This window comes from Labrus bergylta, chromosome 4 (genome assembly GCF_963930695.1).
Source record: "Labrus bergylta chromosome 4, fLabBer1.1, whole genome shotgun sequence".
NCBI classification, from domain to species: Eukaryota; Metazoa; Chordata; class Actinopteri; order Labriformes; family Labridae; genus Labrus; species Labrus bergylta.
The window spans coordinates 18944266-19005213 of NC_089198.1; the positions used below are offsets into that span (position 1 = coordinate 18944266).

Genomic DNA, 60948 nt, shown 5'->3' on the forward strand with positions numbered 1-60948 from the left:
TATGCTTGTGACTGCATACGCATGTGAGCTATTTTCAGCACTGGTGCAGAGCTTCAAGATAATGGCTGCACATGTAAGAATTGGATGCCATTGAGGTTCACACATGGCAGCCAAGTGACAATCTCTTTTCTTTTGGGAGGACTTATTTGCACTGACATTTGGGACAGAACAGGATGACATTTGAGTCGTGAGTGTGTGTGCGGCATAGGATCAGACATAAATTATCTGATGGCTTTGATTTATGTCAGCAGGTACGTAACAGATAGGCTACACATCATATAAGAGTAAATGTGAAGAAAAAAAAGCACAATAGTTGCACCGAGAATCAAATTTCTGTCCAAAACAAGAAAATGTGTATGATAATTGGAGCTATAAAGTCTATTTTTATTGTCATCAAACCCAAACAGGATGACTCACACTTACCTTTTCATGTCACCTTCTGTTAAAGTATGCAAATAGATTCCACAATAAGAGCAACTTCTCAGTGCTGAAAGACGAAATTTGATCGAAACATGCATACATTACCGATGTCTTTCTTTATTCCAGCCTACAGTCTCTCTGTCGGCAGCTGTTTCATGAAACTAATCACAGCCTTGTTCAGTGCTGTTGTGTTTGGCAACTTGTCTGCATTTCATCCTGTTGGAATCAGCAGACAGTCAAGAGCCAAATGGAATTACATTGACTGCAGACAAAAATACCACACACTTCTCACATGACCGATGCTATTTCCTATCAAGTAACTCTATACTGATGCGGCTCTCTGGAACTCCAAAGCATAAAACTGTTAAAGTTGAGTGGTTTTCCAATTAAGATTTTAAGACTGACATTCAAATGAGTTTCTGTTCATACTACATGTTAAGCTACCTCTTTCTAGCATGACTGCACTTGAAGTGATGGGCGACGTATTTGACATTCTTTGTGAGGATTCCAAAGAAAAGCTTAAGTATTAATGTGCTTGCCAAATCAGATGCTTTGTGTTTCACTGAACACAGAAAGTCAAAACAGCATCAGAATTTAGTTACACCTGACGACGCTAAACCTGAACGAACATGCCTTTAATCAGTAAGAGACTGAAGGTGGATTAATCAGTTTTAAGTTTGACCCAGTCATTGATTTTGTGTTGTGTTGTGTTTTGTTGGACATGCTGGATATCTCATTTTGCAGTAAAGGAATTAATGACACTGACTTTCCAATCACACTGTTTCCTGATTTGACTGTGTTGCAAAAAATTGGTGCAGGGTTTTTTCATTCCTTCTTAATTAGACTTATGTTCTTCTTTTTTTCTGCTTTCATGAGTTTAGGTTGTGTTGGACTCTGTCTACCACCGTGGCCTCGTGTTGCTGCAGCTGAACCATAATATTTATTTACAAACATTTATTTTTTATATACAGTCAACGAGCTGAACTAGTGCTGTGGATTGTGTTAAATATGTCTTATATTTCAAAATGTTAGGCCAATCTCTACAAAGCATATAGGACCATTCATTAAATAAATCTTTTTTTTTTTTTAAATGCAAATATGGTTAATAAGTAATGTTTAAAGGAAGACTTAATCCTGTATCCTGTCAGTTGATTAATCTCATCTTTGATTCTTTCTTTTTATACAATCTAACTTCAATTTTCCAAAGTTACAAATTTGGACCATTTTTGCTTAACCAAATGTAGTTGGATTGTAGTTTTCTAATGCTGAAGAGCCAGAAGGTCTTTTACCTGCTTTTTGTAACATAACAATGAGTAAGGTCTTTTTTACCTGCTCTTTTGTAATGTTAACAGACAAAGAGTAAGGTCTTTTACCTGCTTTTTGTAAAGTGTCTTGAGATAACACTTGTTATGAGTTGACGCTATACAAATAAATTGAATTGAATTGAATTGAATTGAACAGATTGATACTTCCTTTGAGGAAAATCTGGGTTTAGTGATATCTGGTTATGTAAATAAAATTGACTTTACTTAACTCTAACATCTTAAAAGAACTTTGAATATATATATTTATATCAGTTTATCAAAATGTAGAAATAATAACTGAGTCCAGACCAGAAGGAGCCCTTTTTTAAAAGACTGACCTCTATCCCTAACAAAACATATTTAAATACAAAAGAAAACCAATCATCATATCAATCTATCTGTTTATATTTGAATAAAGCTTTGAATTTGATTTTCTTTATTTCAATCACAGACAGTACGCCAGGTCTTTTCTTGGAATTCATAATTGGCTCAACTTTTATTTAAGAAACATCTTTGCATTGCCTCCAATAAAGTCAGTTATATTAAATTGAGATGTGTGTTTGTTGCTGTTTGATCCAAAAAAAAATCTGTTTTAAAGGGCACACGGAAGCATTTTATAAAGTGTCCACCCTGTAGCTCAGCCTGTTGTCTCAGACTGAACAACTTATTCACTGCACCCTCTACCTGAGCCGGCCTCAACATGTCAGGTAATAACTTTGTTTTCAGTAAAGCCCAAAACAAAATGGAATCACCAAAAAAAAGAGAAAGAAATAACTTTTTGTATTCTCTTGCTCCCCTCTTCATCTCTCTCTCTATTTTCTCCCTCACTGCTCCTGTTCTGCTCAGAGAGACAGATCACTGATGACACATTCATTAGCAGTGATATTAGGGAAGAGGGTAAAAGCAGTTAGCGCTGATGCTAACTATGTTGGCAATGCGACATTGTTATCTCTCTCTCTGCATGTGTGTGTGTGTGTGTGTGTGCGTGTGTGCGTGTGTGTGTGTGTGTGTGTGTGTGGTGTGTGTGTGGTGTGTGTGTGGTGTGTGTGCGTGTGTTACTGTGAGCCTTATCAGTGGAAACAGACCTGGACGTGAGCAGGGTGGTGAGCAGGAGTTGGATTGGGAGGGGAGGGGGAGTGGGGGGTGAAGAAAAGCAACAGTAAAATTGAGGGATAAAGAACGAAATAGGAGACAGGGAGCAGGCAGAGACGGGGAGACAGATGATAGACACATGGAGGATATCAAAAAGGTATAATGCGTTGTGAACGAGGAGAACGTGAGATAAAAGACAAAAAATGGGGGGGGGGGGGGGGGGGGTTAGGGGCAGCAAATGGGACGTGATCCGGTTGGAAAGTGGGAGCAGAGGGAGTGACTGGGAGGGAGAAGACACCAGGAGTTGGATGAGGGAGGAAAAGCCTTGAAGGTGATAAGGATGAGTGAGCAGGTGAGGGGAGATGGGCTTCAGAAATGAGCTTTCTGATGGACTGCTCTTCTGTGCAGATGCCTCCAGGATGGGAAGATATCACTAATATCTCAATATTGAAAATTGCTATGTTGGTTCAGGTTGGCCTATAGGTTATTTCAGACAGAAATATTCTTCAAAACCAGGTATGCGAAGATAAGGATGGTTTGAAATTACTCTATTACTCTATTTTAAAGTACCAGATTCTCATCACTGGTACCTCACTTTTTTCTGAAATAAACTTTCAAATGTTGACGTTCTGAACAACACTGAACTCATTCCAGGTTAAAATAACCTGAAGGCTGAAACATGTTTCTGTGTCTGCATGTCAGAAAACACCTGTGTGAGCACAACATTCAGACAAGTGTTCTGCTCCAAATAACCAGGTTAAAAAATGTATGCAAGTAATTCTGGTCCAGGTGCTGAGTCTTAAAATCTAAAAGTATGGTTCATTTCTACCACTGGACTTCCGACATAATCACTTTTCAAATAATAAAAAAGTCTGCAGTTTCCAAACTTTACATGGTAATAGAAAAAAACTCTATCTCAGCTAAATGTTGGTTTTGTATTGTATTGTTGATTCATGTTATGCATATATAAAAAAGAAAACAAACAAGCTGCATGGCACAAAGTCATATACAAATAGAGGTCCTCATTATCATATTCTCAGGTCTACTAAAATATATACAAAGCTGAGCCAGGAAACCTTGTTGACTTCAGCATCATTTATCCTACTCTTACTGTATATATTTATATAAACAATAAGTGTTAGTGTTTCCAGAATGAAATAAAAAAATGCAGTAATAAAAGTCAATTTTTAACAATTTCACTGATCAGTGATAAATGATAAAAAAGATATTTGAGTGAAATATGTGAAATGTGTAACTCACAGAGGTGTGATGGAGACGGAAATTTGCTATGACGCAATTGTGGAATTGCAAACTGTAGGGGCTACTGGAGAGGGCAAGGAAAAGGAAGTCTAATCCATGTACTCTTAAAATAAAATGTTTTTTCTCTACAAAAAAAACATGTTCCCTGAGCTCAAAATGTTTTCAAATTATTTCAGCCTCGTCTCAAGGACTTACACAGACCGTCAGTACTGTCATATTATGGATTCACATAATGTAAGATGTATCTGTCCTTCACTTCCACATGAACATGAGGATTAGAAACTCTCTTAAGTGTAAGTAAATCTTGAACGTGGCGCAGATGCACTGTGTTTCTCTTCGTGATACCATCAGAGAGAAAAAAGGGTATTATCAGCGTTTTGCCCTACAAACAGTCTGCAGTGCCCTGAAGGCACCACAAACACACATCGCCTCGCTCAGAAGTCACAGCAGGCAGCCAGAGCAGAGTGTGTGAAGTCAGACAGGAAGTCACAACAAAAGATGGGACTTGAAACGACAGGTGAGCACAGGAGGGATGAAAAGGAGAGCCCAAATTTTTTTTTTAACAAAAGCAAGTGGGACAGAGATAAAAGAGGGTTGATACACAGTGTATTTTAGAGGTGAGTGATAGCAGAGTAGAAAAAATAGATTGTGATTAATCATATCTGGAATGGAAGGACAGATAGAGTGTGACTGGTAGAAAAATGATAGATAGGGCTTATGTGTTTGTGTGTCAAAATGGAAAAAAAACCCTGCAAGGTAGAGAGGGATGGAGTGAGTGTGGGAATTAAGAGATATTTGTGATCTGACAGGAGAGGCCTTGTGAAAATCAATAGTGATATGACTGGAGAGACATACAGTGGATGGAGGGAGAAATCGCTTAAGAGAGGAGGGAGAATGTTGACAATGAGGCTGAAAATAGGGTATGGGAGGAAGGGGGAAGGGGGAAGGGGCAAAAAATTGGTGGTAAGAGGGAGAGGGAGAAGGTGTGAACAGTATCCTATAAGAGAGAATAAGATGTTGTGAGAGGAGCTGTTGTTTGTCCTCAGGCTGCTCTCTTCGAGGAAGGACAAGGATGTGGGGGTGGTTAGCAACATTTACTGACACAAACTGTGTGCACGTGTGTGTGTGTGTGCTCACTTTTCACAGCAACCAGCCACCAATAACATTATATAAGAATGATCAAAACAGAAGAAACCATGGCAACTGTAATCCAACAGCCACTAGGTCCTTTCACATAAAGAGAACACACAGTGTTAGCTGTGACTGTGTAATTACAGGTTCATTTCAGACATGTATAAAAAATTGTCTTTGGAAATTTGGGCCTGATGTTTTGTTCTTGTTTTTTACCAGGAAGAGAGAAGAGCTCGCAGACGATCGGGAAGAGATGTTTTTGTTATCATGCTGCTGCAGATCATAAAGCTTTCATTCTGAAAATTCCTGACAGGAGCACAGACAGTGACGGGCATAGCTTCTGGGAGCTGAGCGTATTTGAGGCCTGAAACAGAGGCATGATGGACAGAAGATGAGGGCATCTGGGTCACGGTCCCAAATGACTCATTCGCTTCCAGAAAGTCAGACAAGAGCCTCTCCGATGGCTGTCTGGATCCCCGGCTTAGGAGAAGATGAGGGGGATGAATGAGGTAGCCATAGAGAATGCAGTTTCACTGTAGCTGCAGCTTAAAAGCTCATTTACATCTGTTTCACCCTCACAAAGGGCTAAACTGGGCCTGGGATGGCCTGAATACCAGTAAGCCCACCTGTCTTTACTCTTCGACATACACACAAACACACCCACACACACACACGCACACACACACACCAGTAACTCTGATCTTGTTTGGCCTGGGCAGACACTGCAGTGAGACTGAAATCAGGACTTAGTGCAAATTAAAATTTCGACCAATTTCTGTTCTGTTAAAAGCTTTCTTTTGGGATTTTAAGTGTCGACAATCACTGAAAGAGATACAAAAGAATTAGATCAAACAGCAGCTGGCAGATTAGCCTTATGAAACGGTAATGCTTCATGCTAAATGCTAATATCTGCCTGCTAGCATGCTCAAAAAGAAAATGCTAACATGCTGATGTTCAGTTGGTAGGATGTTAAATTGTTCCCTGTCTACATCCTTAAGGAATATGTGACACTCCTGTCAGACATATGTGCTAATGTGCAAATGTTTTCTTTGAGGTGCCAGGGCAGCTGATTGGTGTATCCTCGCATATCTGGAGTGCGCGAGCCCACCGCCCCACAGCCCAGCTTCCTGCTGGACTCTCTCTCCATACCTACCTATCCTATTTTTGTGTCCATTCACTCCTCAACAGCTTCCGCTAAACCACATTACTGATGCCACTGACTTCACACACCTCATGGCCTATTGTCCATCTCAGACAAAACATTAAGCAGCAGCAAAAAAAGAAAAGGAAAAAAGACATGTAACAAGGATGAACTGGCAACTAAACAAAGGAAAGACTCTGGTTTCCATGAGGTGAGACTGATTAGTGAATTTGTGCCAGGTGATGAGGGGGGCTGGGTCAGTCAGGACATTGATGGGCTGGTAATAATAGGTATGTGGGGGGAGAAAGGAGGTAGAGTCTTAGGATGTCTGGGTGGAGAGGTGGAGGACAGCGGTGACCTTGGGAAGCAAGAATGTGACTATAGATGAGGAGGAGACTAGCTGTGTCTCAATTCATGGGCAGCATTATTCGAAGGACCCAGCCTTCACTCTACTCAGGCTGAAGGGAAATTAGACAATCTGGTCTACGGACTATTTCTTGTTTGCTGCTCCAGTCATACTTACCTCTTAGTAACTAAACGCCACCCCTGTCGATTTAACTTAACCTATTATTTTAAAGATCATTTAAAGTTTTATTATTTGTATTTGTAGCAATTCAATTGAGTGGAAACCAATTACCTCATTTAAAATTGTATTACTGGGCTGTTAAAAGTACACTAGCTTAGGATGCACCAGATGGATCCTTCGTTGCCTGGGGAAAGGATGATGCATTTGTCGGCCGTATTTGAATGAGCCGTCGAAATGGGTCAGCCTTCCACGCATTCGATGTGATGTTATCATTCTCCCTCTGAAAGAATGCCGCCCCCGAACTGCGTCAAACGTGCCTAAAAGGTTTTTTTACTCTAACTTGGAAAGGGGTGCAATTTGCATTAACTTGTTAGAAAGTGTAATATGTGTATTTGTTTGGCCAACAACAATCCCATTCCCCTCACAGAAAGTCCTTGTGAGAAGTAAAAGGCAACCCGAAAATCTTAACCACTTCATACCTACAAAAAGCTTTATCGTTAAACACATTGTGATGTTTTGCTTCTGCTCACACAGCCTTTATAGAAGATACGAATGGATAAACTAACACACTGTGTGTGGGATTACTGTCTGACCATATTATCATGCCCATGAGATCATTTGCCTCGATCACAGTGAGAGATTTAATGACTCTATTTAGTTTCAGACTAAAAAAGGAAAGCTTGGCTGCTTCTTGATTTTAATGACTCTAATGGTCAGGATTCCTATGGGCACCAGAGGGCCTTCTCGCTCATATGAGGGAAATAGCTGTTTCAAATTGAAGTCAGCTAGCAGATCCAGAGAGGCTTTTTATGGGATAATTAAAACTTTACAATCAAATCTAAAAATCTCTAGAGCCCAATGAATGCAGAGGGGAGGGCAGTAGATTGGTATCTGATATGTGTTTAGATTTCAGCAGGAGGACACATGTGGAGCTAAAGGGAATTTATTGTCTGTCTCATCTTTACATCTCAGTGATGGAAGTTATACCTCATTGACTCCAAAAGCCCTGGTGGATAGAACTGAGTACATTTTAGCCTGTTTGTAGTGGGGATGTGGCTGATTGCCTAGCTCTCTAAATCACCTGCTGATGGAATATTGTTATTAAAAATGTGGCCAGAATAACCAGAAGGCATCCACCCTGTGATGCAACAGTTTCCATTCTGAGCCAATAACAGGGCATCTGTCACGGTTGCTCATGTAATATTCCATCACATAGTTGCTCAGGGCCATATGGGTTATAGGCAAATTCTGTGTATCCAACCAAGCATTTCATTACCACATGTTATTGTTCTGTGCTTGAATGTAACAGACATAATGGCGCTGAGAATCATGTTCTCTGTGTCTGTGCGGTGAACAACACTACACTGAAACTGATCAGGCCTAGCAAGGCTAATTAGCATTTAGTGTCAAGGTAATGGTTTGCTAGCAGAAAAACGAGTAACAAAACAACTTGTTTACACTCAAAATATCACTGAAGTGGTTTACTCTTAGCAGCATTCAAAACTCTGAAATTAAAGGCAACAAGGCAGTAAATATTCACAGAAACATGCAGGGGCACATGGCACACTTCATTATACAGGTCTGGATGAGAGTTAGGTCCAAATCGGGTGCCCATCATTTTGCCTAACTAAAAAGATCCAGTAAGCAGCGATTTGCAAAACATACTTTAACAGTCTTGTAAATAGCTTCCCTTTTAAACTGTTATACCAGTAACGTGTTCCTAGACATGTTAATGTCTAGTGGTGGTCCACCACTTTGGTCTAGACTGAAAAGAAGTCAGAACTATTGGAAGGACATAAGCCATGAAATTCTTGCAAACACTCATGGGCCCAAAAGGAAGATGGCTTTGGTGTTCCTCGAGGCTTTTTCTCCTGCACCACCATTAGTGGTTATGTTAACAATTTATTTTTATTTTTTATGTTCCAACACTTATTGGATAGATAGACATGAAACTTGGAACAGACATACATTTGCCAGGGTGTAATGTGATTATTTCAGTGTTTGTCTTTGCAATATTGTAGTTTATGAACAAATAGTTGTTACATAAGGAAGCCAACTTGTAGCTCAATAAACTTGGATAATACTTGATGTAGTTAAAAATGTAATTTTATCATATATTACCACAGAAGAGTTAAGATACATATCCCCAATTTCAATATTTCAAATCGAATATCCAAGGGAAAGACAAAACATGCTGTGTATTGTGCTGACAAAAAAAAACATAAAATGACTCATAATTGGTTCCTTTTGCAGAAAATCAATGGATTTTAACTGGTCCTATTGCATTATAATCTATTTACTTGTGAATGTTCTCATTTCACAATAGCTCTGATTTTGTGATGTGATACTGTGTGGGGGCTCAGGTGTGCACTGCATCCCTTGTGTCTGGTGCTGAATTGTATTCATGGCTATCATCATGCTGTGGAGACAATGAAGTGATTACTGAACAATTGCCCTTTCCCCTCTCTTATAGGAGCTATTCTAAAATGTTCATGATACCAACCTCAATAAATGAAAAGCTATGGTACATGGAGTTTTTTGTTTTTTTTCACTCTTTAAACTGAATTATTTTCTTTTAATAAAAAGAGTGCAGAAGGAAAAATTGTTTCTGCACATATTCATCTTCATTGTTTTCCTTTGTATGTTCTGCAAAATCTCTTCAGCAGACGGGAGCGGAGCGCAGAGATGATTCCACGCTCACTGGAGATGAAATGGAAGCAAGATGAGTCAATTAAGGCAAACAACAAAAATAATGTCTTTTGACAGGAGGAATGGAGTGTGAGGATCACATATTGTCACAACAAACATACAATGCAATAACACAATTATTGTGGCCCTTTATTTCTGCAGATTACTCTGCAGTGTGTGAGTGTGTGTTTTTTTTTCCTCCCCTCTGATGATCTTTGAAAATAGCTTTTGACATGCTGAAAGCCAGAGGACACAGCACTGAACCATATTGGTTGCTCCCTAATATTAAATTGTCTTGTTTTCTTTTTGTCACGTGGCATAGCAAACATCTCATACCTGAGGCTGCTCTCACCTTGCTGTTATTGTGGAGTTTCATTTTCCAACAGCATCGATCTGATTTGGAGCGTAGATGTGTAGGAGGACGAGTGAGAAGGCAAGAGAAATAGAGAGGTTGATTTTCTTTGAGTCTGAGTGTTGAAGCATTATCTGCTTTTTAGAGGTTGTTGTTCAAAAGCAGCCGGCTGGAGAGCCCTGCCTGCTGTACCTAATCGGAACCGAGAGCGTGACGCACTGATTAAAAAACCCAATGAAAGCACTCAGATACACACACACACACACACACACACACACACACACACACACACACACACACACACACACACACACACACACACACACACACACACACACACACACATACTCACACAAACACATGCAAACCCTTTAAACACTTTCAAAACCCAAACAGTTTCTTCTGTTCATTCACATACTGACATATGCAGAAAAAGATAATAACAAATGCATTACATTTAAAAAATATATGTGGATGTTTTCTGCAAGGTGAAATACATTTATTTCATGTACCAAGGAAAATGTCTGGTGAAGATACCAACTTCTACGGTGAAAGGTATCTTGGACACACATCAGCAAGATGTGGCCAATAAATTGTAAGGTGAATCTCAGAACGGCTCAGAACTTCCTAAAAGCAGTGATGTACTAAAAAGACGGGGAGGGGATGCTCTTCCAGTTGTTAAAATATGATTAATTGCCATCTCAGGTGCCCTTGCAGTTAATGAATAAAAGTATGTACTACTCTTCAAAAGTGCACTTCAAAGTGCATGCTTCTTTTTGCACCTCAAAGTCGATTCATAGTGCACACTATTAAGTTCACACTTTTAAGTGCATTTCACCCTCATCATCATGGTTTTACTAAATCTTTGTGAAATAAAGTTTGTGGTAGTGAATTATGGACCTAAAATATAAAAACCTACCAAAATACAACTCAACTCCCTTGTAAGAAAAAACTACAGTAATTCACAATCACCATCATTTACTCAATAATAGCTGCAGATATAGCTACATGGCCTGTAAGCTAAGTACTAGGTAGTTATTAATCTTTCACCTGCTGCCAGTAGACCAGGCTCTCTCCCACTTTAACCTTTCATTCTCTGTCCTCCCTCCAGTTTTGCAGATCTTAACCCTGTGGTCATGAGCAAGGAGTAGTTAAGTATGCATTAAAAGAGAAAGGGAGGAGAGGGAGAATTTTAATTAATTTTCATGTCTGTATCTCCCTCCATCCACCTGCTCCACAATCCTAGCAGGCAGAAAGTAACCAAAAGTCAAGCCCCAGCCTCCATGACAGAGAATTGTAATTATTTCTCCAACGCTCTTATCACACCTCACATCCTCCTACCCATATTCTTTCTTTTAAACCCTTCTTCCTGAAACTGAGGGCTGAGCACTGATACTGTTTTTCCATCAGTTCTTTAGCTTGAACTTTAACAAGTAAATATACTCATCCCTCTTTGTTATCCAGTGTGCCACAAATCTCAATTTTGTTCTGCACTGCTCTGGTATATGGAATAGTTGAGGATTAAAACACAATAAGATTATCTAAAAACTGTAAACATTTTGAATTGCAGACAACCCATATTGGTGCCCATTATTGAAATTCTATGTGTAGCCGATATCAGCAGCCACGTTTCACAACCCCTCTTTCTGCAGGACTCAGGATTGTGGATTAACATCTTGGTTACTTTTTACCAAGAAACAAAGGAACTGATCAATGATTTAAGTCTCCCTCTCAGACAGGCTCTGGAGGACAGGATATTATAAACTTTTACAACGCGTTGAGTAAACAACCTAGCGGAAACAGAACACTCTGCTATCTACGAATTGATCCCATAGACATGAACTATGACCAAAACCAGTCTCTGCAAAGTCGTAAAATTGACCATCTGTGGAAGTACTGCTGAAGAACTGATTAAACCACAGCGTTCAATTCTGCATCAAATTAACATTTATCTATTTCTTCATCTAGATATTTGTAATTGTCACATTGAATGTATTGTAATCATCTTTTTAAACTCAAAATCTGATCTTTAGAATACAAATAAGCGTTATTATAGTTTTAATAGGAATTTGACGTGGAGTGCTATTGCCATCTAGTGTTAGAATTTCCATGAATACATAACCTTCATAATTATACATTTAGACGTGTTATAAAGCATACTCTTTGATATTAGCTATAAAAGGTGTTATTTAAAGACACCAATTTATTTTCCTACTTTATTATTATGTCTTAATAAGAATGCTGACTGTATAACATGGTTTTGTTCACATACGGGCTGGGATTAACTGAGGCTGTTCCCAGGTGGTGTGATTTTCATCTCAACATGAATTTGATAGAAATGCATGTCTAAATATATGACGTGAACCTATTACTGTATGGTGACGTATATATGTTTAGATTCTTATTCTTAATCTTATTGAGTAAACTCGGTTTAATTTAAACAATTGTCCTTTGGTCAGAGTGGGAGTAACCCTTGGACCTGATTAAGGGTAATCACCTTAAGACTTTTAAGTTTGCGCCGTAGAGAGACAAATCGCTGCTGAACTTTTATTTTCAACACACATTTTTGAAACATCAATTATTTTTGCTCAAACAAGGCTTTTGAACTTTCTTCTCCAAAGTCTTTGCTGTTCAATTTTGAACGCCAGTTTCTTAATTTGGATTCACCGAGATGGCCATCAGGTTAATCTGAATTGGAAATCGACGTATCAAAAGACTCTTTAATATTTTTCCTGTTGGATCCACTTGGAGCTGATGAAGACACAACTACGATGGCTGAACTACCATTCCACCTCCATCCTAGCTGCATAATCCGACCCAGCTGCTGCGGCATCTAATCTGGCCTGTGGACCTCTCTGGTAGCCCTGGAAGGGAAAACTTGTCAGAGACTGAAATGGGACCAGCCGGCAGAGTTCAATCGAACACACCTCACAGTAAGAGTGTTGGTTCCGCAGTGTTGAGAGATTAGGTCGTGAGTCGTGTCTATTCAGAGCACCCTTTAAATCCAAATAGAATCCCAAAATTTGTTTATCAACTTCTTCCCTTTCGATCATTTGCTGATTAAGTCATTCAAACAATACCATGTCTTATCTCGTTACTAAATACATAATGTCACCATACATTATAATTGCATTATCCCGATCATAAGAATCATATTCCTTATCTGTTACATCAATACCTTATTGTTTACCATTTCTATATTAAATTTTACATTTAAAATTCAGAACTTTGTCTGTGTGTTATCTGGTTTAACATTTCTAGAACTTACGTCTTTCAAGATATGAAACTGAATAATTAATTAACTTATACAGTTAAAGTTAATTTCTTCCTTTAACAGGAAGTGGTGCCCCAAGAAATAATTAGAATATAATATTTTAATAAATGAATTACGCTACATGAGGCACAATAATATTGGCACTGCTTTATTAAATATATTTTCTCATGTTCCCAAATCTATTGGACTATTCTCCATTCACTCTCCATGCCTGCATTTGTCAGCCTGCTGCCTGGTCACTACCACCTTTAAAAATAAATAATTGTAAGCTAATACTGTATAGGTTTTTTTTTAAACTATTTCTTAATTTCCTTATCCGATAAATGATCCGATCTGTGATTTAAATCAGTGATGGACCCAACGGAAAATAATACAGTATTTCCTCAATTAAATGCTCTGAGACAAATGTGTATGTGACACAAAAACTTTTTTTTTATATTGGCCAGTAAAACATTTTAGTCAAGTGACTTTACCATTAGGCTTCATTACACCTCTCAGGTAAAATTGCATTAATAATATGATTATGACTGAAGGTCTTGTTGATGGATGGATGAATAACAGGAATGACTTCATGCAAGAGATAGAGAGTGGAGTTTAAATCCAAAAACCAGCCTGCCATAATAAACCATGACCTTTGCCTTTCTCTAACTTTAGCTCATCCCCACTGCTGTCCTCTATCAGAGAACCTACTGTTTCTGTTAAAAAAAACAAAAACGCATGTACAAGGACAAACTGACTTCCTCCTCCTGTCCCATTTCCTGTCCTTGTTCTGCCTTTCTCCTCCCAGGATGTCCAATCTGCATGACAGGAGAAAAGACGGAACATTAATCAGCACCGGTACTACTCACAACTCCCCTGGCAGTTTCTTAAACAAACACACACAAACATTAGTGGTAATGAACCTCATACACCCTTGAGCTTTTGGAGAAGAAGCACAGGTTCAATGATGTTAAAGCACTCAGCGGCATCTCTTGAGTTAAGAGAAGAAAGGCTTAGAGCCGGGTTTGGAAAGGTTACGGAGAAGGTCACACTGAGATGAAGGAGAAAAAAAGGACACTATTCTGAAAAGGAGGAAAGTAAAAAGTGGGGATTGGAGCAGCAGAGGGAGAGATTAAGCGGCATGAAAGAGGGAGGTCTAAATCAGAATATTTAACGCTTGAAGTGGAGGAGGATTGACAAGTGAGTGGGTAGAAGTGACGGGAAAATGGGGGCTTTGGCAGAAATACAGTATGAAATTGGTTGCAATTAGAGTGCATTTAGGAGACAGGATGGCTGAGAGGCCAGAAAAATGAAAGGATTGTGCAAAGAGGATAAAGGAGAAGGAAGGTGGGAGAGTGGTTACCTCTGTTCACCTCAGACTGTCCTCACCTATCATCTGCTATAGGCTAAACAACACACCCACATGCATCTTTCTCTCTCTCTCTCTCTCTCTCTCTTTCACACACTGCGATGGAAAGCTCAACCCGGAACCACTTGAGTCTTTCTTGGAGTCTGTGCCACCACACTTTCACGCTCTGTGTCTTTTCTCTTTGTCTTCACTCAGTGGTTGAAGTGAAATCAGGCCTGAAACACATAGTGATTATTCCAGCACACTGCAGTTTATTATAAGAACTATGCTCTGCCGCAGATGCGTCCAGTGAAGAGCTCAGCCAATAAACCACACAGGCCTTCACCAGTTGTCCATTGTTGTTTCCCTTCTGGTAATGATTTTATATAAAGATTTTGGATTTGAAACCTTATCCTAGGTGCTGGGGGCCCTCAGCCAAGGAAAGAGTAAGCCCATAACCAATATATCTTCCCACAAACAGAGATGGGTAGCAGCTGGTACACTGGGCTTATGAACTCACTGTGATGTAATGCGCCATTATAGTTTCTATGTGCTTTAAATAGCCTGCTGCAGCCATGCAGTATACAGCGAGGTATGTAATGCTTCCATAAGAGCATGTATAGGGTGATTTGTAATTCCTTAAAAGCACTCCTGAGGCCTGAACAATTACCACAGAAATACAAGCAGCCATTTTTCTCTGATGTCACACACTGGGTGGGAAGCTCAAATGCTTGTTCAAGGTTGTACTGGCATCTCTTGCAGATTGGATCTTTTTCATATCACCAATTTTGATTAATCTAAAGACATTGATACTGATCATCGAGAGGAAAATCTTACAACATTATATTAAAAAAAAAAAAAAAAATGTAACCCACGAACCACCATTAGAAAACAGACAGAATTGGCATTCAACTGAATCTGAGCAAATATAATCAATTAATGATTTAGGAATAATATAGGAGTAATTGATAAACCAAGAATAAGCTAGATAAAGTTTTTTTTTATTCCCCTCATTATATGACATACAATCAGATACAAGATTACATACAAGCACGACATCAGAGGAAAACAGTCACCATTTCAAAAATGATGAAACAAACATCCATATGTCTGGTGACTTGTTAAAAAACAGATAGCCGAAAGAAAAGTCAAAATCTGCAGAATCCAATCTATCATGATTGTCAGTCCCTGTCAAGGGTCAAGCCCCGAAACATTGTATCCTACACTTCCCATGATGCTATTACCCAGCATCTTTGGTTGTGCTCGCCTCACCTTCACATTCTTCCTATCTATTTTGTATAAAGGCTTTCTGTGATAGATTTTCATTGCCTCTCAAAAACTTGGCAAGATTACCCTGGTGACATCGTTATGACATCATCAGGGTAATTTTAATAACTTGCCAAAGCTTCCTTAAGCACCACAGAAGACATAAAAGACTGTTCTTAACATAAATTATGAAAATGTTGGAGTGCCCCTTTCACAAGGCATCTCCCATCACGGTGTTGCCATGACAAGAAGCATCAGTAGTGAATCAGTGCCCAGTATACTGAGATGCTTGTGTCTCCCCCTGGTGAGTGTGTGTGTGTGTGTGTGTGTGTGTGTGTGTGTGTGTGTGTGTGTGTGTGTGTGTGTGGTTCATCTCATTCAAGTTTGTGTAATGCTGATGTCCCAACTGGTTATACAACTGACAGACATAAAAAGGTGTTATCCTTTTAGTTTCCTTGATGTGTGTGTGTTTGTGTAGCCAATGTGTGTGTGTGTGTGTGTGTGTGTGTGTGTGTGTGTGTGTGTGTGTGTGTGTGTGTGTGTGTGTGTGTGTGTGTGTGTGTGTAAAGAAGTGTTTATGAGTGTGGAAGCAGAGATGTGTGCAGTGATGCATGGCCTACTCTTCCTCTGTGCAGGACATAATAAGCCAATCAACTGGGCTGATGGAGAGAGGTGAGTGATGAGAGCTGTGTCTCCCTGCAGAATGAGTCTGAGGTGGATGGATGATGTTTGCTGATGCAGGCCGGGCTGCATTTTACCTTTCATGTTTACCTAACACCTGAGGCCGAGGACACAGCAGCATACGGAGACACATACAGGCCTCGTTTCAACAGAGAGCACAGTAAATAATCGGCTCAGCAGAAGCCTGGCTAAACAAATTTGAAAAATGCTTGGTTTTTTTTAGACATTATATCTACAAAACCATTAATCGCTATGGCTCAAGTTTTGCCAAGTCTTTCTCGGTTTACATCCAGAGTGGGCACCAATTATCGTTTGATATATGAACAATTTAACCAGCACTTTGTCAAATGTCTTGGCATTTCAGGCAAACAGAAAACAGTGATAAATGAGGCTCATGTTTGCATTATTTACTTCTCTCTTACTGCATTGAGAAAATGAATGTTATTTTACTTTAGCACCTAGCAAGGAACTCCTACGCACAGCTGAAATGGAAACGGTCTTGGAATAATATTACGAGGCATACATTGTTCACTCTCTTATCACCAGCTGCAGATCCACAGAAAGAGAAACACACACAGATATACACAATCAGGCAGCCATTTCACTATGCACACACACTCTACAGGCAGCCTGTCACACATCTTCCTCCTGTATTGATCCCGTATTGATTGTTGTTTTTTGCTGCAGTTCTGTGTTGAACTGAACTGTATATCTAACTCTCTGCTGGATTACAGTAAATGCCAAATGCATCCACATAAAAAGCACAAATCCAGAGAACTAAAGATGCAAAAGCTACATGAATAGTCATCATAATTTCCAGATGGCATTACAGGATTACAGCCATGCAAATAGAAGCAATAGTTCCTCCTTTTATGCAACCATTCACACATGCAATAAATTCAGCTGAACAAAGTGGCAGAATGAAATGGGCAAAAGCATCCATGTTGCCTAAATGTTTATATTTTTATAGCTGATTCCTTTGTTTAGACACATCGCAGCACATGATTATGCACATGCATGTTCAATGTACATATACAGTCAACAAACAGACTAAGTAAATCATCAGTCAGGTGCCAGGAAACACTCAGTGGGTATAACAGTCACATGTGTGAGCCCACATGAGAAATCAGACAGGCTTGTCCCAGTGCCTGAAGTGGTGAGATAAACAAAAAGCAGCAATTGCCAATGTCAGTGTGTGTGTGTGTGTGTGTGTGTGTGTGTGTGTGTGTGTGTGTGTGTGTGTGTGTGTGTGTGTGTGTGTGTGTGAATCTGAGTATGAAACACAAGCCTGAAGGAGAACAGGGGCACAGCTCAGTACACAACCGTTCCTTACTGCCATCTTTCATCTGTATACTTTTTCTATTCCCTGCTTTTCCTCTGGCCACCTCATTTTACAGCTCATAAATTTAAACTGAGACCAGCGCTGAAACAGAAAGAAGGGAAAACATCCTATCAGGGCACATACAACAGCAGCTAAGCTGTGTTCTTGTTAGCCTGTCATAATTGAAGCTCTGTTGCCCAACAACAAACACTTGACAGACTGCTATTAGCACGTTTTAAGAATGACTAAAGCTCATTTTTATGTGTGAGATCAATAGAAAAAGTACAATATTTCAGCCTCAGTGTAAAAAGTAATCTTGCACATTTTTGGGGGGAAATTTGACTAGCTTTTATTTTGTATCGCTGTATTTCTCTTACAGGTCAGAGCCACATGAAGTATACAACTCAATAAAAAAAAGTCTTGTAAAATTTGTCCTGCCTGTCTTGGATGAGATGTTATTTTGGCTGCCCATATTTTAAATTGAAGTCACATTAAGAAGCAACCTCTTCTTCACTGCCAGGATGGTCTGGAGGAATGATTATAACAACAATGATGAAGATGAATTGAGTCAGTCAGTGGCTTTATCCTATAACATAAAATATAGGCTTATACAAAAGTAATGTTGCTAAATAATCACATATGGGCCTCCATACATGTGTGGGGGTGACTGTGTCCTCTGCCTATATTTTGATGTTTTGGTTGACTCTGGAAATTCCTGGGCAGGAAGAAGATGTGTTTCCCCCAGCCAATAACAGTGCACAGATGAGTTTGGGAGGGGATACAATTGAGGGATTCAATGCCATTCAAGCCAGCGAATAATGCAAACATAGTGGTAAAGAACAGAAAATAAAATCATAGTGAGATGAAACGCAACGCGGATAAAGATAGTTCCAAAACAAGAGTTTAACCTTTGGTTGGCTTTCACCCCACGGACAGAGTTGGCCCGCTTTCTGTAGAGTGGGAAGGTGCCAAACACTGGTGGTTAGCTTGTGCTAGCTTGCTAAATTAACCTCTTTTCCATTATGTAATATTCTCAGGTAGCTTGCAGTGTAGGTACAAGTAGTAATATATAAGTGAACCCTGCAGTGGGTGTGCGCTTCAGGTGGCGATGAGCTCAGGAGGAGGGCCCAGTTTGAATGTTTAGTTTACAAGCTGAAACCAACATTGCTACTGACTCTACCTTTAATCTTCCATTGTCATACAACCATCCATTCCTGTGCAATGTTTTTCCCCTTTACACACTGGTCACTTTTCATATAAATTCAAACCTGAAAATTTGTAATCAATTTTATTTTGATTCATCGCATTGAGAACACATTCAGGAAATTCAGCTTACGATAACGTCTGTTATGTTCTGACAATTTTGAGAATGGTCTTGTGGTTAAACCTGACTGTCACCCCACTGCATCTATCAGACCACTTCTTTATTCAATTCACAATCTCCTTGCCAGAACTCCCTCAGGCACAGTCACAAATGGTGTCATACCACCAAAACATGCGATCGCTCAAGCCAGCTCAGCTGTCTAACGAGGTAATGGCTGCCATGCCTGCCCATAAGGTCTTTACCGCACTCTCTACAGATGAGGCTACAGACATACTCTGCTCCACACTAGCCTCATCTCTGAACAAGCTCTGCCCTCTGGTGTCCAAACCCGCTCGCAAAACCCACCCTAGTCCATGGCTCACTGAAGTCATAAGACAGCAAAGAGCAGGGCTGAGGTCAGCAGAGAGAAAATGGCAAAAATCCAAACAGTTCACTGACTTAAATGACTATAAGCAAAGACTTGTCTCATTCTCCTCCAGCCTGAAAACGGCCAAGACAACATATTTTCAGAACAAGATATGCAATGCCACAGATACAAGAAAAATGTTTTCTGCTTTTAACTCACTGCTTCAACCACCTCCTCCTCCACCCTCCGATCTGTTCACACCAGACAATTTTGCCTCGTATTTTACTGAAAAGGTTGCAACCATCAGTAACCAGTTTTCTGAGCCTGACCAACTCAGCCCAAAGGCACCAACCAAAAGTGCCTCACTCGATTCATTCTCCTCTCTGACTGAGGATGAAGTCTCTAAGCTTGTGCTAGACTCTCGGCCCACCACCTGTCCTCTGGACCCAATACCATTAAGCCTCCTGCAGACCATTTCCTCTCCGCTTAATGCTGCACTTAAGCATATCATCAACTCCTCTCTGTCAACGGGTGTGTTCCCCTCCGCATTCAAGCAAGCTCGGGTCACCCCTCTGCTCAAAAAACCCACACTAAACCCAGCCCAGTTTGAAAACTACAGACCGGTTTCTCTTCTTCCCTTTCTGTCAAAAATACTTGAGCGGACAGTCTTTAACGATCTGTTTGACCCAAATCAGTCAAGCTTTAAGCGGGGCTACTCTACTGAAACTGCACTACTGTCAGTAACAGAATCGCTACGAGCTACCAGAGCTGCAGGTCAGTCCTCAGTTCTATTACTGCTAGACCTGTCTGCTGCCTTTGACACAGTCAACCATCAAATCCTCCTATCCACGCTCTCTGAACTTGACATCTCAGGATCTGCCCTCTGCTGGTTCGTGTCCTACCTCTCTGGGCAATCCTTGAGAGTGTCCTGGAAGGGAGAAGTGTCCAAAGCGCACAGCTTATACACAGAGATACCTCAAGGGTCAGTGCTTGGTCCCCTTCTCTTCTCCATATACACAAGCTCACTTGGTTCAATAATCCACTCTCATGGCTTCTCATACCACTGCTATGCTGATGATACCCAGCTCTTCCTGTCATTCCCGCCAGACGATGTTACAGTCTTAGCAAGAATCTCTTCATGCCTTGCTGATATCTCTAAATGGATGAATGAACGCCACCTTCAACTCAATCTTTCAAAGACTGAGCTCCTTGTCATCCCAGCCAGTCCCTCTATGCAACCACAGATCAATATCCAGCTTGGAACAACCAAACTCATGCCCACAAAGTCTGCCCGGAACCTGGGTGTCACCAGCTAACTTTTAAGGTTCAAGTAGCCTCAATTGCCCGGTTAGGTCGATTTACCCTGTCAGGAAGACCAGACCTTACCTGTTAGAACATGCTTACACAGCTCCTGTTACAGGCTCTTGTGATATCACGCATTGACTATTGCAACTCTCTACTGGCAGGTCTTCCTACATGCATCAAACCCCTGCAGATGATACAAAATGCAGCAGCACTACTGGTCTTCAACTTTCCTAAAAGAGCACATGTCACTCCGCTGTTCATATCCTTATACTGTACTCCATTCGATCTGCAGAGTCCCTCTGCACCTTTAAGAAAAAGCTAAAGACCCAGCTCTTTCATGAATACCTACTAACTTAATGATGATGGTCTCCATATTATTGATGATGATGACGGTAATGATGATGATTTTTGTTTGATAACGACGACTTATAAGATGGTTTCTATACTGATTAGAGCTCTCAAGAACTGCTGTCAATGTTGTGCTTTGCCTCTGTGCAATGCCTGTCAGCACCTGTGTGTCCAATCGGACTGAAAGCTGATCGTTTGCTCTTATTGACATTGTTCCCTTTTTTCTAGATCCTTGCTTGTGTTGTACTTACTCTCTGATGTACGTCGCTTTGAAAAAAAAGCATCTGCTAAGTTAATTGTAGAATTGTAGTCTCCAAAAAAGTTTTGTAACCATCAATTCAGTCTTGAAGCTCAAACTTTGCCAAGTTTTTAAGGATCTTGTTAGTTGCTTCTTAAGAAGAGACATATCCTTGTCTTTCTTTTGCTTCCAACCCTTGTCACACAGAGACAACGTCTGACAGAGTCCAATGATTCACTGAACAAAATCCCCAAAAAACAAATCATTGCTTTGAAGTTTTGGGTCTACAATGACAAAAAATACCTCATGTATGTCAAGTGAGAGTCAGAAAGAAAGTGTGTATGTGAGAGAGACGCACAAAGATGGAGAGGGAAAGTGCATGTGTGTGTTGTCTTTTTCTGCTTTGATCTGTCTCGCTATTATCCGCTTTAGCCCGCGGTCAAGTGTGCAGCTGTCATAGCTCCCCATGAAATAAGCAGACAGAAAGACAGAAAGGGGGGTTCCTGTTGAGTGAGGGCTGTGATGAGTCCTCAAGTCTCGGCTGTCACTGCACACATCGCATCTTATGTAAGCAGAAGATGAGGGAGGAAGGAGGGCAGGTGGAGGAAGGGAGCAAGAGAGGGAAGAGGGGGAGATCCATGAAACAATAAGCAGAGAGAAGAAGACGAAGAAAAAGGAAAAGAAAAAAGTGTCAGGCAGGCAGTGAAATAAACAGAGGGAGACAGAAAGATGGGGAGAGCTGTCATCATAAAGATTCTGACTCATTCCTACTGTTCTGGATATAGCACTGAGCTGAGAGGCATGTAGCTAATGTACGACAGCTCCAGAACAATTACAGTCCTTCATACGAGGATTAGTCTCATAATATGTAATAGAGCGAGGCTTTCTCTGCAAAATAAGCCGAGGAAGAGCTCCATGTCCAACGCAAATGCAACCAAAATATGTCTAGTTGTAGATAATTTTATTCCCCTTGGAACTGAGTTATGAAGATAAAATAATTGCATCTTAGATATTTATCCTCAACAGATCAGAGCAAACTTGAGATGTTGAGGTATGTGATATGTTCATAACTGCATCTGCTAGATTCACGCTTTAAATTCAAACATATTCACTGGACCATTGTATGTGTAGTTATCCACAGAGGCAGTTTAAGGGTCTCTGCTTGGCATGTTCTCCCTCTGTAAGTGCCTGCAGAAAAGCACTGGCTGTGAAAGCTGCAGTCAAATTGCTGTAATTATCTACAATCAGTTGACAACCAGGGGCCGGCTGAAAGCTGCTCACATACAAACACTGCGAAGGGAGAGAGGCATCAAGGGGAGTGGAGGGTAAAATATCTCAGGAACAGAAGAGAAACATGGCAGAGCAAAACCAGCAAGGAGCATTGTGATAAACACTTTGTGACTGAAATTACAAAATAAGATGCGGCAGACGTGAATATAAATCAGAGTAGGAAATAACAGGATCGACTACCGTCTCTAAAACCTTGTGTTTCCTTAAAAACAGGAATGATTCTCTACAACAAGCACTGTGAATAACACACATTTTTGTCTTTAAGGTTTAACATATATGGCATTTATACATACATATATTTGTCTTTTGTGCCTCAAATACAGTAAGACCCAATAGAAGAACAATAACTTTCAAATAAAGAAAAATATAGAACAAAATATTGGGTTAATATAAAAGTAATACATTACAAATGAAACAATCAAGGAACTCCCAGAGATGTACTGTTTTGATTTGGTTGATGTTTTCAGACAGTTATTTATAATAAAGAGGACCAATGGGTTACTATAATACCTGAACATGTTTGTGTGAGTGTGTGTGCTTCTTTAACATTCTCAGGATTTGTAGGTGTTCTTCATTATAGCTTGACAGGCTTAGCTGACAATATTCCTAGAGCAGTTGTGGTTCTTTAAACCCTATGGCACGATCTTCATCAGAGAAAGCACGTTGCCAAGTTGCCACAAAATTGTTGTTTGAAAATATTTTTTTAAACTACCCTTAGGTTTTGCATCTTACACTCAAGAACAACATGGGAAAACTATTAAAATTGGTGGAGTGGAATTCATATTTGAGTGCATAATAATGGAGTTCACCTTGAACCTCAAGTTCACACTTATTTCAATGATCAGGTTTAGTATGAAAACTGTGTGATGTGTCTTTTTAATTGGTAAGGATTTCTGTCATTGCCATGTAAGAATAAACAGCAGCAACTTCTACTGAAAAAAGGTAGACTATTTAAATCAACCTACATCTAACATTTACTTAAATATAATAAATGATTCATATTTTGCTGGAATATATTCAAGTCACTTAAGTAGGATATTTTTGTCAGACATAACACTTACATGATCTTGCCTTAGAAGATTATCTTCCTAATGCACAGGTTAGACACTGCCACTGCTGGCTCAGACTCACACACACAGAGAAGCTCAGTGCTTGTAGGCTCCATGATAAGACAGAGAGGAAGGATGAGTAAGAGGAGGGTTTAGGAGGTGGCTATGCAGCAGCCACTCCTTTTACCCAGCCATCACGAAAAAGGAGAGGCAACTTTTTGTAGCATTATGAAATGGGGTTTAAATTCTGCAGAGGACATGTAACACTCTGTTGCTGGATGTACAAAACAAAAAGAAAAAAAGACAGACTCCACTGAATGTCTCAGATGACAGACGCAGAGAAGGTGGTTGCTTTTTCACATTAAATATGAATATGAGATAATTTCATGTTTAATTATATATCAGTCCATGCAAACAAAAACAACCTTCTCCACCATGTTTGTCTCTCCGTCTTCAGGATCTGTCTAGAAATTAAAGGTGAAATGGATTTCCAGGTTCACAAATTCATAATGAGTTTACGACACTGGAATGAGTTATTGATTATAGACCTGAGTGTGAACAATGAACCTGCAACGAACATGTATTGAAAACAAAAGGATGGTGTAAGACTTAAATGAAGACTAAGAGAAAGTATAATCCTTGACATCAACTTATCAAACCTTACAATTTTGCATGTCCAGGCTCACTTGTGCTGAAACTCCTTCAGATGCCCATAATATGGTTATCACTTTACAGCAGTAATAAATCACTCTTCCTCGGTGCAGGAGGTTTCATTACTCGTCTCCCACAGGCACACACGCTTCTACCCGAGCATTAGGGCCGTAACAGAAGCTGTGAAGCACCGGCCTGGAACCTTGCTGAAAGGCTGAACGGCCTCAGATGAATAGATGGTAATTAATACACATAGCACCCTGGAGATGGCAGTACAATCTCAGGGCAAATTACCCTATCAATAAGCTTGGCCTACAGATACAATGAGAGACAAAGGGGAGGAGAGGGGAGAGGAGGGGGAGAAGACTGTACATGTCAGGGCCAAGCAAGTCGCAGGTGTTTGACTGTGAGAATGGAGCCCTTCATTTCTCCAAAATGAGTCCATCACTCAGTCGTGGCTCAGTTGGCAGGGGCGTGACAAAGAGGTGGCCTGGGGTAACAGAGGCCACCCTAAAGGCTGATTTTCTAACTGTTGTCCCACTTGAAAGAGAGCAGTTATATACACATTGCCATGCAGGGGAATAGAATAGCTACTGGACATGTGTGGCCACATATACTTCATGCAATCCATGCACAAGACAGTGTCCTATAGTTGGGATACCCTGGTCAAATATCCAGAAATGCCCTCTAAAGAAATAGAAAAGAATATGCAGAAAAAAAATGGAAAAGTGAAGATTAAGGGGAAAAGAAAGACCAAAATAAAGGAAAGATAATGTGTACAAGGTTTAAACAAAATAAATGAGTTTCATACCCCCTTGGCATAAAATTACCAAAAAAAAACACACATGACTTTGTAGCAGGGATATGATAAAGTAGAACTTCATATTCCTGATCAAACAAGACCAATTGGATTTTCTTTGCCTTTTGAGAAATCCAATCTCTAACCAATTACTCTTTTCTCTTCTTTGCTTTTATCATATTCCTCTTGATCTCGTCAGTGCACTAGTCCCGTAATGATGAAACAAGGCTGGGAGAAATCTGGAGAAAAAGATCAATGCAGGGAAAGAGGCATGGGGCCAACAAATCGGGAAAATGTTTTGCCGAATCTTTTTTCCCCTGATCATTCCATTTCTTGTGCAAGTCTCATGCACCAACAAGTCCCAGTCTACTCCAGCTTGTTTTTCAAGCCCCTCTCTCTCTGGACGTTATTCCTCCCTCAATGGGAAACGAGGGACATAGCATAGTGAGCATTTATCTGCCTGAGGGCACGGCTGCAGCAGAGCCCTCGGCAGTACTCACACTCATGATCCAGTCAGAAACATGTCGCGGTCTCCAGAGGATCAAAGCCTTAGCGAGCTGCCTGAAGAGATACAGAGACCCACTAGAGACCCAAAGTGACTCTATGAGAAACAAGAAGGCTCTGGTTTGAGATTCAAAGTGAAAGGCGTGTGGCTCAGAGACATATGACCCAATCCAGTGCTACTCCTCTTCAAACACAGGTCTTTAAACTGTCAGCAGATCGGAGAGGGAAGATGTTTAACACATGGAGCTGGAAGGCAGGCACATTGTCTGGTGAGGCTGTCTAATAAATGAGGGCTGCTGGTTCAGTCCCACTGACTAACTCTAAAGATGGCAGCTGCTTGCTTTGTACATAATAATAATCCTTTAGGTCTTTCTTGAGTAATCATTAAATCAAAGTTAATGAAGCAATAAGAATACAAAAAAGATTGTTTAAAGTCTGATTGTTTAAAGTTTGATTTATAGAGGAAATTAAAGATACATATGTTTGTGTATGCATACACTATAAAGTCTCTAAAGATAGCTGTATTGCTGGCTCAGCAAATTATCAATCACGTCAGCACTTGTACATGTGTGCTTAGAATATGATTAGGCCTCCTTAACAATCACACTCAACGACATTATTCATGTCAAACACATTCAACATATAGTATGCAAAAACACTGCAATGTGAAGGACGACTTTTCCATAATCCTTATTTGATTATTCAACATGTAACCAATGTTTGTCCTTTGTATGTTAATAATCATAATTAAAGGAGCTGGCGTTGCTTTGAAGCTGGTTCAGTCAATGAAGAGTAAGAGCTTAACAGAAGAGCGTAGCTGCTCAAATAAAATCAACTGTGGAGATTGCAGAAATTCCAAAGAGGATTTATTATTTTCTTCCGTTTTGTATCTTGGCAGCCTCATTTTCATCTCTACAAGTTCCCATTCATCAACCAGGGCCAACCCAGATCCTTCTATGTTGACCTTTACTGTTTAATCATGACACAATAACAATGCTTTTGGTTTTGCACTGACTCCATTCAGATGTGTGTGAAACATCCAGTAATGTTTTCAACAATAAAGCTCACTGATCTTCGCTTTCAAGAGTAGAATTTAAAAGTACAAATTCTATAACTAAAGTTCCCATTTTGCCGTTTACAAGGTCAAGAGGGATCTTTGATGTTAGAAAGATTGCGATGAAATTATAACATAAACAAAGCTTGCATGTCCAAAGAACCAATGGCATACTAGGTAAAACTATGCTGTATGATGACAACCCTGTGAGTTCTATGGTATTTTTGGGAAAGGCTCCTGTATAGAATTTGGAAATTGTTTTGTTAAAATGTTTATTATCAAGAAAGATCTATGTTGCTTTGCTATCATTGGAAGTGGTCACTTTTCTGCAGCTGGAGGCTTTGATTGCCTTTATTTCTCTAACTTGTAAATCACATCTGTTTCTCTGCACCTCATTTAACAATCAGTTAAGCAATGATTGATGCACTCTTATCTATTAACACATTATAGAATATATAATCACTGTGTGACTTAATAATGGCATTTTTTCATCCTCTGGTGAAACTAGCTGTGTACTTGAGAAAAGAAAGTTTCTTTTCTTTTCTAGCCTGCCAAATATGAGCTCCTGCAGGGCTGGATGAGTGAATAATAGCTCCTTTTCTCAACTTTTGTTTTTCCAAAATCATTCAATGAAGTAGAGGAAATGCATTATAAATAGCTGGAGTGTGGGTGTAGCTTTGCTGCCAAAGCCACATCTGAAACAAATAGGCTGTCAAAACTGACAGAAAAAAGGGCAAAATCATTAGTTTGTATTGCATTTGTCCTTTAGTATATGATGTTATGGGAGCATATAACATCTGTGAAAAAACATTTTGCCATTATTACATCAGAAGGTGTTGCAGTTCTGCTCTGTTAACAGTACCGTTCCTCATTGGTACCCAGTGTTAGTCCCAGTTGTCACTCCCTCGTTCCCTACAGTCTGGTTTCCTTCTGCAGTACTGGCATTTAGGTAACAGCTGTAAGAAGATTATATTTATATGTATTGTTTTAACCATCAAAATAACACCTTCCTTTGATGGAAGTTATGAATAAGTTGTAGGAAGTAAAGTAGTAAATTAAGAGGTGGAAATTTATGTAAGAAGTTCTTCTTTAAGGTGTTAAAGTTGAAGCAAATCCAGTCAAAGTAAAGAAAAAAGTAAACTCTAACCTTCAGTGACTTAAAGGGTTCTGTATGCTTTTAAGAAAGAAAGTTGTTACAAAGTATCACCTGATTATCTCCACATCACAGACATCCAACACACTCTTCAGCTACCTAAAAACTAAAAACCTCACATGCAACCTCTTTGAGTTTCAGTGTACTTTACTACCTTCCACCTCTGCACTGACCGTAGCGCACGACTTCAGCTGAACCCTGTGACCATGATTCATCCATGACTTCACCCAAATGTTAAAGAAAACTAGTCTGCAGAATTAAAGCTTTGTGCTTCAGCAGGCCTGACACACTGAAACAGACTTGTTTTACTGTAATTTATTCCACTGTTTGGACCGTGTTTTGAGGTTTCTTGGGGTACAGACTTTAAAAACAAATTCCCTTTACAGAGCACAATAAATAATGACAAAGAATCTAAAGGCAAGGCTGATCTGAATGGCAATAGATTTTTGTACTGTTGTAAACATTATAAATAACAGACATAGGTGATGTGTGAAGAATATAGAAATGACTCAACTATGCAAGCACAAACTCTCTAATGCTTACCTGACACTGAGGCTGGAAAGCATAAAGGAAGGAAGGTTTGACCCTGCTTTTGACACTACTGAACAGACGCTTTGCTTAAAGCATTCTGAGGATAAGTAATAGACAAATCTCAGGTCTGCAGCTCAGGACGCATCATCTTTTAGTGTTAGTTTTATAAAGACAACCCAGCTCTGAGGCGGATGTGTCGTTGCACAACTTATTTAGAACAGGGCGTCTTAACATAAACTTTAGAGTTTATTTTGCGTTTGTCCGTAATTTTCTTTGTGTGTTAAATGTAATGTAAGATGGGCTTCTCTTTTCTGATTATGATGAAGCTTGTTTCTGGTTGTCATTCATTTACGTTTGCCTTGTGTGTTGAGTAAATTCCTTAAATTTGCTAATACTTCTTTTGCTTCATCCTTGTCCATGGGTTTTATTTTATTGTCACTTCCCTCATCACCTACTCTCTTCTGGGATATAACACATCTGTTTTTACTGTAAGTCTAAACACAAAAGTTAAGTCCAAATATAACTCAAGTACCAAGAAGTTGTGTAAGCCTGTAAGCTCCAGAAGGACCAAAAAGTTAATGTTGTTTTACGCTCCAGCATACTCAGTGGCAGAGCAGCTCCCACTGGGTGCTGGACGGTCGCCGTGTCCTCTGAGCACAGTCCCAATTATGTAAGGACAACAAGGGGCAGAAAGCTCAACAGATTTCTCCTGTGTCTCAATCTGGAGCGTGTGCCTGCAAGCAATCTTTGCCCATCCTGTTTGGTACAAAGGCCTGTTCTGCCCTTGAAAACACTTCAGGCCTTTGGTGCAATCCAGACACATTTCCACGTCGTGTGCTTAAAATAAGAAACGTTTTTAGATTGCTTATTGACATTTTGATCATTGAGACTTAATTTGGAAAAATGAATCTACTGCAATCAAATGTAACTTTATCAGGTGATGAACTGTAACACGTGGTGCCAATGTGTCCTCAGGATTAATAAACATTGAGAATAAGAGTGGTGAGAGTATGCATCTTGTAAATACAGATAAACTCATTATAAGCAGGAATTATTCTAAACACACATGAGGCCACTGATATGAGCCGTGTGCTGGATATACTGGAGTATGAGATCATGCAGATTGTCATATACATATTGGTGCCTAAAGAATAACAAGATGTAAAACAAACACAAAACACTGTGTTCTTTCAGTTATGAGTTGGAAATCAGCCTTACATCTATTATCTAACCATTATCTATATCGCTTTTCCCGTATGGGGTAGCGGGGGACTGGAGTCAATCCCAGCTGTCATTGGGCGAGAGACGGGGTACACGCTGCTGGTCAAATAGCTGACACATAGAGACAGACAACCAGCCACGCTCACATTCACACCTACAGGCAATGTAGAGTCACCAATTAACCTAACCAGCATGTCTTTGCAACAGTGCTAACCAATGCACCACCATGCAGCCTTGTACATCTATTATCATTATTATACATATTAAAGTGAATCTTAGAGGTGCTCAACTTCAACCTCTATAATGAACATAATCAGTTCTCCCCGTTGCATTATCATTACAGTTGCTAACTTTTATATTAGACTGATCAGTCTATTACCATACTTAGCTATTACTGCTAATACTACACATACTCTCACCATTATTACTGACATATTAGCTATACATCTATATTATTCATTGCAGGTGTTGCTATGTTTGTCTCTGTACTTCTCTTTCTTTCTGCATCTCCTTATATCCCACTTTCCAAACCCAACACAGTTTTGGCAGACGGCTCTGATTCTGTTCAAGGTTTCTGCCTCTTTAAGGAAGTCTTTCATTGCCACTGTTTATTTTTATTTCATTTAACCTTTATTTAACCAGGTTGGTCCCATTGAGATTAAAAACCTCTTTTTCAAGGGAGACCTGGCCAAGACAGGCAGCAGCAAAAACACAGAGTTAGAGACGGAAATACAAAGAGAGACAAAGTCAAATTTACAAAGCACTAAATTTTGGATTAAAATAGAACCATCTATGAGTCATATCTGGGAATCAGTTGTTCAAACAGCTGTAACTTTGCTTAATGTAGCAAATAACTGCATTGAGAAGAATATGGCTTTATGTTGGAGGAGCACTGTGTAAAGGTAAAACGCAAACTGACTTCAAACTAGTTGTAGGTATCAGGGAAGTATCGTGAATATTTTTGTGCCCTGAAAAAAATGATGCTAAAAGAGCTTTTTTTTAATTCAACCTGGAGAATCAACTAGAACAATTAATGGCTTTAAAGTATTATTGAGAAAAGGTATTTCAAAAAAAGTTGGTTGTAGTGTTTCAGGCAGTGGTGTTATTATGCTTTTAATAAATGTCTTTATTAATTTAACATAACAATGTTTATCAGGTAAAATGTTAATGTTTAAAGCGCTGGCTAGCTTTGTGTTTGTTCATTAGCACTTAACACAAAGTAAAGCTTGTGTTGTGTTTGGTTGTAAACCGAAGTACTCAACAACTTGTCATGACATAAAGGTGACACTAAAGGAAAGAGTCGGGGTACATCATGTTCTGAACCTCATTTCATTGCATCAATCCAGTAGCTGTTGAGAAATTTGATTCTAGACCAAAGTGTTGGAGTGGCCAACTTAGCACAGGGCCCCACAACAAGTTTTAGATGATGGTAATGTATGTTTTGTAAAGTATGTGTGGTAACTTCAAATTAAAAGCACACATACATTAATTAGATGAGTGGAAGATGGTAAAATGTTTTGGTAAACATTTAGCAAATTAAAGAAGATGTGTTTATCTGACTCAGAGTTTTGTGTAGGTTTTTATCCATTTCATTACATGTTGCATTTCTGGTTAGCATTTTAAATCTCTGTTTTTATTAGTCAGTCTCCCCAGGCAAAGGCTGCAGAGCATACACAATTTGAAGTGATATAGTAGGTACAGGTGTAGAGATGTTTGACTCATCTGGGCAGAGTCCCAACAAAGGTGTGAGTCATCAACATCAACACAAATCTGTTTACCAACACTTCCTCCCCCTCCCTCATAAAGGTGCTCACCCTGATAAAACTTGAACATCTTTACATCTGTTCACACTGCTGATTGTAATCAGTCACAGTATACAGGTGACTTTTCCTGACACCTTAACAACACAGAGAATATTCACTTGGCTCATATAGGGGGGGAAATGTTGAAGAATGATGCATTGCGGCAACATTATAGCAAAGTAAAAGCACTGAAATATGATCATGTGTGTTACATTTTTGATATAAAGAGTGCAACTTGTAGTCAGCTCATAAAAAAAGGAAACGTGTCAGCCCTTCTGGTAATCTCTGTGACAGTTAGTCTGTCTGACAGATTTCATTTATTGAGCAGGAAATCTGAAAAATCCCAGTGGCGCCCTCTGCTGGTAAAATACAAAAAGTGTTTTTGTTTCCCAAAAAATGCCATTTATTTATGATTTTATTCATTTGTTTTTTTACATAGTTTGCTAAAGATCTATGTGATTGGTTAATTGTTATTCCTCAAATACTAAAAAAGATTTTTCCAACATGGAAAAAGTGTTTTCCAAAACTTGGCATACTCTGTCACTTTATTTCCTACCTCTTAGTCACTCTTTGGATTTGACAGCTGTATGGAGCATGTTAATGTTGGCCCTGCCTCAGTGAACGCCTCTGACTGACTGACTGACTGACTGACTGACTGACACTTTTTGTTTTTTCTTTCCCGGCACCTGTGCCCGGCTGTCAGATGGTTCAGAGTGTGACTGCTGTCATCTTCGCAGAGGAACAACAGGCTCAGTGACAAAGGTTCCTCCGAAGCCACCCAGAGGACCCCAAATGTTGAGGCAGGTAGGTCCTTCATTCAGCGAGGGTTAAAGTTGAGGCTTCAGCAGCAGATAGCCTAACCTAGAGTGTAATTAGGGGCACAATGGTAACAGCCCGTTTCTTTTTATGTATTGATATTCAGCGAGTATCCATCTGTCCCTCCAGTGGTATTGCTTTGTCTATTTATAGGGCTGCTAGGACATTAGCTATGTGACTGTGTAGAAATGTCATATAAGACATCAAGGCCTCACTGCATTCATTTGTAAATGTGAAGGTCAAGAAACTGCTTCAGTCTCTACAAACTGGACAATTTGCCCTTTGACTGGTATCTTTTTGTTTCCCCAAAATGAAACTGGTGAGATACAAGATAAATACATTTTTCAATACAAGGTCAATAATACTGATAAGAACTACAATATTTGTGATCCATTGAATCATTTTGTTTCTGCCAAGGCTGGCAAGCAGAGCATTTCTTAAAATACCAACAGTTGTTTGGCTACACTGGCGGCATGGTTCATATGCAAAGCTTTGTGTTGTATGTACATTTCTTTGTCTGCAGAATCATGTTCAGCAAATTCAGTTTTAGTTTATCGTGTTACTTTCTTTCTCTCAGGGAAGGGATGGAAGAAAGCTATGAGACATTTGAGGAGGAGTTAGGGCCACCAAGAGCAGATTCTCTTCCACAGAAGCCTGTTCGACAGATCCGCAGATCAGGTGGCCACACACACACACACACACACACACACACAGAAACAGTAATGAATACAAATAAAAGCCTCCATCCATTGTACATATATTGTACTACTCTATAAATACCTGGGAGCAGCAGCACAGGGAGCTGAAACATGACTCCTGGTCAAAGGCATGCAGCACAGTGATAATGCAGCTCGGTCGTGCTGACTGGATGGTGGGTGTAATCAGCCTCAATCCTTTAAAATACAAAATCCTCCTTGTGAGACAGAGCTTTCAAATGTCGGAGACCATGACCAAGACCATGTAGGAGTAGACATCCAGATATCATATTTGTACAGCACTGAATGGTCCCAAGGATAAGTATGCTGACTTTGGTAATCACTTCTTTTGAATCTAGTGCCAGATTCAGGTCAATGTTTGAATTCCACCAACACTTACATTCTTCTATTCACACGGCTAACATCTTATACTTAATCATCATCAATCACCACCTACTGATCGATCAGTAAAAAGGCAGAGCATAGTGAGAAACGGAAGTGCTGCAATATTCAGAGGTAATAGATGATGCACATTTTTCACCATAAAACTGTTATTTTAACTGAGAAATGGTCCATTAGCTTGCATCTAAAATTAGCGAATGACTTATTATTAAAGTTATTGTTTTACTTCTAGCTTGGTTTTCACTTTCAGTTATGTTTCTAGTTGCTGTTTAATTTGAAAGCATTGGATGGTAATAAAGTTTTGTCAGATTACCTACATTAATACTATTTGCAAACCTGGAGCCCAGCAGAGGGACATTAGGCAACGTTTAAAGTTTTCACCATAAGCTAACTCAGTGGACAGCGGCTGCCATGGGAATGTGGCATATTTCTATGTCACAAGTCACAACCTTACTATTTACAGTGTATGGTCACAACATACCTGAGCACTGATGAAATTCCTATTAGCCTCAGCTTGAGAGGCTAATGCTGCTGTGTTAAATGCTAATTCAAAAACTGTTAGCATCCTCCCATGCTAAACTGGGACAGTAAGGAAAATGTGTTAGCATTGTTTGTTTAACATATAAGATGTATATCATAAAAGTATTTATGTCTACATTAGTTAATTTACTTAAATTATGAGCTAGATTATTTTTTGTTTATACCCTTACTTAATGGGACGTAAAAATATAGGCTATGTGCTTTTCTGAGCATACATAAAATTATGTAAAAAAAGCAAGTTAATTTGAATCCTTAATATCGAGCTCAATGCCAATGCTTGTTTTTTGTAAATTTGAGGGTAATATAATGAGGAATAAGTAAGCCAGAAATGATGTCTAAATATACCATACATTAATCCAATGTGGATAAATACCTCCAGATTGAGGGTATGGTGGTTTGTTTTCCTAAAGTTTATTATATCCCCATTTGTTAATCTGTTTGTTTCAGAAATGTATGCTACAAGAAAAGTCAGAGAGGTTAGTAGAAAAACAAAAAACATAATCACATTTTCATTGTGTTTGAAACCCTGATATAGGCCTACTCGTCTATTTCTTCTAATCCCATGTTAAACTCTGATAGGAAATGGCTCCACAGCAACCGAGAGCAGAACCCAAGACTTTACCCAGAGAACCGAGCTTTCCAAGAACAAGTGAGTAATTCCAGTCCAACCAATGTCAGCCTTTAATAATTGTTTACAATGCTTTATTAAAATTAAAAATGTCCCTCCTTGTTCTTGTGTTGTTCTTCAGCAACCTTGCCTAAAGCCTTGTCCAGCCAAAACCTGGCCCAGATTGAAAGACCATGGGAAAATGTCACCCTCAACCGCTGTCTTTTTGTGGCCATAACTATCCTGGTGCTTACCTCAGGCTTTCAGAGGCTTCATGGTAAGTAAACAAAAAAAATTGGACAATAGATAAAAATTATGTCTGCTGTGACTCAGTGGTGTCTTTTGACCAAACAGAAACCATGCGAGGTCAGGGGCCATCAGAGGAGGACGAGGAAGTCGAATTGACAGTGAGACGGCCGGGTGCATTACGGCACAGAGGACAACCTGCAGAGGTAAAAGGGTTGACTTACACTACTTCATTTTTGACTTGATTTGACTGTGTAAATGTCATTTGATCTACCCCCTTTAGCCTGAAACAACACTATGGGAAGTCATGTTGTGGTGGTTGCCAGACCTTGATGATGAAGATGAGGAGGAGGAAGAGGAAGAGGATGACGATGAAGATGGAGGAGTTAAAAGAGGAAAGTCAAAGAGAGGAGCATCAGCACGAGCATCCAAAGGTCTAAGAAACAAGCCACTACCAGACAAAAAGCTCATGAAGCAAAGAGAGGGAAAAGTAAAGGACAAAAGAGCCAAAAAGGCCAAGGATGATGAATACAAAGAGAAGAAAGAAAGAGATAAATCAGAGGAACTCGATGAGGAAGCAGGTGATGAAGATGCCGAGGACAGAGATGAGGAGGCAGTGCCCAAGAAAACAAAAAAAATGGTGGAAAAGAAGAAGAAAACTCTGAAGGGATAAGATGCTTTCTTTGTTTCTCTTTCACTGACAGAAATGCATTTTCTCAATAATTTTTAGATGAATTGGTTCAAAAACATGTGTTAAAGGTGATAAAGATTAAATCGTTAACAGATTTTCCTTTTCTAAAAAACAGAATCAAGTTAACAATAAAATGTTATACCAGTTTAATGTGCTAGTTTATTTTTTTCCCCTGCAGAAATAGTTTTTTTTTTTTTTTATTTGAGTTTCCAGTTTTGAGATTTACATTTTCTTGTACAGACTGCTTTTTCAAACCTCTGCAAGGGATCAGAGGTGAACATGGTAAACTACAGATCTAGATTCTGCATTTATTAGGTAATTGATCCACTTAGGTCCTTTTTTCTTATATCTTAGATCTTATATCATCTTCAGAGACTCTGGCTTTTATTTCTGGCACATCAAACTTTTATTTCTATGGTAAACGTTATTTTAGGAGATTCTGTTTCTTTTCTCTTCTGCTGTGAACCCATCACATGAAAATAATGACATATCAAAAATTGTTTATGTGATGTCCTTGAAAAATACAAATTTTGAGACTCAAATGTTTCTCTCTACAGAATTTTATTACAAAAACGGAATCTTAAAAGATAAGCTATTTTCAGTCATAGCTTAATATGCAGATTCAAGCTATTGTACAAAACAGTGTGATCACACGGGATGACCTACAAATTTCCATGAACCAAACAAATGTATAATAAAATGTGGGCTCAAACCTTTTTGGGAATAATCAAACGTCATGTACCTACAATGTCTGCAAGGAGATTGTTATTGTAGACAAGCAGGTTAGTCTGACTACACATCAGAAAATAAAACATGATAGACTGGTCAGGGATCAGTTATTAGATATTGTGAGGCCATCGGGAGGAGGTGGTCGCATTGGCATGGGGGGCATGGGCATCCGAGGGGGCATATGAGGGGCACCTGGTGCACCAGGTGGGAGAGGGGGGATGGACATCCCTCCTGGTGGGGGAGGGGGCAGATTGTCACTGGGTGGGCGAGGTCCACCTCCACTCATGAGAGGAGGAGGACGCTTCACGCTTGCAGGAGGGGCTGGGCCGCTGGACTGAGTGATAGCTTTCTCCATTTTGAAGTGGAATTGCAGGAAAAACTGGGAGAGAAAAAAAAAAAATGTACAAAGGTCTCAAAGTTAATACCAAGAAAGGCTATGTATCAACAAACATTAATCAGCTCATCAGTACCTGTTTGGTTTCTCTGTTCCAGTGGGTCCAGAAGCGGTTTTCTGCTTTATCAATTTCTCTACTGGGGACCTAAAAGATAAAAAATGTTTATGTTAACTCAAAGCAAGAACAAAAATTGACAAAGAGCACAAGAGAAATACAACTCTAACAAACCTTAAATGCAATAGTCTCATATGGCTCAGCAGCCAGGAGCAGGTACTGCCAGCGACGATCAGGAGGCTCGATGCGCTGTTCATAAGCAGACATGAAACGATGCCTCGGTCCAATTCCTTCAGCGATCTCTGGGTAATCAATCTGATGAACAAAGAGAATTTATTTTAATAGACTTACTATCTTTTATAGTCTGACCTCTATGGCTAAACGTAATGTTTACTCACAAATATTGCGATAAGCAAATTTCTAAGTTGCAGTAAAGTATTTAGCTGCATTCTTTATTTGGCTAAAAGGACCAACATTTTCACAGAAACAGGGAAAAAAACCTCAAGTATAAAACTAATGTAAAAGTGGTTTTACTCTTCAGTTTCAGAATAATACATACAGATCTGCTGTAAATCAAAAGCTAGCAAGGTACATTTCCAATTAACAGATACTGGCTTAAAGGGGACATATTACGGCCCTTTTCCACCTTTTGAAACAGTCACCCTGTGGTCTAAATGCAACATCTGTGCTGTGCTTTGGTCAAAATATAACATGAATCAAGCACCAGAGGAGGTTTGTGACCCTGTTTAAACCAGCTCTCTCAGAACGCTCCATTTTGGTGTGTGTGTCTCTTTAAATGCAATGAGCCCCCCCCTGCCAGTAGACATCACTCCTCTGTAGCAAGACTAAAACTGGCAGACCTGCAAAAAAGTTTAGTTCTAGGCTGGGGATGGAGTCCATGGGTGGAGATATCAGGGGAGGGGAGGGTCTTTTTTTTTTAACCAGAATCCAGCTTGTGACATCACAAACAGAGGAAATTTGAAATGGAGCATTTTTCTCTGCGTTGTAAGACTTAGGCAGATTACAAACAAAAGGACTGGATTGACCAAAAACACTGTAAAAGTGGATTTTTCATAATATGTCCCCTTCAAGCATGTGTAGCTGTATCAGACAGCTGGATATCAAGCCTATACATTCGATTGATTTCACAAACCTGGAAAAGTAGGGACTGCTGTCCGGTCTCTGGGTCCCTCTGTTTGGTTACTACAAAGAATAATTTGGAATATATGTTTAAACACAGCAAATATGCTTTGACAGCAGAAATAGCCAAACAAAATGATGATTACACCAATGCATAATCTCTGAGCCAGCCCACCTTTGTATCCTGGACGACCAATTTTGACAAACTTCTTGACCTCAACTTTTACTTTTGCTGGAGCTGGCTGAGCAGGAGCCTCCTTTGCCTCCTTGGCTGCTCTCCGTGCTCTGATAGAAAAAGTTTTTGAAAACCATTTTATAGCTGATGATCCACCACAGTTCAAAGATATATGACACAAACAAACAAGTGTTCAACAATTTCCCTAAGACTGGGAATGTGGGGCAAAAATGAATCAGCAGACACATAATGATTACTGGTACATAAACCTTCCAAAGCTGATACATGCATAGCTGAATAACAGCTCATGCATGTTTTGATGGAGCAGTAACTTTGAACATGAAGCACACAGCTTCATGTTAACCAGACGTTACAGACAATGCAACAGTGAGGTTTCAATATGTACCAGGTTAGGTAAGATAGACAAGATGTGGACTTACAAGTTGGTCTGATGTTTCTTTCCCTGTGTGTGAGCCAAGTAGCTGCCCTGTAATAAAGAGGATATCAGTTTTCAGTTATCAGTTATCAGAAACAAGTTTTTTTCTTAGTTGCAAAATACTCGTATAACAAGAAAAAAAGATAAAGCTAAACTAAAATAATCTTGTTCATTTCATTGTGGGCACCCTCACCTCGTTGTTGTGAAGAGTCAAGCAAAGTTTGCACTCATATGATCCTAAATGATTCTTCATAAAGTAGGGGTCTTTGTTGATGTCAATGGTCTCCAGAGCCAGCTGACGTAACCGCTCTCGCCTGTCACGGTTACTCTCAGATGAAGATGCCACCCCACCGCTCCCCGTCTTCCCTCCAGCACGATGCTGGAAATCCATTTTTGCAATTGATGGGCTCAGTCACTCCAAGAGTACTCCAAGTGTAATTTCCCACTTAACCCTGGATAGGTATATTAAGTAGATCCTTCCTGATTATCAGAGAAAAATAGAGAATACACCACTGAGAAGAGTCTAAATAATGAATACACATTGCAGGTATAAACATATTACAAGCAACTTAATGGTGACAAAGTAACCTTTAGATACACCACCATAACATCAGATTAAAAAGTACAAAAGGTAACTCTGTAGTTGCCTTATTGACAGTCACTTTGGTTCTCAAAACATACTTTAATTCGATTACAACTTTATTTCTTGTGTGTGAGCTCATATAAGAAACTGTTTCAGCACCTGAAGAAAAAGCAACAACACGGTATTTCCAACAAATATTTCTTGGCAAAATTAATGACTCGTGTGAAATTATAAGTTTTATCAGTCCAATAGAAATGCATTCCTCAGAGGGATTATAAAAAAAACACAAACCCAACTTGCTGCATTTTGTTAGTGAAATATAAAGCTAGATACTGAACACATACCGCCAATGCTAATGCTAGGCTAACTGTGTTCCGGGTTAGTAAAGATTTAAACAGAATTTTACGACTAAAAGGAAAGTCAAACTTAGCAAGGCCTATACGTGATCGTAGATATGTTCGTAACGGAGAAAACCCCCCGACTATCATACATGACTTAATATGATAAACTGGTTTCTTTGTCTCTCAAACACTCACCAACTCCACAACGTTAGGATCACGCAAACGTGAATGTGTAGTGCGCAGGCGCAGGAGACTTCCTCACTTCGGGTTGTTATTGTTTCCCGGTGCATTACCGCCACCAGCTGGACTGGAGCGATTGATTCCTGTTTTATACTTCGCTTTATTTTCTGACTAAACGATTATAATGTTTTTTTCAAAACCCACCAACATGTTTTCAAAAACTATGGGGCTGCACTGAGAGGCATATAAAGAGCAAAATGGGTGTTATCTCCATAGACTGTAAATAATAAGTATCGACTGTTATCTCACGGACAAAAACGATTAATTGAGCCAGAAAAAAATGCTTCTTTCAAAGCCTGTAGAGTTCATGTCAGTTTTTTTGTATTATGTGAATTTACCTTCCGTTTTAATAACTACAATAGCTTTCGCTTACTGCATGTCCTCCGCCACTGTATCATTGAATGGCATTCAAACTTCGCTAAATCTGACCCTCGGCGACTTCCGTACAATTGCCAGCGTTGAGTGTCACCGCTGCCGGGAGGAGGGTCCGATGACTGGCACGAAGACGAAACACTTTACAGCAGAATTTCCTTGAGCAAGAAATTACAGTAGAAATGTCCAAACACACTCCGTCACATTTGGAGAACATTAGAAGGCGACACAGCGGCGTTTAAAGGACAACATAGACGTAAGAAGTAAGCGCTTCTGGCCATTGTTATCGTAGCATGACCATTAGCGTGTTTCAGTCGTGAAGCACGGACTCTGATGTAGAGAAAGTGTTCCTGTATGTGCTTCCTTCACAAGTTTTACTGCGTCAGTGATCATAAGTGATGCGTTTCAACGAGAAGGAGTTGATGTCTCTCAGCCGGCAGCCCTCAGAGAAGGCAGCTGAGCTGGGGATGCGAGGACCAAAGAAAGGAGACGGTAATGCAGTTTATTACATACTGAATAATCACACCTACTTCCGTTAATGTAGTCAGGACAGCAGCAGCTGAAACTACAACCAGGAACAGTCGTGACAACTGTACCACACTTTATTAATAATAATAATAATAATAATAATAATAATAATAATACATTTAATTTGTAACACACTTTACATTTTTGCAAAAAAAAAAATCTCAAAGTGCTACAGGAAGAAAAAAATAGAAATAAAAACACATTTAATCAATTAAGCAACTAACGAAACTAAAAGCACAAAAGGTGGGTTTTTAGGGCCCTTTTAAAAGAATCAGCAGACTGTGGGGCCCTCAGCTGCTTGGGGAGAGCGTTCCACAGACTGTGGAGCAGAGGAGCAGAAAGGCCCGCTCACCCATGGTGTGGAGTTTAGTCCTGGAGGAGGGGGGGGGGATGGAGGAGGTTGGTGTTTCCAGAGCGGAGACTTTCTTTGTTATGACTTATTATCTCGCTTCCTTTTTTTTTTTATCTTGCAGTGGTCAAGAAGAGGCTGGTGAAACTGGTCGTAAACTTCCTTTTTTATTTCCGGACTGATGAGGAAGAGGTCGGTTGAATCAATGTTTGAACACCTGCTGCATTGTTTCAGTATTTTCTTAATATCTCATTGTACTGCGTCAGACAGTCAATTTCCCCAAGGGACAACACCGTGTTGTGTCGAAAATTAAGCCATTGTTGATCTTTTCAGCCAATCGGTGCTTTGTTGCTGGAGCAGTGTCGGGTGGAGAAGGAGGACAGCTTGACCTTCTCTATTGGTAAGCTCAGCCCTGGAGCCAGAACAAACAAACAACTGGCATTTGAATTTTATGGGGCAGCCTATAAAACCAGTTATAATTTTCAGACTTTTCATACAAAAACGGATTCACAACAAATAGTTCTACAAAACCCTTGAGAGGTCTATGTTACACACCACCAGCAGAGCTACACCGAAGTTTATATGCTTATTTTCAGTATACAAAATGTATTCATTATGACACACCTGCGTTTATTTTTCAGTGGCATATAATTATGATCGATAGATAGATAGATAGATAGATAGATGCACTTTATTGATCCCAAACTGGGAAATAGATGGAATGTAATAGTATGCAATAACATATAGTCTCGTAACACCTTGCAGTTCATACACAAACGGTTTGAGGCCTCAGTCAGTTATAAATAAAAGACAAAGTCAGAAGCACTGTGACATCACAACAGTTGTGTTAACATCATGGACAGCACTACACATCAAACAACCCTGACAATAGAGGCTGCTCAGAGGACATTATTCTACTCTCTCACATGTCTATAACTTGACATTGGAAAACATCCGCTGAATAAGACCAAATATTTCAACCATCTAGCTGGAACTATTTATTTATTTATGAAGAGTCACTTGTACAAAAATGATACAACAAACAATGACTGTGGCAGGAAAACAGTGTACACAGATATGATACTCTATGATGATGGTCTACTCACATTTAGGGGCTGTGGCTCAGGCTAGGACTAACTAAACTACAGAAGTCTTTTTGATGATGAATGAAATCTCATACAAAACTGCTAGCAGTAGCTCATACTTGAAAAATGTTTATCCAAACATATATATCAAAACAAAGTTAGCTCGGTGCTGGCTGCAGTGAAGCCCCCCACTGACTTGAAAAATAAAACCTTCAAAACCTTTGAGAGGTTTACGTTACACACCACCAGCAGAGGGTGTACTTCAACCTTATATATATATTTTTTTTAGAAATGAAATCTTTTCATTCAGACATTTCATTCCCCAAAAAACATCATATTCCATTCATTAATATTACAGGACAGTTGAATACAAAAAAACATTTTGAACAAGTATGAATATATCCACTGCCGAAATAATTATAGCATCAAATGCCAACCAAATGAAATATACAGTTCTGATAATAATCATGCCTGCCCATAACACCCGTTCTTGGTGAACTGCAGCATTTAAAGAGTTACACTGTAGGGCAGAGACAAACTTACACTTTGTCATAAGCTTTCCGGTACAAACTTTTAAGTTGATAAGTCACTGAACAACAATAGTTACATGTGTCAAATTCCATTATTTTAGACTTTTTATTTGAGAAGCACCAATAAGGGATTTTGAGACTAATACAGATATCTACTATATATTAGAGGGTAAGGCAACAATATTAGCACAATATGATTCTGCAAAGACACTCTGAGGGCTGCATTCTTTAAAACATAAACAATTTATCAATTATTATTTTTTTTACATTATCAACAAATTGGTGTCTATTATTTGTAATTCTCTACTATATGTGATACAGAGAGTGATGAGACTGTTATTGGCAAATGGAATACACAATTTGTAGTTCACTGATTATTTCTGATATTTTCTGTAAAATAAATAGCATTATGTGGTCCTCTAAGCGGGCAGCCCAGGTTCAAATCCGACCTGTGGCTTCTTTCCCGAATGTCATTCCCCACTCTCTCTCTCTCTCTCTCTCTCTCTCTCTCTCAATCCACTGTCCTATCTCTAAAGAATCAGAATGGGTTTTTATTGCCAAGTACATTTACACATACAAGGAATTTGACTTAGTGTAAATAAAGGCATCAAAAGCCCAAAAATATAATATAATAATATAAATAAATAAAAATTAGCTTTAGAAAGAATTTCATTATATGCACTTGAAACTGATATATCTGTAATTAACCCAAATCAACAAAATATATCACCAATGTAAGGTATTGGCCAGGCCTTTCTTTATCTAACGGTTACTGTTTGTGTTCTGGCATTAGATCTAGGTAACTCTGTGTGTTTCTCTTTGAAGCATTTCTGGATGAAGCAGAGAGGAAGTACCTGTTTGAGTGTGACTCTGAGGAGCAGTGTGGCGAGTGGATAGACTGCATCGTCAAAGCCAGGTAGGAAAGAGTGTTTTTCTTATTTGATCTCCATCATGTAGGTTTTAGGACCCGGCATTACCTGATATTTGTATTCTCCATTTGAAACACAGTTGATGGCTTATAGTTTCAATAACCGGTTATTATTATTATTATTATTATTACATTTTCACGTGAAACTATATTTCTTAAATTCTCAGTTCAAAATATAACAAGCTAAGTGTTATGGACTGTTGGTAACTATGAAGCTAAAGTGACTTTTTCCACATTTTAATTCACATTTGATTTTCCTTGTTTTTCAAGATATTCTTTATAAAACAGCCATAGATTTGATTCAAAGGAAGTACTGACCTGAAACAAGTTCATCAACAGGTCATCATCATCACCAGGTTACAAGTCAAGTTGGTACCGAACTTCTGTCTTACCCCCAATTGTTTCATCCTATCTCTGTAGTTATGAGTTCATGAGGAAGAACCTGATATTCTACAGAACAGAAATCCACAGGCTCACCGGCAAGGTAAGACCCAAAGTAGCACAGTGATTCACTTAATGCCACACAGATGGTGCTTTATCCAACATACTGGGAATAAGTAAAGTGTAAAGTGTTTGTCTGCCAGGCTCCGCCAACTGATAAAATCAGTATCACAAATATTGGCAGAAGATAGATGGGTAGGAGAGAAAGACTTAGTGCTTTTGGATTTGTCTTTTATTAAGTGTAAAGAAAAAATATTTTCCAATGAAACCTGTTCAAAGCATAGTGCAGAAAATGGTTTGGTGTGGGATGTTGCTGTTAAAATGAACAGTCAAATTTTATTCTTTATTCTTGACGTCCCTTGTGTTCAGGACCCCTTGGAGCAGTATGGCATATCAGATGAAGCTCGCTTCCAGGTCAGCAATGGCCTGCAACTGATGATGAGAGATACCTCCTCCCTGTAAAACAACGTCCTGTGTTCAGATGTTCCAAATATTGTTTTAGTTCAACCTGTATCTTCAACATTCACTCCATTGGCTTGTCATCTATGACATGAGCATGTTTATTTTAATTGCTCTGGTTGTTTTGAAGGCTTGCTCCAGACTTACATAGAGGACGAGTAGAGTATCTGATGTGTGCAAAGGGATAACTCTAAACTTTTCTTCATATCAATCATTTAAGTAACATCTTTCTTAGTTTGTGGGATTATATGCACCATTTTCTTTTTCATAATCAAACTATGCCTTGGTCTATTGGTTCTGTATGAAACATGTTTTATATTCTATTTTTTACTGGTCAGGCTGTACTTCTAGACAATGTGACTTTGAGAGCATCTGGTTGTAATGATGCTGTCAAGTTTTGGCTGTGACTTTTTCAATACTGTCCGTATCCTACACATAAGTGTGTTTAATGTTGTTATCCAAGACATATTTGGTGACAACTAATTTTAGTTAAGTAAATGCACACTGGATCAGGATCAGCTTTATTGACCAGGTATGTTTGTGAAAACAAGGGATTTGACTCTGGTTAACTTTGCACCCTGTGTACAACCATTCAAAAATGAAATATTCAACTAATCAGCTAATAAATACAAGCCTAAAAAGTACATTGGTGCAGTGGTAAGGCGTGCTAAAGATGCTGAAATAAATATGATAATTCCTTTGGAGCAGTATAGGATTATTGGATATCTTAAACTTGGCATTTTTAACTGCATGGGCCCTTTGAGCTGTTGAGTTTTTCCCTTCTTTTCATTTTGAGTAATGATTTAATGTGATCCAATTTTTCAATTATAATCCAGCTAATTTAGAGATGTATGTTTTTAAAACTACTTTTGCACATCACTGGGAGTTTTTTTTTTCACATGAATTTTCAATAATTGACTTGAACCTACTGTACTTTGTATGTGGCACTTTGTATCAGACTCCTTTAGCTAAGCTGTATGACCATTTTGGGACAAATGGCTCGTGACTTGACTTTTTTTAACATTTCTTTTTTTTAAGCTTTTTGTCAGTGTGGCTACAACACAGTAGCTGCTAATGTTGAGGTGACATTTTGCTCTCAACATTTCACTATGTGGCATTGCTGTATCCTGCAAATTGTTAAATAAATATATGTGTATATCTTTAGTTTTAAATCAGGAGTCTGCCCAGAAACATGTCATTGAATGTGTATTCATTTTAAACTTTTGCACATAAATGTTTTCATTCTGATTTGACTTCATGTTCGGTTACGTTTGTTTCACTGGCAACACTTTTATTTTACTAATAAAGTCATTTAAAATTAGTTGTACATTCTTGTTGGCTGTCTTTAACTACAATGAAATGTGAGTGTTTAATAAGTAATAATAAATAAGTGTTTTAGTAAGTACAATAATGCGTGACAGGAAATAAACATAATGCTCCAACGTGTGTCTAACGTAGTAAAAAGCAATTTGATCTGCAAAGTAAAGCTGATAATTGGACAAACTATTTATCAAGTCAATCACTTTAATAAGTCAATGCTTAAAAACAATACTTAACATCATTTTTAAAGCAGTTAATACCAGCATTAAGAACATCATAACATTTAATTTGAGAAGTGTTTTTTATTTCCCTTGTTGTCATTGTAGTGTTTTGAGTTAATCACGTGTGCTCTGCCTCACAGACTGTAAATATTAGGTGACCCTCTGAAGATGTGGGCTCAGTAAACACGTTGTGACTGCCGGGTTTCCTTAGCAACGAAGAAAAGTGTGATTCAAAATCAGTGACGTCACATCCTTCCCGTGATCCTTGGCGAGACCAAATTGAACGCTCGGTGAAAGAAAACATTTGTTATTTAGTGTGTGCTCTGTTTGTAGGAAAAATAACTCTTTAAAACAAACGATTCACACTAAAACCAACAACAGTGAAATAAGACTGTCACGGCGTTTAAACGGGAGGCGTTTATCCGGTCACGGTAGGTATTTAAACTAGTGTAGGCTGAGAACAAACAATGTTGCTAATCCATTAGCCGGTTAGCTAACGTATCATACGGTAGCGCTAGTGTTAGCATTAGCCAACCTCTTGTTTGTTGGGTGATTGGATTATTTGATAATTTAATCAATGGATTTCATTGTTACAATTACAAACAAGCTTAAATTCCCAAGTGCTTTTGCAGGACAGACTAAGCGTGTGAAGGCCTGCTGTTTGAATAGTATTACAGTCATAAATTGCTGTTGTCGCAAAGACACTTAAAGTTGTGTTGTTAGCAGAAGACTGAGTCCACCAGGAGTTCATCATCTGCACTGTAACTAATGTCATCGTTTCCCTTTTCTTCTTTAATATGGTGTGTCTGGGTTGTAAAATACACTTTGTTTTTGCAATAGACAGTCATTGTTTATGAGGGTAATAAGAAGTCAGTGGTGAAGTGGACTGCATACTCATTTCTTCAATATCATAAATGAAATATATCTTTTAGTAACACAAATATAATACTCGTGTCTTGTGCTGAATGTAATACTAATTGTCTAAATCGTTTTTCATTAAATTACGTTGTTTTTTTTTCAGAAAGCTTGCAGAGGTTTTATTATTTGTAATTTAAAAAAATCAATTGTCAGGGTCACTGAAACCGATTATTGATCAATTTCTTGAAACAAGAATACTTAAAAAAAATAAAAGATTTGATAATCAATTCATTGTATTAGTAAGTTCTTAAACAAAAAACTCCAGATAATGTGCTTTGTTTGCTGCTTCTTTCTTTGTTATATTGTTAAAATGGAAAACCTTAACAGGGATGGGAACTGATATGAGCCAACTGTTAGTCAGTAGACTGTTGTTGTTGTTGTTGTTGTTGTTGTTGTTGTTGTTGTAATAATTAAGTACTTATCAAGTGACCTTCTTCTCAAAGGACAAAGAGTTATCAATGTTTATCAGAAGTATTTTTTTTAGTCACAATTGGGGAACGGTGGTATGAATTGGTCTTGATTTGTTTATCTTGTTTTCAGACATCATGGATCAGGACTATGAGTGCAGGCTACTCAGACAGATCAACATCCAAAATGAGAATGCAAGTCCCATAGTAAGTAAATCATGTGTATTTTTTTGTAATGATAATAATAATAATAATCTCTTAGTCTTAGTACAGAAAGGAGCTTCATATTTCTTCAACCTATAGTTCCTGAAAGCAATAATTTGTAAGAGCTATCCAGCCATGGTCTTACAGTCTTGACACTTGAGACTTAAACAATTCATTCATTATCTTGGTGATACTCTGATGGTAGCCCCTCCCAAACAGAATTGTCAACTGGCAAAGGCCTTACAATGAGCAGAAAGGGTGTTGCTCTCAATGTGTTGAAAGAGTAAATGATTTAACAGGCCAGTCTCTTCCATCTGACTGTGTCATTAGTGTTGAGTGATAACAAGATGGCCAAATGACTGGGTTTTGTGAATGTAGCCCCTTGTTATAAACACCCCAAACAGATGCACCATCTGGCTCTTCAATGATCTTGTTTGGTCGTAAAGTTTCAGATCTCTGTCCAAAGCCTGTTTGTGTTTTGGCCTTCAGTCAGAAAAGGCTCTCTCTTCTCTTTTGTAGAAAGCTGTAGGGGTGATGCGAGCTCTGACACCCACAAGCTCCCCTCTGTCGTCGCCTAGCAAGCATGGTGATCGCTTCATTCCCTCCCGGGCCGGAGCCAACTGGAGTGTTAACTTCCACCGCATCAATGTGAGTATGCAGCAGCACACCAGTGGCCTCTTGCACCAGCTATGTATAAGTTCTGTCTTTAGTTTGACTGCAAAGTCCACACAGTACTACATTGTACTAGTTAGTTTGTAACTTAAGTTGTGTCATTGTTTAGTTGCACTATAGAGACATAAGGTTCCTCTGGACTACTAGAGCGGCACACTGTTGAGGAGGTGCACGTCAGGCTATGTATGTAGGCTTCTGTGTAGATACAAAGCTACACGAACATACCGTGTAGGTTGGATGCAGCAGTATAATTCAATCTTAAATCTACAGCTGGTGTAAAATAACAGTGATGTCCAGTAGTGAAATTCTCACCGATAAACATACAGTAATTTAACGGTACTCTATTATTGGACTGATGAAATTATCTCTGCTCATGGAAAACTAAAACAGGAATTTAATTCAAACTCTTGCATTTCAAAAGGAGACTTTGGGGGTAATGTGTTTTGGTCCCAAAAAATTAAAGTAAAACTCTTGCTTCTCCTGATCCTCCAAGTTATTCTAACCCCCAAAACAATACACCATGACATCCACTATTTATGTTAGACTTTACACCTTCTAGGAGGTAGGTGTATGATTTAAGTTTAATTTATGCCTAAATAGAAAATCTCAGATGGTGCAACCCCCAAAATGTTAGTAATGAACTCTGTCCTAAATTAGAAATTACAATCAACCAGCCTACATTTGATCTTTGCTTAGCTGCAAGCTACTTCACTGTCCTTTCAAAAGTGTTCTCCTCATTGTAGAGTGGATTATGGCTGAGGAGGAACATGTCATCAATAACCACTGTTAATTTGTTTGTCTACAAATACTTTGACACAACATGCATAGAAATTTGGTTTACAGTGATCATTTGTTTGTTTCATTCTGGTCCAGGAAATTGAAAAGTCACACAATCAAAACCGGAAAACCAAAGACGGAACAACAGACAACAACAAAGGTAAATAATCCACGTTCATTAAATAATCTAAAGTCATACTGTCATCTCAATAATGGTGTTACAGTATCCTGTAAGAAGTAAATTAACATTAAAATGTTTTTTGTTCAAAATGAAAGTGCTTACCTTTAGAGAAAGTATTATTTCTACTACTGATAAATATTCACTTGTTTTTTCTTTCCATGAATTAGTTTTACAGCACTGATTTTATTTCTGTCAATGTTCACATTCATAATGTGGCTAATTGTTGCAGATGTATTTAATAATTCATTGGCACAAACATGAATCATTAAGTTCTGATAAAGAGTCAATCATTTAAATGTTTCACTAGTTTGTAATTAATTGATTTTTTGAGCTTTTAATGTGGGCATGTTGCCATTGCTTGATATTTGAGGCTAATACAGGAATTTAATATGAATTGAGAAAGATGAGATAGTTATCTGGTGTCAGCACCAAACACAGATACAATTTTCTAGTGTAGCTGTACAGTAGTGTGAGTTTTATTCCCTCTCTGTCCGCTCTCTTGTGAAAAATTCTCCCTGGTCCTTTGAAGACAGAGCTAAGAAATGGCAGAAGGGGCTCAGTGTTTGAACATAGTCATTTCCACAGCCTTGTTTGATTTCCCCTCTGTCTCTTTCTTTGCCTTTAGCCGACGGTCTTGCATACTCAGCACTGCTGAAAAACGAGCTGTTAGGAGCCGGGATCGAAAAAGTCCAGGACCCTCAGTCAGAGGACCGCCGTCTGCAGCCGTCTACTCCCGCCAAAAGAAGCCTTTTTAGTGTAAAAACATTTAACATGGACCTTACTCTAAATATACTAGTCTTGTTTCTTGGGAAGCTTTTGCATCACTTATCATCTGTTTTTGTTTTGTAGTATTCTGTTAGTGCTAAGCGAGCCCTGCCTGAAGAGGATGGAAACACAGTCTCTCCATATTCTCTGTCACCTGTCAGTAGCAACAGGTAATGCATTCTCCTAGTCAGTTCTCAAATGTTATATTCTCAATTTGCATGAAACTACAATACATTTTTCACTAAACTGTGTTTTGCACAACAGCCAGAAACTGCTGCGGTCGCCAAGGAAACCTACACGAAAAATATCAAAAATTCCCTTCAAAGTTCTGGACGCTCCTGAGCTGCAGGATGACTTCTACCTCAACCTAGTGGACTGGTCCTCTCTGAACGTGCTCAGTGTTGGACTTGGTACCTGTGTCTACCTGTGGAGTGCCTGCACCAGTCAGGTGCGAGTGATAACTGATAACTAATTGCCACACTTGAGACGTGTTTCCCCTCAATTCAACTGTTTGAGAGAAGGTGTTGCACAGAAAAAGTACAGTTCACTCACATTAACGTAAACTAGTTCACTTTAATAATTAAAATCTTGAACTAAGTTTGCAGTCAAAAAAAAGAACAAGTTCATATTCATTTTTTTTTTAGCAGGGCCTCCTGTAATACCATTCTTTCTAGTAGTTATCATTTACATGCAAGTTTTACCCAACTCAAAGCCATTAACAATATACTATTCAAATTATGAATTATAAAATGTGCTGCTGTAAATATCAAAAGGATAAGTCATATTCAGGAAAGAGTGAAAAAATGTGTGTTAAACCATTAATTATAATTAATACATGTCAATAAAATATGCATATTAATTACGCTTCACACAGCAGGCTATTTGTTTTACCTCTACAAAGTGATTTCATTCACTAGACAACTGTCAGAAACATTTCAGAATAAAAGCATTTAGGGAAATGCGGGTAGTTGCCACAGAAAAAAACTGATTGCGCTTTTACTTTGAAAAACTTACTGGATGAATGCCATGTCAGATACATTGAGTGTTGCATTTCAGACTTTGGTACATAGTACTCAGCAACTTTCAGTATCTGGAGTTGCGTATTGATTCACTTAGTTCACCAAAAATATGAGCATATTCAGTGGACGCATTCAGGTCCAACACTGGAAACATGGATAAGCCTCACACTCAGCTCGCACTCAGTAGGAACACACGAGCAGGACAGGACAGGACAGAAAAATGCATGAAAGTTGCTCATCCTCCTCCATAATGAAACAAGTGCACATTAATTACATGAATTCCATTAATAAAGTATTTTGGGCATTTTCATTCTGAGGGGTGCAAGATTGTGCAGTCGGGCTGCCCCTCCAAATGAATGGTAGGGGAACAACTGTAATGTTTCTATTTACAATTGTTCCATGAGCTAAATCATACTCATCTTTTTTTTTTCTCCATCTTTTTAGGTGACCCGCCTATGTGACCTTTCTGTAGAAGGAGATTCTGTAACGTCAGTGGGCTGGTCAGAGAGGGTGAGTTTCTCTGTCATCTTACATCTTTCATAGCTTGTGGAAGAGCGGACCTGCTTACTGTAACGTTTCACATCAGTACTGATCACACACAGAGAGATTGTCAGGTACTCAGTCTTACCTGAAGAAAATGTGTGGTATTTTTGGTGTGCACACTCAGTTTAAACATTTAGAGGTCTGTTCTTTGTTTTTGGTAAATGTTGTCTGAAGTCATTACAGACTCTTTAAAGTCAGTGGGATATTTAACGCGTGTTCTCTAACTTTAGGGTAACCTGGTGGCTGTGGGGACTCATAAAGGTTTTGTTCAGATCTGGGATGCAGCAGCAGGAAAGAAGCTTTCTGTATTAGAAGGACACACAGCCAGAGTGGGTGAGTTGACGAGCTTGAGGGACTGATGTGTAACATAATACAACCTTTCATTAACCTTTCCGTTGTTCATTGACAACATCTCTCATTCAAGAGCAGTGAATCATCTTTCAATCTGCCTTTCATCTCCACTGCTAGGTGCGTTGGCCTGGAATGCAGATCAGCTGTCATCTGGGAGCCGTGATCGAGTGATTCTGCAGCGTGACATCAGGGCCCCGCCTCTTCAGTCGGAGCGACGTCTCCAAGGACACAGACAGGAAGTGTGCGGCCTTAAGTGGAGCACGGACCACCAACTGCTTGCTTCAGGTGGAAATGATAACAAGGTATGCATCCAGAGATTGAGAGTTTGAATGTGAGCTGCTTGCCAGTATCCTGGTCCTCATTCCTCTTCGTGCTGTGTATAGTTACTGGTGTGGAACCACTCAAGTGTCCTCCCAGTGCAGCAGTACACAGAGCACTTGGCTGCAGTGAAGGCCATCGCCTGGTCTCCTCACCAGCACGGCCTGCTCGCCTCTGGAGGTGGCACTGCCGACCGCTGCATTCGCTTCTGGAACACTCTGACAGGGCAGCCGTTGCAGTGCACGGACACCGGCTCTCAGGTCTGCAACCTGGCCTGGTCTAAGCACACCAATGAACTGGTGAGTCATGTACACTTTTTAATAGAGGTAAAGATGCACCACAGTAATAAAAAAAATAACTCTGTTTTGGAAACATAGTTCTTTTTCTCTCACTGCACAGCATTCTCTATGTTGTCAGGGTAAATATAACTAGATGGAATAACTAAATAGCACAGTTAAAGTAAATTGGAAGATACATTTTATTATATAATTTTGATTTAAGACAACTTCACTGCTTCCACTGTCTGAGATAAGCTGCATAAATTCATACCTCAGCGCTGGACCATTGTTGCTCACTTTATTTGACTGTAAAACGGAACCGAAGTGACGATGTTCCTTTTATATCTGAGGTATATTAATAACACTTTGCTTGTTTTCTACAGGTCAGCACACATGGTTATTCCCAGAACCAGATCCTGGTGTGGAAGTATCCCTCTCTCACTCAAGTGGCCAAACTAACAGGACATTCCTACAGAGTACTCTACCTGGTCAGTATATACTGTCTGTATTTCTGTGTTTTCATAAAAACTATAAAGCAACCAGTTTTTATGAATATATTCTAATATTGTGCATTTGAGTAAAAAAAAAAAGACGCACAGAGACACAGTGATGGTTCTTTCAAACATTTTTTTCTACTCAGGACATCTTCATTACCTGCACGTAAATATGTAAATCAGGAATGTTTGGTCATTAACTTAGGGCAGGGGTGCCCAACCTTTTTTGAACCAAGATCTACTTTTAAAGTTGGCAGTCTGCCGAGATCTACCAGTCCACATAGTGAGCCATAGCCTTTACCGACAGCCTACAAACGCATTTAATACTCACACAACAAACAGAAAATAATATCAGATATAATAAATGAGAGTTCTGTAAAAAATAATGCAATATCGACATACTTTTTTTTAAACTCTTATTTTAGGGTAGGCTACATTTTAATATTACGTTTGTATTTATATCACATATGTTTTTCCCTTAATTTAGTTTACAACAAACAACTGTAATCTGTGTGGAGATGTTCACAGACTACAGCAGGCTGCTGTGAGATGATGTTGCTTTTGTTAAATTAGCTGCAGACACGGTGAGAGTGAACGGAGTAAAGTCCAACCGACCGTTTGACCGGGTCACGTGTGTTCCCGCCTCGGTCCGTACGGATCACGGATCAACTGTGTGCTGTAGCACAAAAAGTAAAAAGGTTTGCGTGGTGGCTGGCGCTCCAGTGCGTGTGTGCGTGTGTGCGTGTGCGCGCTGTATGTTGGTGTGGCTCGTGCCCCGCGATGCTCACAGTCATGACAGCAGAGAGGAGCAGAGAAAAGTAGCTGCAGCTTCATCAAATGCGCTTAATACTCATAGCATAGTTTCTATATATGACTTTTTTGTAAAACATTTACTCTTAGTTGGTCACTGTGCACACAGTTTGCCACGCTAAATTGGCACTGAACGGGGACTGTGTGAATGTAGCAACGTGGTGACGTTCTCTGATTTTTGGGTAGTTTTTGACCCTGCTGCTGCAAACAAACAATATGTGCTTTCCGACCACCACTTCATTCAGAAGCACCTCAATTTCTGGGTCAGAAAGTTTATTTTCTTCATCTAAATTCCGGTTGTCGCAGTGATCTAGTGCTGGAAACCATTGATCTGACCCCTCGCTTGTATGCATTTTGCTTTGGTGCTGTGGATTGACCATTTCGCTTCTACACATTTACAGGTGGATTGTGATTTATAAAGTGCACATTGTGTGCAAATGAACGGTTTTATAAATTTGAAATATTTTAGGTGCGCGCCATTATTCGGTTTGGTTACACGTACACTTATGTTTGGATTCTATGTTCTGATTCCATGCTGTGAAAATACTGTGAATGCTGTACATAATAATGAGTTTATTTACAGGCCATGTCGCCTGATGGAGAAGCCATAGTAACAGGAGCTGGAGATGAAACCCTTCGCTTCTGGAACGTCTTTAGCAAGATGAGATCCACTAAGGTAGTCTCTTCATTTCTCATTTCTGTTTCACATCTAAAAGAAAATTTAGATGTCAGCTATTCCATTTGTTAAATGCCTTCATTTTTTGCAAATATTTCATTTTGTTCCTCATGTCTTACCTCCTTCTTCTGTCCTGGTGTGTCTTTTAGGAATCGGTGTCAGTGCTGAACCTTTTCACCAGGATCCGATAGTGAGGGCGCCTCTGTGCTGCGAGGGGATTAATCCAGGAAGGGAATTTTATCTTTGCATGTAACATGTTATTGCAAGCTGTACATGGCCACTTCTTTAAATATTCACCTCAGTGGTCGACAGAGGGCTTATTAGGAGTTATTCAGCCAAGTTGTAGATGGAGGTGGGAGCTGAGGTGGTGCACAACCTGAGTTTCAAGTAAAGAGGGGGCTTTTACATGCAAATATACAGTATTCTAGTTATTCCTATATGATGGAGTCACTGGCTCCCCAAACAGACATCTTTGATGACATGGAGAATTTTGTGGGTCGGGTTTCCTTCCCCCATGTGATTTTTTTTGTTTGTTTACAGACTGGTGTTGCGCTCACCTGCCAAATTATAAGTTTGTCCTTTTGATTGTCTATTTATTTGATTCTGTTTCTTTTTTTTATGTCTAATTTTAACATATTCTTGCGAGTGTGTTTGTTTTGAGGGTTGGTTAATTTCCTTTTGTTTGTGTGACTGAGGTTTTTAGTTGTATCTGTGGAGTGTGATTAGCTTTGTTCAGGTCTGCAGAAAAATCCTAACTAATCTTTTTATTTCACGAAAAAAGACAATAATGTTTTGTGGACACTGACTTACAGATCACTTATTCCAGTGTTGATGTTTTAACAGGGATTGGACAAACAGGACTGATGTCTTTTTCTTTTTTTTAAATCTAATTCTATCTTCATAACAGGCGGTGTCAGTTCATGTTTCATAATCTCACTAGGAAATGTTGTATTGTCATACTGCACATCTAAAAAGAAAATAACCATCAGAACAGTTGCTCAGACAAGAAGGAGTTTTTATTGTGACCTGTGTGGAAGCTTTTCATTTGTCTTTCTTCAATTGAAAATCAGGCAGAGAGCATTAAAATGAACACTGGTTTTGATAACAGCGACTAAGGCAAAAAGAAAAACATTTGGGATTTAATCGGAGTGAAATGCACAGCGTCTGATTTTTTTGTGTTTTGCTGTGTTTGCTAAGATATTCAAGCTCAAGGCACTTTTCTTTTGCAGCGTTGAGAGCATTTCTGTGTTGAGAAGTGCCAGTGTACTTTGTTTTTTAATAAGGAAAAAAAATATTGTATAATCTGCTTCATTTTCTCTCCTTTTTTTCCCCCTTGTTTGAATGTTAAAGTCAACTAGCATACCCCATATAAACAATTGCTATTTATTTGTGTTGTGTACAGAAATGGCATGTTTGTTTACTAATTTTATGTGAGGGAACCTGATTGGCAGTTTCACTGCCACACTCTATGGACATTTCTTTTAATGCCACTTCAAAATCAAGACAATGCTGCCATCTTGAACTACAGAAAGAATGTTAAGAAGAAAAAAATATTTCTGTACTGAGAGATAATCAACCATTAAATGAACATATCTTGTACCTTATGTCAATGTCTTGGTGCTTAAAAGTTGGCAAAATCTGTCTACAAAACATGGAGTTTATATATATATATATATATATATATATATATATATATATATATATCCCTTAACTGCCATGAACACTAGCAGTGTAGCTTATTTCATTTCTGTTCTGCCACCATCAGAACTAAATTTATGATCAGTGCAGCTGAAAATAGCGTTCGGCTTTTGTTTATTTCAGTTCAAATGATGTTTGATTAAGAAATAACTGCATTTTGAGGAAATAGTCAAACTTACATTGCTTACCTGTGTTTTAAAGATTTAGAATCAGCACCAGAATCAGAACCAGATTGGAGGCTTTTAAATCTTCTGTTGGTACCAGTGGGACAGAATAGCACACACCAAGAAAGAGAGTAGAATCGGTACAGATTGGGTTTTTATTGGATTTATAGACAACAAGAAAGTAGCCACAAAATCAGCACTATGTAAATCAGTGTTATTTATTACTGGTTTTGGGATCATGGTTGAAAAGCTTCATATTCTTAAAGACCACTTTTTGGCATATCTTTTCCTAACTTGCCAGTCAGTTCACACTGAGCTACAAAATTCAGTTTGATCAACTTTTAAAAGAAAAGAAAAACGCTGAAACTTGCCAGCTCACCATGAGCCTCCATAACAGCTTCGGTGTTTCAATGCCAAGATGCAACAAGTCGTGGCCTACCGTCAATAAGTAGCCCAAGTAATTCCTTGTTTGGTCATTTGATGACACTTATGGAGAGCTTTGGATGATTCTGATAATGGGGGAGCTACATGTAATTAACAAAATGATGATTCAATATTCATCAATTTTCCTCTGCTCATTTTTATTTTATTTTCCTGTTTGTCACCTAACTGTTACATTTTCTATGGTGGCTTCCAGTTTGTCCAAACTGACATTGAACACCAGAGGGCGTTAACATGAGAGCAGCACTAAACTCTACACTGCTGTTTTCACATCCACACCTCAACCTCAACCCTGTTACCTTGAAGGTGAGACTCAGATGTAACACTTGGAAGAAAAGATGTTCTGTAACATTGTTGACTGAATTAATTAAGAGCTCTGTGGAAGGTTAAATGTCCTCCCAGTGTAACTTTTTTTGTTGTTTCACCCTCAGTCACGCTGCACAACATTTTTTATAAACAGGGACGGACAGAGATGAAAACACATGTAGGCTTATGTTGCTCCCTGGAAGTCTGCAAATTTCCATCATATTACTAGTCCAGCCCACACATGCATAGTTTTGTCCTAGAGAATGAAAAATAATGAACGCTCACTAAACGCCTCCCAAAGCTCCAACACCTCTGCCTGTGCCCTGTAGCCAATCCAAGCTCACTTACACATTTCAACAGTTAATGGATTTTTATCAGCGTAAACAACAGCTGAAGGGCCTGAAAAAAAAGAATCTTAGAGGGTTCTGCTCATGAGGATTTTGCTATAAAAATCAGAAAAGGGCAAATGTTGAATAATTTGCTGAACTTTGGCTTCAATTAGGATAAACTTGAAAAAAATCTGTAATTTAGAGAATTCAAAAAGGTATTTTTTTTTTTTTTTGTCAAGACCAAGTAATATAGTCCTTCATGAATCCGCTTCTATACCAACACCAAAGAGCGATGAGCCTCTCTCCCCTTCAGACTCCATTACAATGTCATCTAAATAACATGCATAGTCCATTATAGTGATCAGATAAAGACATTCAACACACTCTTGCAGCTCATCTGGATGGCTCTGGGTGGGCAGATGTTAACATTAAGCCCTGAAAGCAGAGAGGGGGAGAGCAGAGGGGGTGAGCTAATATGTGTAATCCCACCGCCTGATGTTTCTATCAAGAGGCACAGAGTGAGATCTTCATTATACGAGTAAAGCCTCAAAACATAACAAGCAGGATCTTCTCCCAGGTTCCTCCATAAGCTTGGCTCTTGAGCCGCATTGAGACCTGGCCTGCAGGGATATCAAAGGAACCAGGCTTTTGTGATGACTAATGGCTGTAGCCAAACCAGGCTTTCTTTTTGGTCATTTTGCCTCAAGGAACAGCGCAGAGAGGGTCACCTGTGTGTGTGTGTGTGTGTGTGTGTGTGTGTGTGTGTGTGTGTGTGTGTGTGTGTGTGTGTGTGTGTGTGTGTGTGTGTGTGTGTGTGTGTGTGTGTGTGTGTGTGTGTGTGTGTGTGTGTGTGTGTGTGTGTGTGTCAAAAGACAATGGTCCCTCATCCCAGCTTCCCCTCTGCATTCATTACACTGGGGGTGTTTTTCATCAGCCTTTAAACTAAGATGAGCTGTCAATTTGCTTTTCAGAGAAGACGTAATGATAAAAACATATTGCGGAGCTCAACCAAAATCAGAATAAAAAACATTTCATTATTCCCACTGGTAAATTATAGCTTAAGATACAAGTTCTCGCTGTAAGAGAGAGAGAGAGAGAGAGAGAGAGAGAGAGAGAGGAGGCATAAAACAAATTGTATGTTAATGTTGTTGGTAATGGAGTTACCATCAATGTAATTGAACATAAAGCTGAAAAAAACAATACTACATGTTAAAATAGCATGGATACTAGTTGCATAAATTGCACGTTATCAAAATGTTTTTATGAACAGTTACACATATGCGGGTGAATAGTTGTTACATTGTTATTGTCCGTTGGTGCTGTGTTGCAAAACATGAAATGAGTTACTTCAAAGCAAATTTGTTACATACATAGTCAGCACAAACGATATTATTATGATGTCTTTCTTATTTAACATGTTCCTTAGAAAAGGGGTAGTTAAACTGTCAAGGCTGGCTGCTTCATGAATGGGTTCCCCTAGAATGAGGAGCTTTTGGTCCTAACGAAACCTTCATCTTAAGTGCAGCTTTTCAAATATTAAGAGTAATTTTGGAAATGAAAATTGAAAATTGGAATGGAAAATGGAGCCCTTTAATGTTGACTTTTCTGCTCGTATATTGGCATTGAAATTATTTTGGCTGCATTGCATTTCCGTACAGACTAATGCAGATGCCTCACAATAGTCTTATTATAGTTGAAATGTAAAATATTAAACTTATTTTATTAGGGAACATTTGGAGAGGTCACGGTTTCCTCTGGTTCAGATAGGACAAGTTAACTCAGCTGATTGTGATCACTGAACAGTTTCACAGTCAGCACTGCAATGGAACAAAAATCTGTAAATTTTAAAGACAAACTCGTTTTAAATATCTAATAGTTGCCCATTTAAATCACTCTTTGTTACCCTGCCAGCCTACATCTAGTGTTACACTGCAAAGGAGGTCGAAAAACAATGAGTAACAGTTTAATGTCACTATTGTGTAATTTGCTTAAATTTGGACCATTATGCTCTGAAAAATAGGAAAGCATCCCCATGGGATCACTGCAAATTTATTTATTTATTTGTCTATCATTCTTTAGTGCATTAGGTTTTATTGTTGATTTTACATTTTCATGCTTGCTTTATGTGTTAGTGTGTTGACTGTATATGTGATGTTTCCTTGTTTGAATAAAATTGCACCAATGAATTCAATCTTCTTGGCTTTGGTTGGATTCTACTTTCTTTTCAGCTTGACTGAACTGACTGGAAAAAAAAAAGTCAGAGTGTGAGTATATACAGGTAGATTCATTTATTTGTATTCCGCCTGACTGTATGAAGCAATTAATTTTACCACTTGCAATTTCCACAGCCCTCAGATATATAACATAGTTGTTTCCATTTAATAATTAATTTGATGCATAATCTTGATCTCACTGCTCAGATTTAATTCAATTAAACAAGAGCTCCTCATACAGTCAGCTGCTCAGGTGAATTCTGTGTCTGGTGTGTGTGGTGTGTGTGGGAGAGGTGTGTGAGTTGTCTTTCCTCCATCAGTTTAAAAATTACGTGCAGAAACAAGGTCGACATACTGCATTGATTTATTGCCTGTAGCTATCAGTCTGTCCATAAATAGAACCACAAATATTCTCCATCATCAACGTATATCCCAAGCCTCCATATGTTTAATTCATATGCATCTTTAACCTTTATATAATGTAATTTGGCTGCTTGGGTTTGGGGCCGCACCCTTAACAAGGTCTGAAAAAGAGCCACGTTGATTGGCCACCTCCCCCTGTCGCCACTCCACATTGTCCCGCCCCCCTGCTTGTGTTCTCCGGCAGCAGCAGGCGTATATAAACACGCTGATCCATCTTCCTCCAGCCTACCCAGTAACATCATGATAAGCATTACGTGGAGCTCAAATGGGAGGGCGCACGCGCTCAGATCGTGGCTGATTTCAATAGAAAGCTGAACAGTGAAAGAGCCGCAGCCTCGGCTACTCATCCAGCACGCTGAACAACATTATGTCGGCTTCACCTGTTGTTCCCGTCGACACACGGTGAGTATATCACTTATAGGGTTTGTCCTGCATGTTTTTTTTTTTTTTTTTGCAACTAACCAATGGTTAGTTGATGTATTTACAGGCTAAGCATGTGTTTCACGTTCGTTAAAAGGTTACCTATTCCTTTCTTTGCACTTCAGAATTTAAAAAACACAAACACTAAAAAGCTATAAAAGCGGAAAGCCTTGGAGCACATCTTTCAACGTGGCTGTTTAAACCCATACTGCGTGTATGGGAAATTAAAATAACAGCCCATTCCTCTTCCTGCCTCGCCTGGGGGGGGGGAATGTTTATCATGTCGTCGTGTTGCCGTGATTTGAGCAAAGAAAACAGAAAACATGAAAGTTGACCTCACTTTAGATCAAGACCAGCGCCGTTGTAGGTTACATGTGTGAGATATAAGACATCTATCCGGCTTTATAACCTCCTGAGAGAGCGAAACTCTGGTGCAGCAACAGGTGGCATGTTTTTTTTTTTTTCTTTCCCGGGCCTGAGTCGAGGCGAGATGCTGAGGAGGAAGGAGATGGACGCGAAGGAAAAGTAGGGCGTCATTCAGCACCGAGACAGTGGACAGCTCCCACGTCGAGGGCTACTCGATTCCCTTTAGCTACAATGTGGATGGAGTAACATCTTTATTTGTCTCTTTTTTTTTTTTTATAGCTCATTGTTGACATGTAGTGTCTATTTTCAAGGTCTCCCTGCTGTTTGGAAACTTAATGGATCATTTTTGATGAACAGGTTCCTCATTAGTAGCAGCAGATGAAATCATTTTTTCCTAACCAGTACTATACTGATTTATCAATACTTTGACTTTAGTGGGCATTATGGATTATCT

General features: G+C 39.1%; 4 protein-coding genes across 5 annotated transcripts; 3 read left to right on the top strand and 1 right to left on the bottom strand.

Moving 5' to 3' along the window:
* The first annotated feature begins 32042 nt into the window (after positions 1 to 32042).
* LOC114920297 (cyclic nucleotide-gated channel beta-1) lies at positions 32043 to 35541 on the top strand. 2 transcript variants are annotated; one of them, XM_065953952.1, is made up of 7 exons: positions 32043 to 32198; positions 32792 to 32892; positions 34299 to 34327; positions 34431 to 34500; positions 34601 to 34735; positions 34813 to 34910; positions 34988 to 35541. In XM_065953952.1, exons 1-7 carry the CDS (start codon positions 32191 to 32193, stop codon positions 35375 to 35377), a joined length of 831 nt encoding a protein of 276 aa, XP_065810024.1. In that variant the 5' UTR covers positions 32043 to 32190; the 3' UTR covers positions 35378 to 35541. The 2 variants fall into 2 exon arrangements, with proteins under 2 accessions (XP_065810024.1, XP_065810025.1); XM_065953953.1 differs by having other exon boundaries at positions 32049 to 32202.
* Positions 35542 to 35937: 396 nt separating this feature from the next.
* sf3a2 (splicing factor 3a, subunit 2) lies at positions 35938 to 39598 on the bottom strand. Its single transcript, XM_020634066.3, has 8 exons — positions 39444 to 39598; positions 38518 to 38804; positions 38329 to 38375; positions 37889 to 37998; positions 37727 to 37776; positions 36748 to 36888; positions 36595 to 36663; positions 35938 to 36503 (listed from the first exon to the last, which is right to left on the bottom strand). The coding sequence occupies exons 2-8, from the start codon at positions 38713 to 38715 to the stop codon at positions 36228 to 36230; spliced, it is 891 nt and encodes a 296-aa protein (XP_020489722.1). The 5' UTR covers positions 38716 to 38804; positions 39444 to 39598; the 3' UTR covers positions 35938 to 36227.
* A 349-nt stretch (positions 39599 to 39947) lies between these two features.
* Positions 39948 to 45507, top strand: plekhj1 (pleckstrin homology domain containing, family J member 1). The gene is made up of 6 exons (XM_020634067.3): positions 39948 to 40352; positions 40862 to 40929; positions 41071 to 41137; positions 43178 to 43268; positions 43701 to 43764; positions 44091 to 45507. Exons 1-6 carry the CDS (start codon positions 40259 to 40261, stop codon positions 44181 to 44183), a joined length of 477 nt encoding a protein of 158 aa, XP_020489723.1. The 5' UTR covers positions 39948 to 40258; the 3' UTR covers positions 44184 to 45507.
* Positions 45508 to 45970: 463 nt separating this feature from the next.
* fzr1a (fizzy/cell division cycle 20 related 1a) lies at positions 45971 to 55733 on the top strand. Its single transcript, XM_020634101.3, has 14 exons — positions 45971 to 46152; positions 47180 to 47253; positions 47770 to 47898; positions 48796 to 48859; positions 49506 to 49636; positions 49730 to 49815; positions 49910 to 50093; positions 51109 to 51174; positions 51438 to 51540; positions 51676 to 51860; positions 51942 to 52175; positions 52538 to 52642; positions 54042 to 54134; positions 54284 to 55733. Exons 2-14 carry the CDS (start codon positions 47185 to 47187, stop codon positions 54323 to 54325), a joined length of 1491 nt encoding a protein of 496 aa, XP_020489757.1. The 5' UTR covers positions 45971 to 46152; positions 47180 to 47184; the 3' UTR covers positions 54326 to 55733.
* The last annotated feature ends 5215 nt before the right edge of the window (positions 55734 to 60948 follow it).

What these genes read in the sequence shown, in the direction of transcription:
- fzr1a (XM_020634101.3), top strand. Translation starts at nt 47,185, where the DNA reads ATGGATCAGGACTATGAGTGCAGGCTACTCAGACAGATCAACATCCAA. An exon ending in TTAACTTCCACCGCATCAAT is followed by an intron (nt 47,899 to 48,795) that starts GTGAGTATGCAG and finishes ATTCTGGTCCAG; the next exon opens with GAAATTGAAAAGTCACACAA. An exon ending in TCACCTGTCAGTAGCAACAG is followed by an intron (nt 49,816 to 49,909) that starts GTAATGCATTCT and finishes TTTGCACAACAG; the next exon opens with CCAGAAACTGCTGCGGTCGC.
- plekhj1 (XM_020634067.3), top strand. Translation starts at nt 40,259, where the DNA reads ATGCGTTTCAACGAGAAGGAGTTGATGTCTCTCAGCCGGCAGCCCTCA. An exon ending in CAGCTTGACCTTCTCTATTG is followed by an intron (nt 41,138 to 43,177) that starts GTAAGCTCAGCC and finishes TTCTCTTTGAAG; the next exon opens with CATTTCTGGATGAAGCAGAG. An exon ending in GACTGCATCGTCAAAGCCAG is followed by an intron (nt 43,269 to 43,700) that starts GTAGGAAAGAGT and finishes CTATCTCTGTAG; the next exon opens with TTATGAGTTCATGAGGAAGA.
- LOC114920297 (XM_065953952.1), top strand. An exon ending in CTACAAGAAAAGTCAGAGAG is followed by an intron (nt 34,328 to 34,430) that starts GTTAGTAGAAAA and finishes AAACTCTGATAG; the next exon opens with GAAATGGCTCCACAGCAACC. An exon ending in ACCGAGCTTTCCAAGAACAA is followed by an intron (nt 34,501 to 34,600) that starts GTGAGTAATTCC and finishes GTTGTTCTTCAG; the next exon opens with CAACCTTGCCTAAAGCCTTG.
- sf3a2 (XM_020634066.3), bottom strand. Translation starts at nt 38,715, where the DNA reads ATGGATTTCCAGCATCGTGCTGGAGGGAAGACGGGGAGCGGTGGGGTG. An exon ending in TGACTCTTCACAACAACGAG is followed by an intron (nt 38,376 to 38,517) that starts GTGAGGGTGCCC and finishes TCTTTATTACAG; the next exon opens with GGCAGCTACTTGGCTCACAC. An exon ending in TGGTCGTCCAGGATACAAAG is followed by an intron (nt 37,777 to 37,888) that starts GTGGGCTGGCTC and finishes TATTCTTTGTAG; the next exon opens with TAACCAAACAGAGGGACCCA.